The 72089-nt window shown below is 36.6% G+C and overlaps 3 pseudogenes; 1 reads left to right on the top strand and 2 right to left on the bottom strand.

Annotated features, from left to right (window-relative positions):
* Window positions 1-13227: 13227 nt before the first annotated feature.
* LOC138166360 (protein HEXIM2-like) lies at window positions 13228-14321 on the top strand (annotated as a pseudogene).
* A 2475-nt stretch (window positions 14322-16796) lies between these two features.
* LOC138166357 (E3 ubiquitin-protein ligase RNF220 pseudogene) lies at window positions 16797-17834 on the bottom strand (annotated as a pseudogene).
* Window positions 17835-35469: 17635 nt separating this feature from the next.
* Window positions 35470-46834, bottom strand: LOC138166356 (p21-activated protein kinase-interacting protein 1 pseudogene; annotated as a pseudogene).
* Between the last annotated feature and the right edge of the window lie 25255 nt (window positions 46835-72089).

The following is a 72089-nucleotide window of genomic DNA, read 5'->3' as shown; positions in this document are numbered from 1 at the left end:
TCAGAGTTCCCAGGTCAAGGAGAAAATATTGCAAGCCATCAGGAAGAAACAATTTTTGAGTATTGTGGGAAAATATTAATCTAATAGTGCTAGCTTTAAAAGCAAATGAATTAAAAATCCAGTAAGAAAGGGGCAGGTAGGTGTTGCAGTGAATAGAGCACTGACCCTGGAGTCAGAAGGACCTGAGTTCAAATCTGACCTCAGACACTTAACACAAAAACTAGTCATGTGACTTTGGGCAAGTCACTTAGCCCCAATTGCCCTCCAAAAAGCAAAAAATAATCCACTAAGATGTAAGAAGATACCAGGTAACAATGCCAAAAAAACTTTCTGCATTCAAGAAATATATCTAAAAGAAATATAAATACAAAAAGAAAAAAAGGTTTTAATAAAAATTACTATGCATCAGGTGTTTTTAAAAAGCAAGAGTTGTAATCATCCATAACAGGCAAAAATGAAAATTCACCAAGTTTAGACACACAAAAATGTTACAATACATTTAAATGCACAATAGACAATGAAACAATATTGGTCGAATGTGAATAGATCAAATGGTATAACATATAAATTCATAGAAAAGGCTTATTGAATTACGAAAAAAGATATTGTTGGTAACAACAATAATAGGAAACTTTGATGATCCTGTCTCAGGGAATAAGTCTAATAGAAAGGTAAACAAAGAAGAAAATAAAGAATTTAATAAATTATTGAAAACATTAGCTTTGATAGACATGTAATCTTCTGGATGTGAACATTAAATATTGAAAATATTTCTTAGCATCACATGGTGCATATACAAAAATAGGCCATGTGGTAGGGCATAGAAAAAAATGCAAATAAGTGTATATGGGCAAAAAATAATAAAAGTATCCTTTACAAACCAAAAAAATAAAATTATATGACTGTAGGTAATGTGATCACATTTGTAAAAGATTCAGATTAAAGCAAATTAAATGATTATTACATGAATCAATAAATGAGTTGGTTAACAAAACATATGAACCATTAATAGTTATAGTACCAGAATGATAACAGTAAGATAACATAAAAAAATTTGGGGGATATAGCTGAAGATGGACTCAGAGGGAGGGGAGATAAGTTATATATACTTTTAATTATAAATACATCTGAAGACATACATAAACCAAATAGAGATAATTTTAATGAATCAAGCATACAATTTTTTAAAACAAGTAAATAAAGGAATTAGTCCAAAATAAGCATAAAAGGAGAAATCTTCAAAAAGACAAGAAAAATAGTTAAAAGACAAATGAAAAGACTTTTAAAGAAACAATAAAACTAAACTTTTTTCTTTCTTTTTTTAATGCTTTATTAACTTCTGATTTACAACATTCATTTCTGCCAGATTTGAGTTACAAATTTTCTCCCCATTTTCCCCCTACCCACCGCCCCAAAATAACAGTCCTCCAGGATATCCCCTCCTCCAATCGACTCTCTCCCATATTTTATCCCATACCCCTTTTGATTTCTCCAGTGGATCTCTATGCCTCAGTGTCTGTATATTTTATTTCCCAATTACATGTAAGATGGTATTAATAATAGTATACACACACACACACACACATATATATATATATGTATATTTGAATATTTGATTTTAAAACTTTCAATTCCAGATTCATTCCCTTCCTTTTTTGTCACCCACCCTTACTGGGAAGATAAGCAGTTCAGTATAGGTTGCACATGTGTGGCTAATGCAAAACAATAACATAGTAGATATATTGTAAAAGACTGACTATATTTCCCTCCCTCCTATCCCACCTCCCACTTGTTCTCTTCTCCATTTTGATCCCGTCCCTTTTCAAACGGGGGTGCTTCCAACTTCCCTCCCCCCTTGCCTGCCCTCCCTTCCATCATCTCCCCTCTCATCCCCTTCCCCCCTATTCCCCTGGAGGGTGAGATACCCTATTTAGTGTGTATTTCACTCCCTCCTCAAGCCAGATTCAATGGGAATAAGGTTGACCCATTCCCTTTTGCCTTCCTATTCTTGCCCTCCATTGTAACCATTTTCCCTTGCCTCTTCTGTAAGAGATAGTTTACCCCACTCTGTCTCTCCCCATCTCCTCTCATAATATTCCTCTCACCTCTTAATTTCACCTTTTAAGTATCATGCCTTCCTGTTAAATTGGTCCTGTGCCCTCTATATATGTATACCTGTAAACATATATACACACATTCACATATGTATTCATGTGCCCCTATACCCTCATGTATAGACATATATATATATATATATATATATATATATACATATACATATATATATTTCTAATCCCTTCAACTACTGAGAAAAGTTTCATAATTTACAATTATTGTTTTTCCATGTAGCAATGTTAATAGTTCAACTTTGATAAGTTCCTTATGATTTCTTTTCCCTGTTTACCTTCTTGTGCTTCTCTTGCTTCTTGTATCTGAATGTCAAATTTTCTATTCAACTCTGGTTTTTTCAGCAAGAATGCTTGAAAGTCCTCTATTCCACTGAATGGCCATATTTTGCCCTGAAACATGATACTTAGTTTTGCTGGGTAGGTGACTCTTGGTTTTAATCCCAGCTCCTTTGCCCTCCAGAATATCATATTCCAAGCCCTTCGATCCCTCAGTGTAGAAGCTGCCAGATCCTGGGTTATCCTGATTGTGTTTCCACAATATTTAAATTGTTTCTTCCTGGCTGCTTGTCATATTCTCTCTTTAATCTGGGAATTCTAGAACCTGGCTATAATATTCCTAGGAGTTTTCTTTTTGGGATCTTTTTCATGAAGTGATTGATGGATTCTTTCAACCTCTATTTTGCCCTCTGGCACTAAAACTTCAGGGCAGTTTTCTTTGAGAACTTCCTGGAGGATGATTTCTAGGTTCTTACTTTGGGCATGGCTTTCAGGTAGTCCAATAATTTTTCAATTATCTCCCCTTTATCTATTTTCCAGGTCAGTGGTTTTTCCCATGAAATATTTCACATTGCCTTCTATTCTTTCATTTGTTTGGATCTGTTTAACAGCATCTTGATTTCTCATAAAGTCATTAGCTTGCATTTGCTCCAATCTAATTCTGAAGCAATGATTCTCCTCATTGAGCTTTTCAGATTCTTTTTCCATCTGGAAAATTTGGCTTTTTAAGGCATTCTTCTCTTCATTGCCTTTTTGAGCCTCCTTTGCCATTTGAGTCAGTCTGTTTTTTAAGCTATGATTTTCCTCAGTCAGGCTGTTGAGACTCATTTCATAATTTTCTTGCATTGTTCTCATTTCTCTTCCCAAGTTTTCCTCCACTTCTCTTATCTGCTTCTTAAGGTCCTCTTTGGCCTGTAACCAGCTTATATTTTCCTTTGAAGCTTTTGGTGCAGGAGTTCTGACTTCACTGTTTTCCTCCTGTTCCATGCTTTGCTCCTTTTTGTCCCCAAAATAAGAGTGTAATGTTGGAATCTTCTGTCTGCTTTGTTTCTTTGCCTGCTCATTTTGCCACTCAATTACTTGATATTTTGGGCTTTTTGCCACAGTAGGACTCTGCCACCAGACAGGGGAGCTTTCGTCCCAAATGCTGGGATTTTCTCAGCTGCCAGAGGTATTAGATGGGTGCCCTCTCTGAGATCTCCACACACTCTGGCAAGCTGGACACACACCCCAGGCCTCCACCCTAGCCTGCAATCCAGATCCAAGCAAGTTAAAGCAAGAGCGATTACCCCTCAGACTGGTGCTTGGTCCCCCTACACTCTGCAGGCCAGGAGCTGAAGCTGCCATGTGGCACTGCCTGGCTGTGCTGGCATCTCAGTGGCTTCTCGCCCTGGGGGAAAAGCTACGCACTCCCACTTACTGTTCCCAAAGTCCAGACTGCACTTTCTTTTCACTTTGTCCTTTGCATCTATGTGTTGATAAATCTGGAAACTGCCACAGCTACTGCTGATCTGGAGTCCCTCTGGCTGGCTGCTGGTCAGGCCCATCCTGGGGCTAAAGCCTCAGGGCGTGGGCCTGGGGTTGGCTCCCAGAGCTCTGCACAGGATTCCTGCTGGCCTGCAGGGCTGTCCTCAGTGAGAGATGAGCTTCTCTGTGTCGTTTTGTGGGTTCTGCAGCTCCAAAGTTTGTTTAGAGTCCCCTTTTTACATGGATTGGGGAACGTGGAAGCCAGAGCTGCTGAAAGGTCGTGTTTTTACTCCACCATCTTGGCTCCGCCCCCTAAACGGTTTTTTTTAAAACTGAAAACATTTATTAAACTTCAATTAACGAAAAAAGAAAGAGAAACAGACAGAGGCAGAAACAGAGAGGAAAATCTAATGTCTGAAAAAATAATGAACAAAAAAGATTCACACTGAATAGATGAATGGAAATGAAATAATGGATATATTATCATAATCTATTATACAAAATTATAAAACAGCAAATATTTTGTTATTTCATCAAAATCAATGACTCTGTATGAATTACCTAAATTACCAAAAAACAGAATAGGAAAATCTTAAACAACCAATGTCAGAAAGGAAATCAAGACATTCAGAAATTAGCTGTTAAAGAAAAGAATACTGTCTGGCCTGATCTGATACTTGCCAGTGGCAGAGTGACCCGTCAGATTCAGTTTTGTTGTTCAGTCATTTAAGTCCTGTCTGACTCTTTGTGATCCCATTTGGCATCTTCTTGGGAGAGATACTAGAGTAGTTTGCCATTTTCATTTCCAGCTCATTTTAAAAATGAGGAACTGTGGCAAATAGGGTTAAATGACTTGCCCAGTGTCACACAGCCAGTAAGTGTCTGAGGCCAGATTTAAACTCAGGAAGATGAATGTCACTGACTTCAGGCCCAGCACTCTATCCACTGTGCAACCAACCTGCCCTAGTTGAGCCACGTCTAAACCCTTTGAAGAGCCAGATCAGCACCTGAGGGTCTTGCTCTGTTCAGTTACAAAAAATAGACCAAAGCAGCCAAGATTCTGTGCCTTACAAGGAGCCAATTTAGTTAGGCAATGGAATCCTCCAACACTGATGTCTTGCCTTTTGGGGGTGAGGGTGAGAGTTATGTATTAATGTATTTATTTCCCCCTCAAAATAGAATTTTATTTTTTCCAATTACATGTAAAGATAGTTTTCAACATTCAGTTTTATAAGATTTTGAGTTCCAAATTTTCTTCTGCTTCCCTCCCTCCCCTGCCCTAACTCCAAGAGGGCAAGCAATCTGATATAGGTTATACATGTACAATGATATTAAACATATTTCCACATTAGTCATGCTGTGAAAGAAGAAGAGGAATAAAAGGGGGAAACTGCAAGAAGGAAAAAACAACAAAAGATGTAAAAATAGAATGCTTTGATCTGTATTCAGACTATATAAAAAACCTACAATTTTTTTCTCTGTATGTGGATAATATTTTTTACTGTGGGTCTTTTGGTATTGTCTTAGATCATTGCATTACTGAGAAGAGCTAAGTCTATCAAAGCTGATCATTACACAATATTGCTGTTACTGTGTACAATACCATCCTGGTTTTGCTCACTTCGCTCAGCATCAGTTCATATAAGTCTTTCCAGGTTTTTCTGAAATCCTCCTCCTCATCATGTCTAATAGCATAATAGCATTCCATTACTTTTGTATACCACAATTTGTTCAGCCATTCCTTAATAGATGGGCATCCCCTCAATTTCCAATTCTTGGATGCCACAAAAAGGGCTGTTATAAATATTTTTGTAATGTGGGCCCTTGTCCATTTTTAGGATCTTTCTGGGGTACGGACCTAGACGTGGTATTTCTGGGTCAAAGGGTATTCATAGTTTTATACTCTTTGGGCATAGCTCCAAACTACTCTCCAGAGTGGTTAGATCAACTTACCACTCCAATTTCCCCACACCTTCTTCAATATTTATTGTTTTCCTGTTTTGTTTTATTAGTCAATCTGATAAGCATGAGGTGGTACCTCAGAGTTGTTTTAATTTGCATTTCTCTAATCAATAGTGATTTAGAGCATTTTTTCAATATGACTGTAGACAGCTTTAATTTATTCCTCTGAAAACTGCTGGTTCATATTCTTAGAACATTTGTCAATTGGGGAATGACTTGTATTCTTATAAATTCGACTCAGTTCTCTATATATTTTAGAGATGAGGCTTTTATCAGAAATACTGGCAGTAAAAATTGTTTCCCAGTCTTCTCCTTTCCTTCTAATATTAATTGCATTGGCTTTGTACAAAACCATTTTAATTTAATGTAATCAAAATTGTCCATTTTACATTCTATAATGTTATCTCTTATTTGATCATAAATCCTTCCCTTCTCCATAGATATGACAGATAAACTATTAATTGCTCTCCTAATTTGCTTATGGTATCATCCTATATGTCTAAACCATATATGCATTTTGACCTTATCTTAGTAAGGTGATGGTCTATGCTCAGTTTCTACCACACACTATTTTCCAGTTTTCCCACCAGTTTTTGTCAAATAGTGAATTCTTATCCCAGATACTAGAATCTTTGGGTTTATCAAACAATAGATTACTATAATCATTGACTACTGTGTCCTGTATACCTAACCTATTCCACTGATTCTATTTCTTAGCCATGACCAAATATTTTTGATGACTACTATTTAATAGTATAGTTTTAGATCTGGTATGGTTAGGACACCTTCCTTTATATTTTTTCATTAATAATCTTGATATTCTTGAACTTTTGTTCTGACAGATGAATTTTGTTATTGTTTTTACTAGCTCTATAAATTTTTTTTGGTAGTTTGATTGGTACAGCACTGAATAAGTAAATTAACTCAGGTAGAAGTATCATTTTTGTTATGTTAGCTAGGCTTGCCTATAAGAAAGTTATATTTTTCCAAATATTTAGATCTAACTTTATTTGTGTAAAAAGTGTTTTATAGTTGTGTTTATATTTTTCCTGGGTCTGTCTTGGCAGGCAGACTCCCAAATACTTTATATTGTTTAAAATTATTTTAAATGGAATTTCTCCTGCTATCTCTTGCTAATGATCTTTGTTAGTTATATATAGAAATCCTGATGATTTATGCAGGTTTACTTTATATCCTGAAACTTTGCTAAAGTTGTTAATTACTTGAAGTAGTTTTAAAATTTTTTATTAAATTAATTAATTTTTAATTTTCAACATTTACTTCCATAGGATTTTGAGTTCCAATTTTTTTTCTGCTTCCCTCTCTCCCCTCCCTCCTCCCTAAGACAGCTTGCAAACTGATATAGGCTCTACATATGCACTCATATTAAACATATTTTCACATTAGGTACATTTTAAAGAAGAATTAGAAATAGTGGGAGGAACCACAAGAAAGAAGAAACAAAACAACAATAACAACAACAAAACCCAGAGAGCAAATAGTATGCTTCAATCTGTATTCAAACTCCATAGTTCTTTCTCTGGATATGGATAGCATTTTCCATCATGAGACCTTTGGAGTTGTCTTAGATCCTTGCATTGCTGAGAAGAGCTAAGTCTATCAAAATTAGTCATCACATAATGTGACTGTTACTGTGTACAGTGTTCTCCTGGTTCTGCTCATTTCACTCAGTATCTGTTCATATAAACCTTTCCAGTGTTTTCTGGAGTCTGCCTACTCATCATTTCTTATAGCACAATAGTATTCTATTATATTCATATGCCACAACTTGTTCAATCATTCCTCAGTTGATAGATATCCCCTCAATTTCCAATTCTTAGCCACCAGAAAAGAGCAGCTATTTTTGCATGTGGGTCCTTTCCCCATTTTAATGACCTCTTTGGGTTATAGACCTAGAAGTGGCATTGCTGCATTAAGGGGTATGCACAGTTTATTTACCCTTTAGCCATAGTTCCAAATTGCTCTCCATAAGGGTTGCATCAGTTTACAAATCTACCAACAATGCAATAGTGTTCCAATTTTCCCATACCTCCTCCAACATTTATCATTTTTCTATTTTGTTAGCCAACCTGATAGGTGAGAGGTGGTACCTCAGAGTTGTTTTAGCTTGCATTTCTTAAATCAATAGTGATTTAGAGCATTTTTTCAGATAACTATAGATAGCTTAATTTTTTTTCCTCTGAAAAATGCTGGTTAATATCCTTTGACCATTTATCAATTGGCAAATGATTTGTATTCTTACAAATTAGACTCAATTCTTGATATATTTGAGAAATGAGGCTTTTATCAGAGAAACTGGCTGTAGAAATTATTTCCCAGATTTCTGCTTCCCTTCTAAACTTTTTTTTTGCTTTTTTGGGAGGGCTATTGGGGTTAAGTAACTTGCCCAAGGTCACATGGCTAGGGTTGTGTGTGTGTGTGTGTGTGTGTGTGTGTGTGTTAAGTGTCTGAGGCTGGATCTGAACTCAGATCCTCCTGACTCTGGGGTTGGCACTCTACTCACTGTGCCACCTAGCTGCCCCCTTCACTTCTAATCTTGGTTGCATTGGCCTTGTTTCTGCAAAAACTTTTAAATTTAATGTAATCAAAATTATCCATTTTGCATTTCATAATGTTCTCTATCTCTTGTTTGATCATAAATTTTCCTCCTTCTCCATAGATCTAACAGGAAGATTATTCCTTGCTCTCTTAGTTTGCTTATACATACAGCCTCTGTAACTAAATTTTGTACCCATTTTGACTTTATCTTGGTATACAGTATAAGATATTGGTCCATGCCTAGTTTCTACCATATAATTTTCCAGTTTTCCCAGCAGTTCTTGTTAAATAATGATTTCTTATGCTAGATGCTGGAGTCTTTAGGTTTATCAAAAAGGAAATTATTATAGTCATTGACTATTGTCAATATGTAACTAATTGTCTTGTGTAACTAATCTATTCCACTGGTCCACCACTCTTAGCCAGTACCAAGTAGTTTTGATGATTGCTGCTTTATAAAACAATTTAAGATCTGGTATGGCAAAGCCACTTTCCCTTGGATTTCTTTTCTTTAATCCTCTCAATATTCGGGAACTTTTGTTCTTCCAGATGAATTTTGTTGTTGTTTTTTTCTAGCTCTATAAAACATTTTTGGTAGTTTGATTGGTATGACACTGAATGAGTAAATTAGTTTAGGTAGAATTGTCATTTTTATTCTATTAGTTCAGCCTACCCATGAGCATTAGTATTTTTCCAAGTGTTTAGATCTGACTTTATTTGTGTGAAAATGTTTTGTAATTGTGTTAAATCCTAGGCCCTGGGTTTGTTTTGGCAGGCAGACTCCTAAATATTCCTCTTTCTATCTCTTGCTGCTGGAATTTGTTAGTAATATGTAGAAGGGCAATGATTTATATGGGTTCATTTCATATCCTGCCACTTTGTTAAAGTTGTTTATTATTTTATATGGTTTTCCACTCGATTCTTTTGGATTCTCTAAGTATACCATCACATCATCTGCAAAGAGTAATAATTATTTTCCCTCAAAACCTATTCCAATTCCTTCAATTTATTTTTCTTCTATTATTGTTAATGCTAACATTTCCACTATAGTATTAAATAATAAAGGTGACAATGGGCATCTTTGTATCTCCCTTAATCTTACTGAGAAAACTTTCAGCTTATTCTCTTCACATATAATGGTTGCTGATGGTTTTAGAGAGATGCTACTTATAATTTTAAGGGAGTCTCCACTTATTTCTATGCTCTCTAGTTTTTTTTTTTAATGGGAATGGGTGTTGTATTTTGTCAAACGCTTTTTATGCATCTATGAATATAATCATATGATTTCTGTTAGTTTTGTTGCTGGCATTTTCCCCAATACTGAATCATCCTTGAATTGCTTGTATAAATCCAACCTGTTCATAATGTATTATCCTTGTGATAAGTTGCTATAATCGCTTTGCTAATATTTTATTTAAAATGTTTGCATGGATATGCATTAGAGAAATTAGTCTATAATTTTCCTTCTCTGTTTTGGCTCTTCCTGGTTTAAGTCTCAGTACCATATTTGTATCATAACAGAATTTGGTGGGACTCCTTCTTTGCCTATTTTCCCAAATGGTTTAAATATAAGTGTTGGAATTAGTTGTTCTATAAATGTTTGGTATAATTCATTGGTAAATCTATCTTGTCCTGGAGATTATTTTCTTAAGTAGTTCATTGATGGCTTGTTCAATTTCTTTTTCTGAAATGGGGTTAAGTATTTTATTTACAATCCTTTTTTACCCCTTTAATTTTTTACATCATTACATCAAAATCAACTTATATGCACATCCTCTGTCTATGTATACCCTTTCCAACTGCCATAATAAACACAGAGTTCTCAAAAGTTACTAGTATCACCATCCCATGGTGGGATGTAAAAAGCTCAATTTTGTTGAGTAACATGGTTTCCTGCCTTCTTTCCTCTTACCTTTTTATACTTCTCTTGAGTCCTGTATATGAAGGTCATGTGTTCTCTTCATCTCTGATATTTTCATCAGAAATTATTCAAAGTCCTCTATTTCTTTGAATGTTCATCTTTTCCCCAGAAAGATTATGCTCAATTTTTCTGGGTAGTTGATTCTTAGCTATAATGTGAGCTTCATTGCCTTCTGGAATACAATATTCCAAGTCCTCTGGTTCTTTAATATAGAATTTGTTAAGTACTGTGTAACACTGCCTGTGGCTCCACAATATTTGGATTGTTTCTTTCTGCTTGCTTGCAGTATTTTCTTCTTGACCTGATAATTCTGAAATTTGTCTACAGTATTACTTGATGTTTGCAATTTGGGTCTCTTTTAGAAGGTGATTGGTCTTTTTGTTCTAGGGTATCAGGGCAGTTTTCCTTGATAATTTCTTGAAAGATGTTGTCTGGGCTCATTTGTTGATCATGGCTTTCAAGTAGATTAAATTCTTACTCATGGATCTATTTTCCATGTAAGCTGTTTTTCCAATGATATATTTTACATTTTCTTCAATTTTTCATTCTTTTTATTTGGTTGACTGATACTTGGTGTCTCATAGACTCATTAGCCTCCACTTGCCCAATTTCAATTTTTAAGGAATTATTTTCTTCAGTTAGCTATTTTATCTCCTTTTCCATTAGGTAAATTCTACTTTAAAAAATTTTGCTTTTTGGAGGGGGGAGGGCAGGGCAATTGGGGTAAGTGACTTGCTCAAGGTCATAAGGCTAGTACGTGTTAAGTGTCTTAGGGCAAATTTGAACTCAGGTCCTCCTGACTCCAGGGCTGGTGCTCTATTCACTGCACCACCTAGCCACCCTTCTACTTTTTAAGGAGTTATTATCTTCAGTGCTTTTTTCCCCCCATTTGGCCAACTGCATTTTTAGAGTATTTTCTTCAGTCAAATTTTGTTCTTCATTTTCCAAGGCAACTCTCTCTTGCATACCTTTCATTTCTTTTTCCAATTTTTCTTCCACCTCTCATTTGACTTGAAAAATTCTTTTTGAGCTTACCACCCCCCCCCCCCCCCCCCACTTCCAGGAGCCAAGATTACTGAGTAAGAAGTAAATTACTCTCACTCTCCTGGGAGGAGGGACTCCAAATCAGCAGCAGCTGTGGCAGTTTCCAGATTTATCAACACACAGATGTGAAGGACAAAGTGAGAGGTCAGTGCAGTCTGGACTTTGGGACCAGTAAGCAGGAGTGCGTGGCTTTTACCCCCAGGGCGAGAAGCCCCCGAGACACCGGCACAGCCAGCCAGTGCCACGTGAAAGCTTCAGCTCCTGGCCTGCAGAGTGTAGGGGGACCAAGCACCAGTCTTAGGGGTAATCACTCTTGCTTTAACTTGCTTGGATCTGGATTGCAGTCTAGGGTGGAAGTCCTGGGGTGTATGTCCAGCTTGACAGAGTATGTGGCGACCTCAGAGAGGGTACCCATCTAATACCCATGGCAACTGAGAAAACCCCAGCATTTGGGACAAAAGCTCCCCTTTCTGGTGGCAGAGTCCTACTGTGGCAAAAAGCCCAGGGGTCAAGTAACTGAGGGGCAACATGACCAGGCAAAGGAAACAAAGAAGACAGAAGATTCCAACATTAGACTCCTATTTGGGGGACAAAAAGGAGCAAAGTATGGAAAAGGAGGAAGACAAGTAAAGTCAGAACTCCTGCACCAAAAGCTTCAAAGGAAAATATAAGGTGGTTACAGGCCATAGAGGACCTTAAGAAGCGGATAAGAGAAGTGGAGGAAAAATTGGGAAGAGAAATGAGAACGATGCAAGAAAATTATGAAATGAGAGTCAATAGCCTGACTGAGGAAAATAACACTTTAAAAAACAGACTGACTCAAATGGCAAAAGAGGCTCAAAAAGGCAATGAGGAGAAGAATGCCTTAAAAAGTCGAATTTGCCAGATGGAAAAAGAATCTCAAAAGCTCAATGAGAAGAATCATAGCTTCAGAATTAGACTGGAGCAAATGGAAGCTAATGACTTCATGAGAAATCAAGATGGTGTTAAACAGATCCAAACAAATGAAAGAATAGAAGGCAGTGTGAAATATCTCATGGGAAAAACCACTGACCTGGAAAATAGATCCAGGAGAGATAATTTAAAAATTATTGGACTACCTGAAAACCATGATCAAAGTAAGAACCTAGAAATCATCCTCCAAGAAGTTTTCAAAGAAAACTGCCCTGATGTTTTAGAATCAGATGGCAAAATAGAGGTTGAAAGAATCCACCGATCACCTCCTGAAAAAGATCCCAAAAAGAAAACTCCTAGGAATATTATAGCCAGGTTCCAGAATTCCCAGATTAAGGAGAGAATATGACAAGCAGCCAGGAAGAAACAATTTGAATATTGTGGAAACACAATCAGGATAACCCAGGATCTGGCAGCTTCTACACTGAGGGATCGAAAGGCTTGGAATATGATATTCCGGAGGGTAAAGGAGCTTGGGTTAAAACCAAGAGTCACCTACCCAGCAAAACTGAGTATCATGTTTCAGGGCAAAATATGGTAATTCAGTGGAATAGAGGAGTTTCAAACATTCTTGCTGAAAATACCAGAGTTGAACAGAAAATTTGACATTCAGGTACAAGAAGCAAGAGAAGCATGAGAAGGCAATGATTGCACAAGGAAGTGAACAGCAGCTGAGAAGAGTCCTAAGTAATGTCTGGAGAAATAAAAGAAGTTGTATTTGAATAATCTGCAACCAACACTTATTTTCGAGGTTACGGTCTTTCAGTGAATACCCCCACGACAGCGTATCTGGGTATAAATAGATATATACCCTGGGAATAAGAAGAATGGGGTAGGGAGATGGAAGAGAGAGGGTAAAGTAAAAAGTTTCTTGTAAGGAAAAAAAAGACAGAGTTTTAAAAAATTAAAGTTATAATGGCCCAGAGATCACTTCTTGAATTGAATGAGGGAGATACTCTCTCCTCTAATATCCAGTCTGGGGTTGTTGACCTGAGTAAGATTTTTGACTTTATATTTACTGTGCCTGAGGAAGGCAATCAGGTTTAAATGGAATTTGGTAGAGCTTGATGAGATTTCTGAGGACAAAGGAAAAATATTATTGCATATAACAGCAACAATAATAATAAAAATAAGGTGAAGAGTAATTCAAAAACATGTAACAAGCCAAAGGGAATAGAGGTTCTGTTTACACATTCTGCACCATCTGAGCCTTATGACCCCATTAGCTGTAGACACCTGACCCCTGGGACAGCCCATTGGAGTAGAAAGAGCCAGCAAGGACCAACAATGGCAGCAGTGGATAGAATGGGACATACCAACCTGAGAACTGAGTAAGTGACTGTACTAAGGTACTGGATTGGAGTAAGGATATGTGGTGGTCCTCAAAACTCAAAAATTATGGTTGGCAGCCCTGCCTGGATCTGAGATGGGCAGAGAAGCAGCAGTGAGGAGCAATGAACATCCAGGGTTCGAGATGTTTGGGGCAGGCTACAGCATCTTACAATACAGCTCATTTCCCAATGGATGACCATGTCCTGAAGAAGTCATGCCTGAGTAACTCCCAGAGGATTGCCCCATGGAGGTTGTAGCAAGGAGGAGGAAGATGAGGAAGGAGTGGAGGAACTGGGGACATTGATGGTCTAGGGAAGGCCCAGGATGAGTTCCTCTAAAGGGATTTCTTGGAATACTATGAGCACTACCATGCAGACAGCCTCCAGGGCCAAAAGAAGCAAGGACAGTTATGGGACTGTTTAGGACTGGAGAAATGGCTCTCACAGGCTGCAGAGGAGACACAGAGGCTACAACAGCAGTGAAATCGTTTGGGTCCTCACCCCTATTACCAGGTGCAGGGACTGGCAGTTGAAGCAGAACTACTGAAGGTGGAGAACCAGCAGCTTTGGTGGGAGAATGAAATGTGGGGTTGAGAGGGCAACAGTCCTTGGGGAAATCTGGGCATCAAGGGGAATCCTTTCCTAACCTCTCCCCAGTCCCTCAAGGTAGGAGAATAGATGTCTTCTAGCAAATGGCGGAGGCAAAGACAGGTATTCTTTCCGTTTCTCAGAATGTGGGTAACATTTTTCATCATTGATTCTCTAGAATCATTGCTGGTCACAGCACGAATCAGAGTTCTTAAATATTTTGAAATTGTTTGTCTTTACAATCTTGTTTTCATACAAATTGTTCCCCTGGTTTTGTTTACTTTACCATGTGTCAATATGTACAAGTCTTCCCAAATTTCTCTGAAATTGTCCCTTGCATGATTTCATTCAGTACAAATGTATTCCATTTCATTCTTATGCCATTAACTGGGTCAGTCATTCCCCAGTCAATGGACATCCTCACAGTTCTTCGCCTCCATCAAAACAGCCATTATAAATATTTGTGAACATACAGGTCATTTTCCTTTTTCCAAAGGTAGCATATGAGTGGAATAGTTATCAGTTCAGAGAGATATAAATGAAGTGACCAGCATCTTGAATACTCCCCTTCTTGTGTGTCTGGTTAGCCAAATACTAGCTTTATCAGTCAATTCCTTACAAATGGGAATGAGTTTCCTTAAAGCTTAAATATTTCAATGTCTTCTAAGAGGCCCAATATTGTTTATTTGGTGGTTGGAGCCTCATTAAAAGTTTGTCCCTGAATGCACTGACTAAAGACAGTCTAATGAACACCTCATGGCTTTGCCCCTTGGTTATGAGATGCAAACCATTCCATGGCTATAATCTACTTCTGAATTGGGAGCAGATATTATGGTTTCTGACTAGTTCTTCTCTGCAAAGGACAAATGCTAGCTCAGAGCAAAATACTCTCAATGTAACCTAACTTAGTGCTTGTGCCACTAAGAACAATGCCTATAATACATAATAGGTGCTTAATAAATGTTTATTGACAACAACAAAAAAAGTTACTCTCACTCTCCCTTATTAACTTTTAAAAGCACAGAAAATATCACCCCAGGCAAAACCTTGTAACAGGTAAGTCATCAGAAAGATGGAGTGCAGCAGTCATACCCCAGGAAACTTGAGAGATTAATGGGAAAGACCCCTTTTCCTCTGGGAAAGAAGAAACAGTACAGGATGGGAGGAATCCCAGAAAGCTAGTGGCAAATCCTACCTCAGCATACCAGGGGGAGATCCTGAGCCCCAGGGTGATGGAGCAGGAAAGCACCAACACCAGGACACCCAAATAGCTCAACATAGGCAGGGGAACTGATAGGCATCACGTGCTCTGGCCAGGAGGCATAGCTTCAGGCTGACAGACATCCTCCAAAAGCCAAACATTTGAGTGCAAAGCCTGGGCAAGTAAGCATTCCCCAGGGACCAGACTCCTTACCCCCACCTCAAGAGCTCCAGTGTTGCTGACCCCAGCTCAGCAGGCAAGCTGCCAGCATCTGAAACTGCAGCACACAATGCCAGTGACCAGGTCCCAGGGTCCCAGTATGAGAAGCCTGGTTCAGTGCCACCTGTGCTCTATCAGGACAGCTCAATATTAAAATCCAGGAAAGAGGCAAACACCATGAGCAAAAAGTAGAAATGGAAAATGACCACAGATTCTTATTATGGGGCCAGGGAAGATTGATGCACAAATTCAGAAGAAGACAATATTATCAATATAGTCACATCTGAAGCCTCAAAGGGGGATATGAGATGGTCTCAAGTCCAAAAAGCTCAAGAAGAACTTTTTTCATGTCTAATATAGTTTACAAACAGGAAGGACAGGTAACATGGCAGAGGATATACAGACACAACATCACAACATCTGTGGTGTCCATGGTGGCTGGCAGGCAGGCAGGCACTGACAGGCCAGGGCCAGGGCAGTCAATCCCTCCTCTCTGGAGGGTCATTGCCCCAGAAAGGACTCCCTCTCCTTCCCTATAAGCAACTATGGTCCCTAGCACTAACAAGTGATAAAGAGAGCCCCAGAACAGATAGGGATGGAGCCCAATCCTCAAGTCACCACACACAGGCCAAATGAAGAACTATATACTACTCTACATGAAACCACTGCTGGCAGAAATAGGTGACCAGTGTGGGGAGGATTTGGAGCTCCCTGAGGACTGTGGTCTCTAATCCTGACACCTTTAAGAAAGAAGAAAACATATAACCCAGGGAAAGGTGGGTAGGAGTCAGGGCCAGGGGTCGGGAAGGTCCATCTCATCTCTATACAACATTGTAAACATACAGGGTATATGTTACATGTGCTTGTCTGGCCTGTGTGCAGGTCCATCTGTGTTTCTGCCCAGACCCAGCACTCCTCCCTGTCCAGCTGCAAACATACACGGTCAGGAAGGGGGAAAGATGTCCAGGGCTAGGTGGTGCAGGTACAGGAGGAGAGCTGGATTGCTTCACACCCTCCACTGTGGCTCCAGGGTCCTGTGTACATGACTGTGTACACATGTGTGTCTGTCTCTGTGGGTAGTGATTGAGCAGGACTGGTGGTAGGCTCATGCCTGGTCCTGGTGTCAGGGTTCATGAGTAGATGTGCTACAGGGTCCCAGGGGCTATGATGTTGTTACACTGGGGGGTACAGCTTCTTGATTCCCAGAGTCCATAGCCAACACTCTTCACAATGCATGTGCCAAAACAGGATCGATGTCAGAGGCATTGTGTAGGAGTTCGTGCAGATGAGGCATTTGTATTGATCCCCACAGGACAACTACCCTCCAGTTCCTGAACATGGGCCTTCAGGTCCTCAAATGTGGTCCTGAGATGAAGTCCACAGCCAAGTCCTCTGTGATCTTTTCAATGTCACTTTCTTACATGTCTTCTGCATGGCTACCTCCTGTTTTCTGCTCTCACCATTACTCATGGATGGTATTTCATCACTGTTCCACTTTGATAACTCTAGAGTAAAATGAGTACTGGGTGTGCTGCCATTTAGCACAGGTTCCTGGGAGCCTCTCTCTCTCTTTCTTTGGCTTCACCTGGCTCCTCACCAGTACATGGGATAATGTCAGGCTCTGTGTACCGGGGTTTCCCATACTCCAGGATGTCACCGCCATCCATATTCAGGGTGACATCAAAGTCTGGATTCTCTTTGTCACTACACATGATGGAACTGGAGCCTCAGAAGCCACCCTTCAGGACAGCTGTATACTCTTCTGCCCACACCATTCATACTCTTCAAAATGAGTGCTGTTCTAAGTCTCAATGTTCACAGAGTCATCCTTGGCCATGCAGGAGCCTTCCCTTTAGCCTTCATCCTGCATCTGACACTTCATCTTCCCAATCCAAGAATTCATCTGGGTCTGCTGGTTGACACTCTCAGGAAGGTCTACTTCATCCCTCCTGCCACCATCCACACCGGCCACCCCACTGTGCCTGCGACTCCAGGCCCTCAGCATAGTCGACCTTGACCCATGTTGATCCTCTAAAGAAGGATTTTAAAAGTCAAATAAGAGAGCTAGAAGAAAAATTGGGAAAAGAAATGAGAGGTATGTGCAATATAGTCAATAGCTTAGAAAAGAAAGGACAAAAATTGGCTGGAGAAAACAAGTCCTTTAAAAATACAATTGGTCAAGTGGAAAAAAATACATTGAAAGAAAAAAAAAGACGTAAAAAAATACAATTAGCCAAATGGAAAATAAGTACATTGAACAAAACAACTCCTTAAAAAGTAGAGTTGGTCAAATGGAAAAGGAGGCAAAAAACTCACTGAAGAGAATTCCTTAAAAAGTAAAATATGCCAAATGGAAAAGGAGGAACAAAATCCAATAGAAGAAAACAATTTATTAAAAATTAGAATTGGGCAAGTGGAAGATAATGACTCTGAAATATCAAGAATCAGTTAAACAGAAATAAAAGTAGAAAAAAGAAGAAAATATAAAATATCCCTTGGGAAAAAAAAACTGACCTAGAATATAGATCCAGGAGAGACAATTTAAAAATTATTGGTCTAATTAATAACCATGATGAAGAAAAGAACCAGGACAGCATCTTTCAGGAAATCATCAAGGAAAACTGCCCTGAAATTCTAAAACCAGAAGGTAAAATAATCATTGAAAAAATCCCGCAATCACCTCCTGGAAGAGATCCTAAATTGAAAATGCCAAGAAATACTGTAGTCAAATTCCAAAATTACCAGGTCAAAGAGAAAATACTGCAAACAGTCAGAAAGAATTACAATTCAATTATTAACTATTCTTATTTAACAATTAACAATTTAATAACATTAAATATTAACTCTCTAAATATCAAGTAACCACAGTCAGGATGGAATATGCTATTTCATAAGGCAAAGGAACTTAGTTTACAACCAAGAATCAGCAACCCATCAAAATTGAGCATAATATTTAGGGGGAAGGAATGAAGTAGGGGACTTCCAAACCTTCCTGATGAAAAGACCAAAGCTCAACAGAAAGTTTGATCTTCAAATACAAGACTCAAGAGAGGCATAAAAAATTAAACAGGAAAAAAAACCCAACAATATGTTAATAAAAAGGGTAAACTATTTACATCCCTACAAGGGAAGATGATATGTAACTTTTGAGGACAGTATTGTTACTACAACATTTAAAAGGAATACACATAGACAGAGGGAATGGGCATAAGTTGACTTTGATGTGATGATAAAACATCTAATTAAATGGTGAAAAGGGATTGTACTGGGAGAAGAGGAAAGGAGGAGAAAGACAAGGGTAAATTATATCCAATGAAAAGGCATTATTACAGTAGAGGGAAAGAAAGGAGGAAGATGAGCTTTGTATGAAACTTAATCTTATCAGATTTGACTCAAAGAGGGAATAACATACTCATTTAGGTATAGAAATCTAACTTACCCTACAGGAAGTAGGAGGGTAAAGGGGAAGAAAAGAGAGGGTTAATAGAAGGGACGGCAGACTGAGTGAGGCTATGGTTAAAAGCAAAATTCTAGTGAGGAGGAAAAGGGACAAAGGAGAGAGAGAAGCACAGACAGGGGTGGGGGGAATAGGATGGGGAGAAAGACACAAATAGTAATCATATCTGTGAATAGAAATAGGATAAACTCTCCCATAAAACAGAAGTGCATAGAAGAGTGGATTAAGAACCATAATCCTACAATATGCTGTTTATAAGAAACATATTTGAAACAGGAGGATACACACAGGGTAAATGTAAAAGGCTGGAGCAGAATATATAATGCTTCAGCTGAAGTAAAACAAAACAGCAGGGGTAGCAATCCTGATCTAAGAAAAAACAAAAGCAAAACTCAACTCAGATTCTTACTACTTCAGGAGACCTTTCCTTGTCCTCTCACCTTACCAATGACTTCTCTCTGAAGTTGCCTTCCAATTATACCTTATAAATCTTTAATGTACATTTATTTGCATATTTTCTGTCCCATTAGAATGTGAGCTCCTTAAGAAGACCCATGTTTTTACCTTTATTTGTATTTATCACAGTGCTTAGTGTGTAGTAAGTATTTAATAAATATTTGTCTGATGACTAAATACTGTTCTTGCAATTTTATTGCAGTAAATGCCTTTTCTAAAAGCTATTTGAGTCTAGTGGCTGTTGGTAAGGAGAAGCACACTAGTGGGGGTTTGTGAATTACATTATTAAAAATAGTCACTCTTTAAAACTCCTAAAACCTTAAATATTCCTAAAATCCTAGATGTTCTTCCTCTAGGGTCGTAATTTATCAGCATATATTGGTTGTTTGTTGATTGATTGAAAGAATAAGTATTATTAGTAGTATTTTAGAGCCTCTTTTCATGTGATTGTTGATAGTTTGAATTTCTTCTTTTGGGAGTTCCTTGTTTATGTTATTTGGACATAAGTTCAGAAAGTAGAATCTCCAAATTAGTTGGGAAATTGAGCCATAACAATACTCTAGGGCTAGTGTTGTCACAAGCCCAGTATAAATTCCCTGAAGAGCAAGGAGTAATCTTCAAGACTTTGTATTTACTCCACTGTCTTACTGATTCTGGACTTGAGTTAAACAGCACTAGTGCTACGTAAGAACTGATTTATGAGCCTAATTCTTTCTCCTTTACACCCACCTCCCCACATCCACCTTGAGACCGGTGTGGGGTTATAACACTGAAGTTTTTGAGAAAATGTTTTAAATGTGTTTTTGTTATGTGTGTGAAATTTGTTTTTTTTTAAGAGGCAATGTTAAATGGTTAAAGTAACTGGGGTGTTAGTCAACAACCCCTTGAAACAAGGGTAACATAGGCAGTATGGGCTCAAAGTAATGCTAGAAAGAAGAAACAGCCCAGTCTCTCAGAGGGAATGGGATGATGTAGCAGGCTTAGTTCTGAAGAGAACTAATAGAGAAGGCCCGAAGACACATATTATAGCAGTATTTTTTACACTTGAAGATTTGCTGCTGGTAAGGAGAGGGGAAGAGAGATGAACAGAGCCAAAGAAGATCTCACTTCATGTGCTACCATTTGGGAAAGAAGTCTATGTCATCTAATGGGTTGTTATTCTAATTATTCATACTGATGCAGTGCTAAACTCTATTGTTTCTAGTTACCATGAGACAAGTGTACTGTAAATTCATTATCCCTAGGAAAAGCCCTAGTACTTTGCATTTGGCTGAAGTACTGAGCTGAAAGGATCAACATTTGGTCCAGTCAAGGATTCTGAGTTCTAATCTCCCTCCTGCTGAAGTTTCTAAGCATCTAGACATTTGACAATGAAAAACAAAATATTGGAGTAATTGATTTTCTTTACCCCACTTTACCTCTAATGTTTGACATTAGGTTAACATAAAATAAGAATTTCTAGGGGTGGCTAGGTGGCACAGTAAATAGAGCACCAGCCCTGAAGTCAGGAGGACAAGACTTAAAATCTGGTCTCAGAAACTTAACACTTGCTAGCCATGTGACCTTGGGCAAGTCACTTAACCCCAATTGCCCTGCCTTCCAACATGCAAAAAAAAAGCAAAAAAAAAAATTTCTAAATATATTGTTGCCATAGTAATGTGTGTGCTATAAATATAATACCTCAAAGGTGTTGGTATTTCCTTTGTTTTATGTATTTCAGTAAGACCCAACATTAATTTAATATAGTTTCTTTGTGGTTTAATTTCTTTTATTATTATTTCTTTTGTTTAATGGGAGTATAAACGTGTCTAAAAGACTAAAAACAAATTTCTCTCAGTCAGCTACTTTTCAACATATGCAAAGGCAAAATTGAGCCACTCTAACACAAATTATTAGTCTTTGGAGGTGCTGAGATCTTCTGGGCTTTGAAGAGAAAGTTTTCAGGACAAGCTGATCATCTGGTTTTTTAGTTCTTCTTAAGGCAATATTAGGAACCAAAGTTCTGTCTTCCTTTATAGACTGCCATGGACCAGAATTGAATAAAAGGATCATGAATATGATAAGTTGCTTCTTCTATGCCTCTGTCTGGGATAAGTGTTCCTACAGCTCCCCGGAGCTACTGAACTTGTACCGTCAACCAGTACTAGACATTCAAGACTGTTTTCTGGAAGTGAAAAAAGCCACCAAAGTCATCTGCAGAGTATTCCATGAGCATCAGAAACTTAACAGAACTGGAAAAATGCAACTTGCCATTGATTGCATGTCTTTGTTTCTAATGCTTCATTTGGTTCAAACATTAAAAGTGCCCATATCCATATCCATAATTTTCCATTCTTAAATCTCTGACAAATGTGTTATATAGGAAATTCTAAAATGAATTATGAATTTACTTTGATTTTTAATACCTAAAATATATTTCTAAGTGTAAGCTTGGGTAGCTCTCTTAAGTAAAGAATTCTGTGGCTGGAATGGCTTACTATTATCTATAGAAGACAGAGGGATTGTATTTAGTCTAAGATTTGAGTGAGTAGAAGTGTGTTATCAGTACTAAACTTTTCCCTTTAAATGAATTCATGCATAAGGCAAAGTAGTTTCCTCCCTCCTCTGTTGAAGAGGAAAGATTGATTCTTGTTTATTATTATTTCACTTCTTTACATTTACATGTTCTTTATATTTATAACTTCTGTTTATTTTTTAATTTGGTGGCTATATCAAGTGGTCAATCATAAATTCTCTGATTTGAATGCTTCATTATTTGTGAACTGGGAGTTACAAAACAGTAACAAACACAGTTGGTCACATTACATAGTTGGAAGTTAAGTGAGCAAAGGCCTTCTCTGTATAAATTGTAGGGTCAGAAGAATTTTCTCCCTCTTTGGTTCAGGAGCTTACTGAAAGAAAATTTCAGTGATTCTGACATTTAATAATTTTCCGGAAAGGCTGTGTAGCAGCAAGCACCCCAGCGTCCCCAGGGTGTCTGCCAACACAGGTTCTTGGATCTGCTTTGTTAAAGGAAAGCAACTCAAAATGGGTTAACAAGCTTACTTTAATCAGTCAAATGTGTATCATTTACCTAGTTCAGGGAAAAAAGGTCAGCACCCCAAACTTCAGAACATACAGACAGAATTATCAAGACAGAGAAACAGATCAAGTAGACAGATTTCCAAACTGTCCAACCATTACATCCATACCAAATCAACATCTGGGTTTTTCAAAGCCAGGGGGGCTCTCTACAGCATTCTGACATTTAATAATTTTCCAGAAAGGCTGGCAAAGCAACATGAACCTAGTCATGAGCCCCTCCTGGGCACAAACAAGTTAAAAGTGTTGTTAAGGGTAATGGGGGCTTGGGGAGCAGAAACACACTTCCCTTAGAAGCAGGTGGTTTGCAGCTATTTAGCTCCTGTTGTTCTGTCCTGGCAGAATCACTGCCACCTTCAGACTCTGATTAGGGGGCAAAGTGAAATCACACCTATTAGAAGGCTGAAGGAAGAGAGTGAGAAAGAGTGGCTCTGCTCATACAAAGGTGGGGGCCAGCTAAGAAGGGGGTGTTGTTGCTGTTGTTGTTGTTGAGTTGTTCTCAGGCATGTCTGACTTTTGTGATTCCCTTTGGCAGCAAAGATACTGTAGTGGTTTGCCATTTCCTTCTCCAGCTCATTTTACTGATGAGGAAACTGAGGTAAAAAGGCTTAGGATTACACAGCTAGTAAATGTCTAAGACAGCATTTGAACTCAGCTCTTCCTGACTCCAAGACTGGCACTCTATCCACTGTGCCACCTAGTTGTCCTAAGAAGTAGTAACTACCTAGTTTTTTTCCTTTTAAACTAAACACCTTTTACACAAGCATTTCAGATATTATGAGTCTTATTATTCAAATACTAAAATGAAAACCCCAAATCATTTAGCAGTGTCTGTCAAAGAGCTTTGATTTAATTGAAAATTTTGTCAACTTCAAATATTTTCAATGTGAAATTCAGAGTAATGTTCATCAATATGTATTTGCTATAATATTTCCTTGATATCTATTAATATGTTTCACCAACTTCTCCCTCTGGATCCTAGGGTTGGAGAGATACAATTATTCAAATTTCAGTACAAGCATTTACAACTCAAAAATCAGCAAACACTATAAATTAGGGTTTGATTTATTGTTTGGTGTTTGTCGATTTAAGAGAGTAACGGAGAAAATGTTAACAAAGCAGATTAAATTTAAGAGTGTGTCAGGGGGTGGCTAGGTGGCACAATGAATAGAGCACTGGCCCTGGAGTCAGGAGGACCTGAGTTCAAATCCGACCTCAGACACTTAATACAAAACCAGCCATGTGACCTTGGGCAAGTCACTTAACCCAATTGCCCAACCTTCCTCTCTCCCCCCCAAAAAAAAGAGTGTGTCAGACTTACCAGAGAATAAGTTATTTATTAACATATCCCTTCTGTTCTCTTAAGATAGGATAATGAAATATGATGGTGGTGATAATAATAGTTTGCTTCTTTGAAATGGTAAGATAAGCATTATTTTAATAGGACTAGTAATATATTCAAATACAGTTTTGAAAGGAAATATGAAATCACTTTTCTGAGACTTAAAATATATCCCCCAGAAAGGGGAAATTAAATAGATGAGTTCTTTCTTACATATTCCTCTTTTTAAAGTGGGAGATAAGATTTTTGAATATTGTATATAGAAACTATGTTTTACTAATACCACAATTTTTATTTATTATTTGATAAGCATCATAATTATTACTTTAACCACAGTGGTATTTAAAATAAATTAGAACAATTATGTCAGGAAAATATAGGACACTTGAGAGGCAGAAAATAATTTTATAAAGTGTTATACATAAACTATTATACAAAATTTCTCAAATAATTATTTTGATTATTAATAATAATGTACCTTTCAAGAAATTTCTACACTCAAAATATTATAGTGCCACTCATCTGAATGTGTTTGAGATTTTAAAGTTTAAGCAGATTTGCGAACTTACAATATGAAATATATTGATATAGATTCAATTCACAATTGTCAAGAATGACCACACCAATTTTAATGTTTTCCTCTAAAATATATTCAAAAATTTAATTTTTTTTACATTAAACATGTTTTCACTACCTTTGAAGGTCTGGTAATCATTCATACAAATGAAAAAAAAGTACATTTTCCATACATGCACAAGTTGTTCCACAAATGATTGGTAACAAAACTCTAAAAGTTGTTAGATTTCAAGCCAATGCAGGTGTTTGCTGCAACAGCTCTTGAACTCAGCAATTGCCTACAGTAATTTGTTGCAACTTGTATTGACATTTTTATGGTTTTGATGATGCAAAAGTTCATGACATCATATACTAATGTTATTAAAATTCTGTACATTCAGTGTGTATATTTCATCAATGAAAGATTGTTACTGAAATTGACTGCATAGGTGGCCATTACATTTTGCCAAATGAAACATCTGGGCACAAAGTTAATAGTGGTTCAACTTGTAAATACATTAGGTAAAAATTAACTGCCCAAAGTCTGAACCAGCCTAAGTAGTAAATAAATATCAAGGTTTTTCTTGTGATATATTTTAGGTCCTTAGGAGTCATATTTTCAAACTTTTCTGTACCAATAGTGAAAAGAATCCAGGGGTCAGAAACCTGTAGCCTCGAGGCCACATGTATACCCCACCCCTGGTATAGACTGAGACATCAGAGAAAACAATTTGGAGATTAATATGAACACAATGATCACTGATTCCATTGCAACTATAAATAAGATTTTCCTCATGGTGTTGAACACTGACAAGATGAATTGCATGAGGCTAAACCATAGGTTTCTATTTTTTTGAAGGATATTAACTGTTTGTGCATAATGTAAATGGTTAAGATTATAAATGTTGCCGTAATGAAAAAGAACTTAAATGAGTACCATTAGAAAATTAACTATTAAAAAGGCAGCAGAGTTGAACAGTTAATTTAAGTATGGTAGACTGGCAATTGAGAAGTTTAATTCTGGCTCTCCTTATAGTCCTTGTTTAAGCTTCAGATGGAAAAATCATTTCACTTGTGTGATAGGAGTTTTACTTGTTTTTTACTAGCCATAAGTAGAGTTATAGGGGCAATCACTGAAGAGGAACAGTTAGGCTGCCAGGCACCAGGACTGCTGAGAGCAAGATCCTGTTCATACTCCCAATGCAGTCACAACTGAAGTTTCCTCTTTCTTCTTTCCTTTTCTGCCTACTCCCCAATTCTACTTTCCCCTTCTTGCACCCATTGCTCTACATCCTGGAGCAGTGGGGGAGGTGAGTATAGCAGCATGTAAAGTGGGCTGGACCTTTCAGAGGGTAAGGATGGTATTTGGCTTTTTTTTTTTTTTTGCACATATAGATATGGTTCTATACAGTGTCTATCCTATAGTGGTAGTAATGTTAGGAATGTTGCCAAAGCTCTGAATAACAATAATATGGAATTTACGATCCTTTTCAAGAGGCAATCGGTGAATTCTTTATTATTATTATTATTATATTTTTTATGGTTTATTTTTGTTTATTTTTTAGTTTACATCATTCGTTTCCACAAGATTTTGAGTTACAAATTTTCTCCCCATTTTTCCCCTACCCACCACCCCAAAACATCAATCCCACTGAATATCCCCTCCCCCAATCTACTCTCTCCTATATCTTCCCCCACCCCCCTGCGACTTTCCAGTAGGGCATGGTGGATCTCTATGCCCCAGTGCTTGTATATCTTATATCCCAGTTACATGTAACTCTACTTTGATCCTGTCCCTTTTCAAAAGTGGATGTTTCCAACTTCCCTCCACCCCCAGCCTACCCTCCCTTCCATCATCACCCTCTCATCCTCTTCCCCCCTACTCGCCTGTAGGGTGAGATATCCTATTTAGTGTGCATGTCTTTCCCTCCCTAATCCAAATTCATTGATAATAAGGTGAACTCATTCCCTTTTGCCTTCCTGTTCTTTCCCTCCATTGTAACAGTTTTCCCTTGCCTCTTCTATGAGATAATTACCCCATTCTATCTATCCCCATCTCCTCTCATTATATTCCTCTCTCACCTCTTAATTTCACCTTTTAAGTACCATCCATTCCTATTTAACTGGTACTGTACCCTCTGTCTAAGTATCCCTGTACACATATATACACATACTCACATATGTATTCATATTCCCATGTACCCTCCTATAAGGACATATGTGGATGTATGTGTGTGTATGTATATTCATGTAACTAAATGTCAAATTTTCTATTCAACTCTGTTTTTTTCATTAAGAATGTTTGAAAGTCCTCTATTCCATTGAATGACCATATTTTCCCCTGAAACATGATATTCAGTTTTGCTGGGTAGGTGAGTTTTGGTTTTAATCCCAGCTCCTTTGACCTCCAAAATATCATATTCCAAGCCCTTTGATCCTTCATTGTAGAAGCTGCCAGATACTGCATTATGCTGATTGTATTTTGACAGTATTCAAATTGTTTATTCCTGACTGCTTGTAATATTTTCTCCTTGATCTGGAAATGCTGGAACTTGGCTATAATATTCCTAGGAGTTTTCTTTTTGGGATCTTTATCAGGAGGTGATTGGTAGATTCTTTCAACCTTTATTTTGCCCTCTGGTACTAAAAGATCAGGGCAATTTTCCTTGAGAATTTCTTGAAGAATGATTTCTAGGTTCTTTTTTCTGACCATGGCTTTCAGGTAGTCCAATAATTTTAAAATTATCTCTCCTGGATCTATTTTCCAAGTCGGTGGTTTTTCTAATGAGATATTTCATATTTCCTTCAGTTTTTTCATTTGTTTGGATCTGTTTAATAGTATCTTGATTTCTCATAGCTTTCATTTTCTCCAGTCTAATTTTGAAGGAATTACTCTCTTCAGTGAGTTTTTGTAATTCCTTTTCCATCTGGCCAATTCAGTTTTTTAAGGCATTCTTCTCCTCATTGGCTTTTTGGGCCTCTTTTGCCATTTGAGTTAGTCTATTTTTTAAAGTGTTATTTTCTTCAATATTTTTTTGGGTCTCCTGCTAAAGCAGGCTGATTTTTCATGATTTTCTTGCATCATTTTCATTTCTCTTCCCAATTTTTCTTCCAGTTCTTATACTTGAATTTCAAAATCCATGGCATGTGACCTATTCATATTTTTCTTGGAGGCATTTGAAGCAAAAGTTTGACTTTATTGTCTTCTTCTCATTCTATGTTTTGATCCTCTTTGATCACAATAAAAGATTCTATGGTCTGATTGTGCTTCCACTGTTTGCTCATCTTGCCAGTCAATTACTTGATTTTTGAGTTCTTTTCCATGGTAGAGCTCCATTTCCAGAGTGGAGAGAGCTGTGTCCCAAATTTCTTGGGTATTGCACAGTTGTTGTCAGAGCTATAAGGAGATGATCTCTATTACAGCTTCCACAAGCTCTGCCGTGCATTCCTCACCCTAGGAACATCACCGAAGACTGCAACCTAGATTCAAGCAGGTCAAAGTAAGAACAATTACCCTCTGAGTGGTTGCTTGGTCTCCCTATGATCTGCAGGCCAGGAATTTCAGAGGCAGCCTCCATGCCAGGTCACAACTTCTGCCACCCTGGCGGAGGGTCCCTGGCCTGGGCTCACACAGCACATGCAGAACTGCACTTGGCTCCTAGCATGGTGTTATAGACCCTTCTTGTCACCCTGCCAAGCTGCTTTCTGTGGGAGATTTTTATCTCTTTGTCACTTTGTGGGCTCTGTTGCTTTAAAATTTGTTTAGAGTCATATTTTTACAGGTATTGGAGGTGATTGGAGAAGGAGCTCAAGCAAGTTCCTGCTTTTACTCCTCCATCTTGGCTCTGCCTCTATGGAATACTTTCTTGACCAGGCATGGAGAGTTGCCATGGCAACTGTGAAAACAGAGGGAAGCAATATTTTGTATCCATTTAAAGTACACATTATATTCTTTTAATTTCTTCTGATTAATATAGTTGCTTTATTATATTTTATGTTCAATGAATGTTTTATTACATTTTAATCCTTGAATCTGAAATGTTCCACTATCTTAGCTTAAGCCTGGTCCAAAATATTTAGAAGAATTAGAGAATGGTTATTGTTCCAGTGGTTACATTTATTTTTTAAGTTGGCAAGAGTATTGTGGAAGAAAGGGAGTTTTAGGTTATGAGATAACTTGATACAAATTTTGGTTCCTAGTGCCTAAATTGTTTTTCAAGATTTATGAAGAGACTTCTTGGTCAAATAAAGAAAAAGTACCTATTCACCTTTCAGGATAAGCACAACAGATGTTTAAGGATCTTGACATGGAAAACAAAAAAAGTAATTATTGCTTCTTACTGACAGCTTTGAAAAGGTTGCATTACCAGTAAGGAGAGGGAAGAAAAATTGTCCTTGCATATTAGGTAATTTGAAGAAGAGGCAAATGAACTTTTGCTCTGGGTTTGTGGGTTTACTTTACATTCTGCAACTTTGCTAAAGGTGTTAATTTATTTTAAACAATTCTCTAAGATTCTCCAAGTATGCTATCATATCATCTGCAAAGAGTAATAGTTTTGTTTCCTAATTCTAATGTATTCAGTTTTTTTCTTCTCTTATTAATAGAGCTAACCTTCTAATTTATTCGATTCCTTTTTTTCTCTTATTGATAGAGTTAACATTTCTAGTACAATAATGAATAATGGTGGTGATAATGAGAATCTTTGCTTCATTCCTGATCTTATTGGGAAGGCTACTAGATTATGCCCATTACAGAAAATGCTTACTGATAATTTTTAATAGATACTACATATCATTTTAAGGAAAGTCCATTTATTCCTATGCTTTCTAATGTTTTTTAATAGCAATGGGTATAATATTTTGTCAAAAGCTTTCTCTATATCTACTGAGATAGTAATGCTTTCTGTTGGTTTTATTATTGATATGGTCAATCATGATGGTAGTTTTCCTAATATTGAACCAACCCTGCATTCCTGGTATAAATCCCACCTGGTCATAGTGTATAATCCTTGTGATACATAATAATCTCATTGCTAGGATTAAAAAAAGATTTGGGTTAATAATCATTAGGGAAATTGGTCTGTCATTTTCTTTATCTCTTTTGACTCTTTCTGATTTAGATATCAGCACCATATCTGTGTTGTAAAATAAATTTCTTTCTTGTCTATTTTTTCAAATAATTTACATGGTATTTAAATGAATTCTTCTTTAAATGTTTGGTAGAATTCACTTGTAAATCCATCTGGCTCTGTAGATTTTTACTTAGGGACTTCATTGATGGCTTGTTCAATTTCTTTTTCTAAAATGGAGTTATTTAAGCATTTTGTTTCCTCTTCTGTTAATCTGGGAAATTTATATTTTTGTAAATATCCATCCATTTCATTTGGATTGTCAGATTTATTGGCATACAATTAGGCAAAAGAGCTCCTAATTATTGCTTTCATTTCGTCTTCGTTGGTGGTAAATTTACCTTTTACATTTTTTTAAAGCAATTGGGGTTAAGTAACTTGCTCAAGGTTACACAGCCAGTTCTTTCTGGTTGTGGTGCGAAGTATCAGAGCCTGGATTCGATCCCAGGTCATCCCAACTCTGGGGCCAGTGCTCTTACTCACTGCACCACCTGGCCACCCCTAAGCAATTGGGGTTATTAACTTGCTCAAGGTTACACATCCAGGTGTTTCTGGGTGGGTGCTAAGTGTCTGAGCCTGGATTCGATCTCAGGTCATCCCAACTCAGGCTGGTGCTCTTACTCGCTGTGCTACCTGGCCATCCCAACCTTTTACATTTTTGATACTGATACTTTGGTCTTCTTTTTTAAAATCAAATTACCCAATTCTTCCAATGTGTGGCAGAGAGCAGCTTGGAATGGCATACACTGTGGAGAGTGGCCTGGTGTGGCACACACAGTGAACAGCAGCCCACAGCACAGCAAATTGATCCACCAGCTGCAAGGGACATTCCCAGGCCTATCACCCCAGGGCTAAGATCTGTCAGAGCTGGGTAAGAGACAAATGCAGGGCCCGTGGCAGTGGCAGCATCTATTCTTGGGACTACCATCTCACAGCCTGGAAATATTAAAAGCACCTCTCTGAACTTCCAGGCACCAAGATGGCAGAGTGAACCCTGGCTCCTCCAATTCCCTCCCCCTCCCAACCCTGAAAACACAGAAATTATTGCCCCAGAGCAAAATTTTAAAATAGTGAAAGCTTGGGTGTCCTAGAGGAGGTGTGTGGCTAAAGCCCTGCCTCAAAATTAGTTAAAAACAAATTGCAAAGACAAATGCACTAGAATCCTATTATTGTGAGCAGTAGGAACCAAATTCAGAAGGAGACAGCATTGACTCCACAACAACAGCTGATGCCTCAACATTGGAATATGAACTGGTCTCAAACACTGAAAGCATTCTTAGAAGGGCTCAAGAAGGACTTTGAAAACCAAATTAGAGAGGTAGAAGATAAAATGAATAATTCTTTTAAAATCAAAATTGCAAAGCAAAACAATGAAGAAAACATCTTCTTAAAAATAAAAATGTGTGAAATGGAAAACATATGGAAAAGGAGCTTCAAAAACTGAGGAAAATAATTTGCTAAAAATTAGAATCAACCAAATTGAAGCTAATGACTCTATGATGAACCAAGAATCAGTCAAACAAAACATCAAGAATGAAAAATTAGAAAAAGAGGTAAAATATCTCAAGGGAAAAATAACTGACCTGGAAAAAAGATCCAGGAGAGATAATCTACAAATGATTGGTTTACCAGAAAATCATATTAAAAAAAGAGAATGGACAACATCTTCCAAGAGATCATCAAGGAAAACTGCCCTGAGATCCTAGACCCAGAGGGTAAAATCTAAATCAAGAAATCCACAGGACATGTCCTGAAAGGGATCCCAAAATTGAAAACTCCAAGAAATGTTGTAGCCAAATTCCAGAGCTATCAGGTAAAGGAGAAATTATGGCAAGCAGCCAGAAAGAAACAATTCAAATATTGCTGAACTACAATAAGGATCACACAGGATCTGGCAGCTTCTACACTGAAAGATCATAGCAACTGGAATATGATATTTTGCAAGGCAAAAGAGCTCAGGTTACAACCAAGGATAGGCTATCCAGCAACAGTGAGCATAATCTTTCAGGCAATGAGATAGTCATTCAATGATATAAGGGACTTCCAGAACTTCCTAATGAAAAAGCCAGAGCTCAAGGGAAAATTCAATCTTCAATTACAAGAATCAAGAGAGACATAGAAAGGTAAATAGGGGAACACACACACACACACACACACACACCTCATTTTTTAATAAGAGAAAACTCTTTACATCCCTATAAGGGAAGCTGATACCTGGTGATATGCAGAATTGTATATTATATAAAAATATATATTGTATAATAACATATATAATGTAAATTATATATATATATATAATCACAACATTTAAAAGGGATATAGATAAATAGAGGGGGTGAGTACAAACTAAACAAAATGATGACAAAAACCTTATTAAGGGGTGCAAAGGGACCTCAATGGAAGAAGAGGAAAGAATGAAGCAGAAAAGGGTAAATTATGTCACACAAAGAGGCATAAAAACATATTATAGGAGAGGAGAAGGGAGGGAGATGAACATTATAGGAACTTTTCCCTCATTGGTCCTGGTGTAAGGAGGGAATAATATAATCAGTTAAATATATGACTCTATCAAAAAGAGACATAAAACCTATCATAATAGAGAGAAAGAGGGGAGGGAGAGGAGCACTGCATAGATCTATCCTTGTCAATATTGGTTCAAGGAAGAAATAACATACTACATTAAGCATAAAAATCTATTGCACACTGAAGGAAGTAGGAGGGGGAAGGGCTAAGAAGAGGGGGCGGGATAAAAGGAAGGGAAAAAGTAGTAAAAGGGAAGGGTAGGAAAAGGTAGGGGGCTGATAAGGAGGGAATATTGAGAGAGGTGGTGGTCAAAAGGAAAAATCTAAAGAGGGGGAAGGGAGAAGGTAGAAAAATAAAAGCATAAACAGGGAAGAAATAGCATGGAGGGAAAGACACAGACAGTAATCATAACTCTGAATGTGAATGGGATGAACTCTCCCATAAAACAGAGGCAGATAGCAGAATGAATTAAAAATCACAATCCTACAACATGTTATTTACAAGAAACACATCTGAAAAAGGGGATACACACAGGGTAAAGGTAAAAGACTGGAGTAAAATATATTATGCTGCAGCCAATGTAAAAAAAATAAAAGCAGGGGTAGCAATCCTTATCTCAGACAAAGCAAAAGCAAAAATAGATCTAATTAAAAGATATAAAGAAGGAAACTACATCATGATAAAAGGCACCATCAAAAATGAAGCAATATCATTACTAAACATTTTTGCACTGAGCAGTACAGCATCCAAATTCCTAGAGGAGAAGTTAAGGGAGTTAGAGGAAAATATACATAGCAAAACCATACTAGTGGGGGAATCTCAATCTCCCCCTATCTGAACTTGACAAATCTAATCTCACAATAAAAAAAAACAAGAAAGAAGTTAAGAAGGTAAATAGAATCTTAGAGAAGATAGATATGGTAGACCTCTGGAGAAAACTGAATGGTGATGAAAAGGAATATATCTTCTTTTCAGACATACATGGCACATACACAAAAATTGAGCATGTACTAGGGCATAAAAAAGATAGACTAAAAACTAACAGGAAACTAAATGACTTAATCCTAAAGAATGCGTGAGTTAAACAAGAAATTATAGAAACAATCAGTAACTTCATTCAAGAGAATGACAATAATGAGACAACATACCAAAACTTGTGGTATACAGCAAAAGTATTTCTTAGGGGAAGTTTTATATCCCTGAATGCAAACATAAATGAAATAGAGAAAATGGATGTAAATAAACAGGGCATACAACTGATAAAGCTAGAAAAAGAACAAATTGAAAATCCCCACTTAAATACTAAATTAGAAATAATGAAAACCATAGGAGAGAGTAATGAAATTGAATTTAAAAAACTATTGAACTAATAAATAAAACTAAGAGCTGGTTTTATGAAAGAACCAATAAAATTGATAGACTTTCATCCAATATGATAAAAAAAAGAAAGAAGAAAACCAAATTATGAACATCAAAATTGAAAAGGGTGAATCTACCTCCAATGAAGAGGAAATTTAAACAATAATTAGGAATTATTTTGCCCAATTGTATGCAAATAAATTTGACAATCTTAGTGAGATGGATGAATATTTACAAAAATATAAATTGTCAGATTAATTGAAGAGGAAGTAAATTACTTAAATAACACCATCTCAGAAAAAGAAATCAAACAAGCCATCAATAAACTCTCTAGGAAAAAATCTCCAGGGCCAGATGGATTTACTAGTGAATTCTATCAAACATTTAAAGAACAATTGATTCCATTACTCTACAAACTATTTGGAAAAATTGGTGAAGGAGTACCACTAAATTCTTTTTATGACACAAATATGGTACTGATATCTAAATCAGGAAGAGACAAAACGGAGAAAGAAAATTATAGACCAATTTCCCTCATGAATATATATATGCAAAAATTTTAAATAAAATATTAGCAAAAGACTACAGCAACTGATCACAAGAATAATACACTTTGATCAGGTAGGCTTTATTCCAGGAATGCAAGGATGGTTCAGTATTAGGAAAACCATAAGTATAATTGATCATATCAACAATAAAACTAGCAGAAGCCACATGATTATCTCAATAGATGCAGAAAAGGCATTTGAAAAAATGCAACATCAATTCTTATTAAAAACACTAGGAAATATAGGAATAAATGGAACCTTTCATAAAATAATAAGTAGCATCTATTTAAAGCCATCAACAAATATTATATATAATGGGAATAAAAGCTAGAAGCAATTCCAACATGATCAGGGGTGAAACAAGGATGTTCATTATCACCCCTCTTTTTCAATCTGGTACTAGAAATGTTAGCAGTAGCAATTAGAAAAGAAAAAGCAATCAAAGGAATCAAATTAGGCAAAGAAGAGACTAAGCTATCACTCTTTGCAGATGATATGATGATATACTTAGTGAATCCTAGAGCATCAAGCAAAAAAATTACTTGAGACAATAAATAAATCTGGCAAATTTTCAGGATATAAAATAAACCTACATAAATTCTTGGCATTCCCATATATTTCTAACAAAATCCAACAGCAAGAAATAGAAAGAGAAATCCCATTTAAAGTTACTGTAGACATTATAAAGTATTTGGGAATTTACCTGCCAAAACAAACCCAGGACCTATATGAACACAACTTCAAAACACTTCTCACACAAATAAAAGTCAGATCTAACTAATTGGAAAAACATCAACTGCTTGTGGCTGGTTCAAGCTAATATAATAAAATGATAATTTTATCTAAATTAAATTACATATTTAGTGCCATACCAATCAATCTACCAAAAAATTACTTTATGGAGCTAGAAAAAATAGTAACAAAACTGATTTGGAAAAACAAAAGGTTCAGAAAATCAAGGGAATTAATGAAAAGACATGCTAGGGAAGGTGGCCTAGCCATACCAGATTTTTTTTTTGAGGGACCCACAATCTACTCATGTGAGTCCTGGTATCAAACGAGTCCCTGTGGAAGATGTAGTAAAGAAGCCAATGAACTCCTAGATTTATACAGATTAACAAGATATATGATAGGGACTGGTGAAACAATGGCAACATCATTATCCATTTTGTGGACTGGATGCTTCTGCTGCTGCTCTTATCCATTTTTATTTTATATTAAAAGCCTCACTATTAACTGCCCCTGACATTACTCTATACTTTTAAAAGAGGAATTTTATATTTTTATGTTTTTATTAGTTGTTTTAAATTTCTCCACTAATGGAGTATATGATATAGGTTTTTGAGGGTTTTTTTAATTTTCAAAGATTTATTCAGCTATTTTTACTTTCGTTTTCTTCTTTTCTAGTATACTTTCAAATTTTTTCTTGACTAACACTACATTTTCTGCTTTTGATGGTTTTTTATTATCCTTAGTTCAAACAAATTTCTTGGATTGTTGCTGTTTTCCTGTTGAATCATCACATTTTTGAGGACTAGTTTTGAACTCTTTTTCTTTGTTCACAGGAGAAGGGGCTACAGTTGTAGAAAGTTCATCTGTGGTGTCCATAACTGTATCTAGTCACACTCCAAGGCAGGTGACTGGATTTAGTGTTTACTTCACATAGTAAAGATGGGGGAGTTTTCCTATTTGAATTGTGCCTCCACATTTTGATGAAGCCATCACTTGATGCTGTAACAATAACATGATGCTCTGGGTCTCCAAAGCTGAAAATGTCTTTTACTCTGTTTTCATGAGCCTTAAATTCACAGAGACATTTTAGTGAATCACAGTAAAACAACCTTATAATTTCTTCATTTCTAGCCACAGCAAGTATGGAATTTCAAATAAATGTAGCAGAAGAGATTCCCTTTCCAGTGGTGATGGTCCCAGTAATGGATGTAGTTTCAAGTTGGTAGATGTCTATCTTGCTTATTATTAACAATAATATACTTCTCTCCACTATGGGACCATTGAACTATGTGAGCATTTTGTTTTAGGAATGCTAATCTTCCTTCAGTAAAATTCTATGTTGATAATGTCTTGTCTGTTCCCACTGATAGTGCTAATTTGCCAGATGGGTGAACAGAAAGAGAAGTCACTTGTCCCTTATGTGCTTTAATAGATTTTAAGAAGTCATTTCTCTTTGCATCCCAAATATAAATTAGTCTATCTTCTCCTCCACTAATTAAGTGTCCATTACCAAAGAATTTCAGGCAATTTATTGTGCCATTATGATGCATCAATGCTCCATGTTTTACTTTTATTTTCATATCATAGATGTGAATTGTTTCATTTTTGCTTCCAGTGAAAACAGTTATTTATAGCCACTGCTGACAAGGAGGCAGCATGGCCATGGTGGGTGAAGTAAGCCACAGGGGTCCATTTCTCACTCTGGCCACTCGGACCAGTATCCCTGTGCACTGTGAACCCAAAAAGCGGTTTCTGAGAGTATTTTGAGGATGGAAGATTTTAATAGCCAGTTATTTGGTTGACACACTAAAGACCTAGGGGCCATCAATTAAAAGAATGGTGAGGCTTCCAGACAAATACTAATGAAGGCAGAATTATAGGCATGGCTTCCTTTTCATACCTGATTTCTTGTTGTCTCTTCCCTTTGTTCTTTGACAGAATGGACTAATGCCCTACATATTAAGTTTTCCCTTTAAGGGGATGGGTAAGACTTTTGGCTTCCTCTTTGCCTGAAGTATAAAAACTTAATTCTTGCCAGGGTAATTGACGTCAAAAGTTTTATCAGAGCTCCTACAATATGTGGATGATGATTTTATAACCTGGAATGCCCAGGTGGTATGACTTTAGAGGAAGAGAGCAGCAATGTTTTTTTAAAAAAAATATTTTTAACTAACAATTGTTTTCTTTTAATGTACTGTAATTAGAAAACATGTTTTGTTGCATTTTATGGTAAAAAAAAATGTCTCGTTGAATTTTAGGCCCCAAACCGGAATCATTAGGCAGAATTAGCTTATGCTTAACCCAGAATAATCTGTCTTTCCTACCTTATGGGGTATGAATCCATCAAGATTAACATAAGCATGTATATGCCCATAGGTACAATCTTCAACTATATTTGTACATTTAAAAAATGTTAGGCACAGATTTGACATGATGATAAGTGTATTGTTCACTTTAGTCTTAATTATTTCTGAGCATCGTAGGATCACTCTTAGGTGACAGCATTTTTAACCTACTTGAAACAATGGAAATATGCTTAAGGAATGTTATCCTTAAGTGTTTGTTTCTAAGAAAGAGTGTCAACTTATTTTGAAAACATTGTGTATTTATACAGGCACTGGGGATAGGGATAAAGACTGTACCCATGATTTCATTAGTACTGGTAACTCACTAGTCAGGAAACTTCCTCTATTAATGTAGGTCAGTACCTTTTCTACAATTTATGGTGTTAGAGAGTTAATTAGAGCACTTAAAAGTTAAATGACTTGCCCAGAGTCACACAATCAATATGTATCAGACATAGAACTTGATTCCAGAGACCTTCCAGAACTCTATCAACTATATTGCTTTTCATGGCATTTGCTTTCAAAAAAATTAGAATGTTCAGAACAGGTCCAAGTCACCTGAATACTCTGGTTATAAACAAAGCAATAGGAGCCCAGTTCTATTTTGTTGGTTTTTGGATATGGAACCATGATTAAGAGGGATCACCAGGACATTTATATTGTGCTGACAGAATTGAAATTCTTGGACCTGTACAAGATTGACCATAATGAAAGCATTTGCCAAGAATACGGTAAATAATCAAGAATGCAGTATCTGAAGACAATTAGATACTGTCATCATTCTGACCATTGATCCTTATTAGCAATACAGTGGAGTCATTCCCATGATCCACTAGCTAGTTTCCAGGAAACCAAAGTTTTGGGTTCCTGGGGGAGTGTGGTCAAAAAGCTGAAACTTAAAGGAATTGACACAAGGACTTATGGTTTAGTTTGACTAAATATAGAAAATTTCATCTGGTCTATACACAGAAAGGATCAACAGATTGATAACCCTTTCTCAATTTTGTTGTTTCTTAGCCAGTGGAGATTTATATGGTTAATTCTGATAATGAACAAGACTCTAATATGTTAACCAGTTATACAACTCCCAAGTGGTCAGAATCTCAACTTTTTAGAGGGCTAAGCCACCCAAGATTGAGCAAATAATAAGTCTGTGATTCACAGTTTCCAAGAGCTATACAAACACTATGCTGACCATTTCTACTCATGTCTATTTTGTGCTACCTGGAATGCACAATTTGTTGAACCCTATTCATAATGGGAACTGGGGACTGATAATTACCCATGAACAAGTAACTCCTAATAAATATAGATCATATTTGTTGTTCATTCATTCAGTTGTGTTGGATTCTTTGTGACCCCAGGGACCCAAGCACTCCAAATCTTCCACTATCTCCTGAAGTCTCTCCAATCTCATATTCATTACTTTCATGACACTATCCATCCATCTCATCCTCTGCCATTCCATCCTCCTTTTGTCTTCAATCTTTCCCAATACCAGCATATTTTCCAATGAGTCCTATCTTATTTAGTGGCCAAAGATTTTAAGCACCAGTTTCAGTATTGGTCCTTCCAATGAGTAGTCTGAATTAATTGAAGTATTGACTAATTTTATCCCCTTGTTGTCCAGAGGACTTTCAAAAATCTTCTCCAACACCTCTATTCAAAAGTGTTGATTCTGAAGTGTTCAGTTTTCTTAATAGTCCAGTTCTCACAGATATATGTTACCGCTGGAAAAAAAAACACAGTTTTGACTATATGGACCTTTGTCAATAAATTTATACCTCTGTTTTTAGTATGCTGTCCAGACTTGCCATAGCTTTCCTTCCAATGAACAAGTGTCTTTTAATTTAATTGCTGCAATCACTATCAGCAATGATCTTTGAGCCCAAAAATATAAAATCTGATATTGCTTTCATTTCTTCTCCCTCTATTTGCCAGGAAGTGATGGGACAGTTGCCACAAAAAAAAAAAAAAACAACTTAGTTTCTTTTAATGTTAAGCTTCAAGCCAGCTTTTACACTCTCCTCTTTCACCCTCATGTAAATGCATCAATTCCTGCATTTAGTATATACTATCTAACACTACTACTAAAATACATGTATATAGTTTATTTTCATATTCAATAACACATGTAGCACAGTATATTGAATACATATAGCATAATTGATTAAAAATTAGAATCCAAAATAGGTTGTTTATGAGAAACAAATTTAAGGAGGAGAGACACATACAGAATTAAAATGGAGGGTCAGTATAGAATTTATGATACTTCCACTGATACAAAAAAGGCAGGAGCAGCAATTATGATCTCAGACAAAGTTATGGCTAAAATAGATTTAATTAAAGGAGATAAAATGGTAACTACATTTCGATAAAAAGTACCATAGACAATGAAGCAATATCAATACTGAACTTATATATATGCACCAAATTCTATAGCATCTAAATTTTTAAAAGAAAAGTTAAATGAATTACATGTGGAGACAAATAGTAGTACTATAATAGTGTGAGACTTTAACATTTCCCTCTGAGAACTAGATAAATCTAATGAAAAATAAATAAGAAAGAAGTTTAGGAAGTGGATAGAATTTTAGATAAACTGGATGTGATAGATATCTGGAGAGAATTGAATGGAAATAGAAAAGAATAGTTCCTTTTCTCAGTGGTTAATGGCATATTTACAAAGACTGACCATATATTAATACATAAAAATTTTATTGTTAAAAGCAAAACAGAAGTAATATTGAAAGTAAGCCTTTCAGATCATAATAAAATAAAAATTATACTTAATAAGGGGCCAAGGAAACAGAGTAAAAACAAATTGGTGACTAAACAACCTATCTTAAAGAAAGAGTGGTTTAAGAACCAAATCATAGAAACAATGATTTCATTTAAGAGAATGACAACAATGAAACAACATATCAAAATCTATAGGATAAAGCAAAAGCAGTGATTAGAGGAAAATTTATACCTCTTAATGTTTCCAATAATAAAACAAACACCAGACTAATGAATTAGGTATGCAATTAAAAAAAAACTAGAAAGAAAAACAAATTAAAAATTCCCAATTAAACACTGAATTGGAAATACCAAAAATTAAAAGTGAGAGGGGGCAGCTAGATGGCATAGTGAATAATGGTCCTCAAGTCAGAAGGACCTGAGTTCAAATACTGCCTTAGACACTTAACACTTACTAGCCATGTGATCTTGGGCAAGTCACTTAACCCCAATTGCCCTGCCTTCCCCCTCCAAAAAGACAAAAACAACAACCAAAAAAAATTAAAAGTTAGATGAATAAAATTAAGAGTTAAAAAACACTGAATTAATAAATAAAATTAGCAGTTGATTTTATGGAGGAAAAACAAAATAAACAGATCAGCCATTGGTTAATTTGAATAAAAAAAAGAAGAAAATCAAATGACTAGTATTAAAAATGAAATGGGTGCATACAGCACTAATAAACATGAAATTAAAGCACTTGCAAAGAGTGATTTTGCCCATTTTTTGGACAACAAATACAACAATTTAAATGAAATGGAAGAATATTTACAAAAATATAAATTACCTGGATTAGCAGAAGAGGAAATAGAAGAACAAAATAGACCTGTCTTAGAAAAAGAAATTGAATGTTCCATAAATGAGATTTGTAAGAGAAAAGCACGAGGATGAGATGGATTTACAAGGGAAATCTATCAAATATTTAAATATCAACTAATTCCAGTACTAAATAAATTATTTGAAATAATAGGTAAAGAAGAAATTTTTCCACACTCCTTTTATGAAACAAATATAATACTGGCAACTAAACCAGGAAGAATAAAGACAAAGAAAGAAAAGTATAGACCAATTTCATTAATGAATATGGATGCAAAAATCTTAAATAAAATATTATACATTATGATCAGGTGGGATTTATACTAGGAATGAAAGAATGGTTTAGCATAAGGAAAACTATTAACATAATTGACTACATCAATAATATTTATTCTTTATTTTTGCTTTTCAGAGGGCAATTGGGTTTAAGTGACTTGCCCAAGGTCACATGGCTAGTTTTGTATTAAATGTCTGAGGGCAGAATTGAACTCAAGTCGTCCTGACTCCATGGCCAGTGCTCTATTCACTGTGCCACCTAGCTGCCTCAATTACATCAATAATAAACGTTTTAAAAATCATGTGAATTTTATCAATAGATGCAGAAAAGGCTTTTGATAAAGTTCAACACTCATTTCTATGAAAATACTGGAAAGTATTGATATAAATGAATTTTTCCTTAAATTGATTAAAAATCATTTAATATTAAATATTGTATTGAAAACCCTAGAAATAGCAATAAGAGAAGAAAAAGAAATTGAAGGATCAGAATGCAGAATGAAGTGATAAAACTATCTCATTTTGCAGACAACATGATGATATCCTTGGGAAAATCCAAAAGTCCAAAACTTTGGATTTAAATTAACTAGAATGTTAGATGAAATAGTTTATAATTTATTAAAGTACAATAGTATAAAGCAAATTCATATTAATCATCAGCATTCCTATATATTACACAAAAAATCTACAAGAATAGAAAGTAAAAAATGTCCCATTTAAAATAACTCTAGGCAGTACAAAATACTTGGGAGTACACCTGCTGAAACAAGCCCAGGAACTATATAAACAAAATTATATTAAAAAAACTTCTTATACAAATATAATCAGATTTAAGCAATTGGAGAGATATTCAAGGGTAGGCAGAGCTAATATAATAAAAGTGACAAATTTATCCAGAATAATTCATTTATTAAACACCATCTCAATTAAATTATCAAATTATTATACTGAATTAGAAATAATAATAATATAATTCATTTGGAAAACCAAAGAGTCAAGAATATCAAAGGAATTAATGAAAAAATGTAAAAGTAGGAGATTTAGCAGTACCAGATCTTAAACTACATTATAAGGCAGTAATTTTCAAAATTATCTGGTGCTAAGAAACAGAAAGGTAGATCAATGGAATAGAGTAGATATAACATTTACAGCAGCAAATAAGCATAATAACTTTGTATTTGACAAGTGTAATGACTTAAGATTTTGGGATAAGAATTTATTATTTGGTAAAAAATTGTTGGGAAAACTGGAAAGCAATATGGAAGAAACTGAGCATGAACCAATATCTCACACTACTTACTAAGATAAGATCAAAATAGATACATGACCTAGATATTAAGAGAGATTATGAGAAAATTAGAAGAACATGGAATATATTACTTTTCAGACTTATGGATAGGTGAACAATTTAGGAATTAACAAGAGATAGAGAGCAAAGTTAAATGTAAAATAGATAATTTTATTACATTAAATTGAAAAGGTTTTGTACAAATAAAACAAATGTAACCAAGATTAGAAGGAAAGCAGAAAATGGGGGGGAAATGTTATAGATGGTTTATCAGATAAAAGTCTCATGTCTCAAATATATAAAGAACTTTGTCAAATCTATAAGAATACAAGTCATTCCTCAATTGATAAATGACCAAAGGATATGAACAGGCTATTTTCTAATGAAGAAGTCAAAACAATTTGTAGTCATATGAAAAATTCTCTAAACCATAATTGATTAGGGAAATGTCAGTTAAAACAGCCTTGAGATATCATTTTATACCTTCCAGGTTGGATAAAATGATAAAAAATGAATGTTGGAGAAGATGTTGAAAAATTGGTACACTAAATCATTGTTGATTAAATTGTGAACTGATCCAACCATCCTGGAGAACAAACTGGAATTATGCCTGAAGAGTTTTTAAACTACCTACACCCTTAGATGCAAACAAGGAAAGATTTACATGAAATAATGAAGAGTCAAATGAGCAGAACCAAAAGAATACTGTATACAGTAATAACAATATTGCTTTTTCTTTGAAAATTTTTTAAAATATCATTTACCTTTAGTTTACAACATTCAGTTCCACAAGTTTTTGAGTTCCAAATTTTCTCCCCTCCTCCCCCTCCATGGCAGCATGCAATCTAATATAAGTGTTACATATACCTTCACATTAAACATTAGTCAAGTTGAAAAGAAGAATTATAACCAATGTAATGAACAACAAGGAAGAAGAAACAAAACAAAATGAAAAAGAGAGAAAGCAAGTAGCTGGCTTCAATCTGCATTGACTGCATAATTCTTTCTCTGGATGTGAACAGCCTTTTCCATCATGAGTCCTTTGAAGTTGTATTGTTGAGAAGAGCCCAGTCTATCAAAGTCATCACAGATACGTTGTATCTATAATTGTGTGCAATGTTCTCCTGGTTTTGCTCCCCTCACTCAGCATCACTTTATATAAGACTCTCCAGGTCATTATGAAGTCTGTTTGCTTCTCATTTCTTATAGCACAATAGTATTCCATTACATTCATATACCACAACTTGTTTAGCCATTCCCCAATTGAAGGGCATCTCCTAGATTTCCAGTTCTTTACCACCACAAAAAGAGCTGCTATAAATATTTTTGTAACATGTGGGTCCTTTTCTCATTTGTATTATCTCTTTGGGATACAGCCCTAGAAGTGGAGCAATATTGTTGTAAGAATGACTTTGAATGAATAGGTTATTTTGTATACTATACATACCCAAATTTACTATAAAGGACATGTAAAGAAAGACACTATCTGCATCCAAAGAAGAAGAGGACAAATAGAAGCATGTATAGAATAATCATATATATGTATATATATATATATATGTGTGTGTGTGTGTGTGTGTGTATACACACACCTATTTGTGTCTAATGTAGCCATCTGTTACATGATAACTTATATATTTAAAAGGAATAGCAATTTGTGCATAGTAGATTTGCAGTTTCATGTGAAATTACCTTTTTATTAAACCTTGTTATAGAAATGTTTTATTCCCTAAATTTAAGATAAGCTTTTTAAAAATAAAAAGGCATATTGGAAAGAATATTGAACTTGGAGTCAGGAGACTGTTTTTGAATCCTATTGCAGACATTTACTAGCTAAGTTAAACACAGATAATATCATTAGCATCTCAGAGCTTAACTCACAGATTCAGAACCATAAACAATGGAGAGAAAAAAGGACTCTGTTCAAGGATGCTAACATAAATAATGTCCCTTAGTTAAATGCTCTGTCCTTATTACAGGGAAGAGCAACCTTGGGATATTAACTGGTCTTATCAAAAACCAAAACAACAAAAATATCAACTTTCCCAAAGTATTAAGTAATTTTCCAAAGTTCCTACCAGAGATATTAGTGATAACATTTATATCTCAGAAACCCTTCTAAGTTTCTATATTCAAGACCTAGGATCCATAGTTTTACATTGTTCATAATTTCTTCATAGAGGTGAGTCAGATATTCCTTTGTACATTTCCAATACAGCAACCTCTTCTTCCTGGACAGAAGAAAATGACCATAGCTGAACTCTAAGAAGTTAGAAAGCTGATCCATAAAGGAGACATGGCCTAGGTCGAAAAACAAGGAGTTTTGAAATCCTACATGGATTTAGAAATTATTTTGATGAAAATATAGGGCCTAGACTGTGTAAGAAAATAAACTTTTTTTGTTAAGAAGAAAGAACTTTGTAGAAATCTGTGTCTTTACTAAGTGCCCCAAGTGGATAAGTATGGTAAAAAGAAATTATTTTTAATTTGCTGTCTTAAACACTATTATTTTAAAATTTAGATTATCTGCTAATTTTCATCAAGTTAATATTATATTCCAAAGTTATCAAACTCTAAATTGCTTCAACTGTGTTATTTATGAATCAGAATATGAAGTATATGGAAAGTGCTAATTCTTATATGGAAAGCAACCACTGTGGCTACCTGAACTATTTCAGTATTTAAAAATCACAATAACCTACATTTCTATACTGTTTCAACATTTGCAAAGAATTTTACATATGTTCTTTTATTTTATTCTTACAATATCCTTATGGGGAAAGTACCACAAGTATTTTATATCCATTTCATAAATGAGGAAACAGTTTCAGAGATAATTAGTGCCTTGCCCAACATGATCCCACTAGAAAATGGCAGAGACAGGATTTTAGACCAGTTTCCTCACAGTTCAAGTCCAACTTTCTTCCCACTATATCACACCAATTTTGTCTATGTACAAAACTCCTTGTTTGTTGACTATAAAAAATTCAGTATAGCAAAACATCATAAAGTGGCTAACAAAGTTTCTTTCATACATGTCAAAATTCTACATGATTCTTTGAAATAAATAAAAGTAGAGATTACCTTGTTTGGTGGCCCCCTGAAATTAATATCCAATTAACATGTTTGCTACTTTTAGAGAAGATCCATATATGGTCCAAATCAAAGAGGTATTGCTAATAGATAGTAAAATTCTCTAAATGCTCCTATTAGAAAATGATATTGTGTTTATAGCATTGAGCCCTAGAACACTACAGAGTCCTCTATATGTGTTCTATGGTCACTAGTTGGTTTGGCCTAATCATGCACATAAGGAAAACTAAATGGATGAAAAATGTTTAATGTCCATATTGTGATAGGCAATCTATCAGCATCTGTGTTACAAATTATGAATTTGACTAAGAATTGAATAGGAGGAGAAGGGGTTGAAATGACTTTGATAGATTATAAAATTCTTTTAATGGTTCTATGGTTTCCCCTGAAACAAAGGTCAATCTTTTTTAGCATGGGTATTATTCCAGTGATTTTTAATAGCTACAAGTATCTAAAGGATTGAAGTTGAGGGTCATCCAAAGAGCAATGGAGATATACAAGTTGGACATGAAGAGACTGTACCATATTACAGAAAAGGAATTAAGAAGAAATGGCATAAAAATGCAAACTAATATATGATTGAAAAATCGAAAGAATTAGTCACATAGCAAGAGTGAGGGATAACTAGTAGATCATTTGCCTGATATATTATTAACCTCACAACATCAAAAGAGTGGAAGGAAGTTCCCCTTGATGTTCCTGTGATGTGGTAATAGATGGAAAAAGGGAATCACAGAGAATTCACATGGATGGAATGAGATTTACATTATGGGAGCAAAACCCCACATAGTTGAGATCATGGATCCATTGAAATTATTAGCATAATTATACTCTTTCCAACGAAGCATATCACAACCCTTTTATTCTTTTATAGGATTTATGATTTGCTCTGGTTAAAAAATAATCACTGACTGGTCAAGAGGTTCATGTCTAGTCTTCCTACACTTAGCTAGACTGGTTTTCATATTACAATCCTTCACAGGTCTGTATCAGCAATGCCATATTCAAAATGCCTATGGAAATTACAGATATGCTGATATAATTATCCATCACAAAATACATCATGCTTGCCATATGGGGGAATAAGCTAGAAAATTTATTAAGATACCAAAAGACTGAGTCCCAAAACCAGAACGTGAAAGCCATCAGAGTAGTTATGAAATTGGCACAGGTAGATAAAGTAGAAAGCACCCACATTCTCAAGCCTTTAAAACAGAACAGGCAACCTCAGGCAAAGGTCCTCCTTTCCCCACACACAGCAAAGACCCAGCATCCCAGAAGCGCGCTCCCAGCAGCTCCGGCCCCTGGCAGTCCTCAGCAGGAGTCCTTAGCAGAAATTCTGGCTGACTCAAAAAGGGCTTCGCGCTGCCGCTGCCTCTGCTACCGCTGCCGCTGTCGCCATCGCCGCCACTGCTAGCCACCGCAGGACCTCTAGCTTGGCTTCCGCTTCCTCTTGCTCTGCCCCTTCCTGCTACATCAGCAAGTCCAATGGGGCATGAAAGATCTTTAAATCCCATAACCCTTACATTCGGCCCCAAGATCTTTCATGTCCCTTACTTGGCAAAAATACAGTAGGAATAAATGGTGTCAACAAAATTTCACAACAATATAACAAGAATAGTACACAATAAACACAGAAAACCATATTTTAGGGTGGGGCTTGAGCACAAGCTCCCCATCATTCCCCCCACCCAGAACAAATGGGGCCCCAAAATCTTGTGGTAAGGGGTGAAGGTCTCTTCTTCCATGGCTACTTGCTGCTGAAATCGGATGTAGAGCTGTCCCTGTCCTAAGGGGTCCCATTTGAGAGGTCACTTCTTAATATGCTTGATGCCAGGTCCAAGGGTGACACATCACAGTTGCAGACAGGGGGTGACATCCAGCTTAAGCTATCAGGGATCTACAGGTGGAGGGTACCAAGCCTACGGAAACAAATCTAGCAAACAAGGTGAACAGACAAAAAATCAAGAAGAAGCAAAGAGACAACAACCAGATTATTGTAGCCTCACTCACGGTAGAATAAATGAGTTAAGGGTACAATTTTGTAATCATCTTCTCCAGAATAAACAATAGTTACAGTGTTATCCCTCCCATGTGCTATAATCTCTGCAGCCTTTGGAACATCATCTGGCTTCCATTTTACCCATACTTTAGCTCCTGATTTTATTCTATCAGTAGAACCAAATCCTTCAGTTCCTCTGACAGTTATTTTGGAAGGAGGGTCAGTTTTTACAAGTGGTATTGTTTTACAAGGAACGATAATCACTTGAACTATCCTATCATTTTTGTGAATCTGTATGGGCCCTTCACCTAAATTATGGAATGTTACAACAATTTCTCCTTGATAATTAGAAGCTATTACTCCAGCCAATACATGTATTCCTTGAGCTGCTAATCCTGATTTGGGTAAAATCTGTCCAAAGTGATTTTTAGGGATTCTTATGCACATCCCAGTGGAGATTTTTCTTATTTCTTTTCTGTCCAACCAAAAGTCCTCTAAACAATGTAAATCATACCCCACCGAACCAGGTGGTCCTGGGTATGGTGCTGGGACATCTGGCCTCAAGGTCCAATATTCAATATTTGGGATCTTATGTGTTTGTTGTTTTCTAATTTTCAGATTTGGGGGTCATCATTCTGGCTAGAGGTGTACTTCCTCCCAGTGGTCTATTATTCAAATTACGTAAAGCCATGAACAAATTATCCTTCCAAGGTTGATATGAATTATTGGAACTTAACTTCCTCAACTGTCCTTTCAGTAATCCATTCATTCTTTCAATTAACCCAGATGCTTGTGGATAATATGGAATATGATATATCCTTTCTGTATTGTTTAGTATACAATACTTCTTCATTTCATTGCCTTTGAAATGTGACCCATTGTCACTTTGAATCTGCATTGGGGTTCCATAATATAGACTTATGAGATTTAGAGTTTTACAAGTGTTTTTCTGGGTTGCACTCTTATAAGAACAAGCCACTAGTACACTTGAATAGGTGTCAACACAAGTACATATAAATCTGCATCCTTTAACCAGTGGTAGTGGACCAATATAATCTATTTGCCAGATTTGGGCTGGGACTTTTCCTCTTACTATCTCTCCAGTTACTACCCGAGGAACAGTTCTCTCCTTTTCCAATTGACATATATGATATTCTTCTGCTATCTGTTTTAACAGTGAATGAAAGATACTAATACCTCGATCTTGTGCCCACTAAAACTGTATTAATTCCTATCTTCCTCACAGAAAATTGGTATCTCCCTTCAGGTAAATTCAGAGTCATGCCTCTCAATACATCTATTCCAATGGTGTATTCAGGAATGGGTACAACAACCACAGTATATTCTTTCTTAGGTAACTGCCCAATTTTCATTGTTATTTTAACTTGTCTGGCTGATATTTCAGCGCCTCCTAGACCTGTGATGGTAATGGGAGTTCCATGTTTAAACTTATCAGGGTTTCCATAGATAAGTGTGGCCTCAGCCCCAGTATCAAGCAGTGCCCTAATCACAGTAGTTGATCCATTCTTCCAATATATTGTTAAACCAATATGGGGTCTGCAGTCTCTTCGGCATATTTCTTTTATCTGGGCGGGGGCTTGGCCTATCTCCTATTCCCCCTGAGGTGGGGCAAGCTTGGATACAAAGATTCAGATTCAGAAATACCTGCAGGGGTGGTTCCTGCTTCCCTGTTCGTTCTAATGCTAAGTACCTTTTCTTGATACAGCTTATGCAGCTCTTCAGTTGGAATACCATCTATTCTTCTGAAGTCCACCCCTGCTCTCAATAGAGCAGTAAACAGTTCCCTTCTTGTTCGTCGATCTTGTCTCTGAATCCTCTGGCTGTTTACTCTTCTCTCTCGAGGCAATTTGTCTTTTTCCCATTCCCCTAAATCGCTTAATTGTGAAATCTTATCCAGCACCTCTGAAAGAGTGAAAAAAAGTGGAAAAAAAGGTGCCCTATTTCTCCAATTAATAGAGTCAGAATTAGGTGCTTATATGCAGGAGGAGCCGTCTTCACTATGATATTTCTATGAGGAACTCCTAGGGGGGTATCATAATATGCATTTGCATCTCCAATCAGGATAGCAGTTTTCATTACCTCCTCCTTTAGCTTTCTCATACAGTCTCTAAGTGAGTACCAGGGTCTGTCTCCCCTAGGCCACATAGATTCAGTAGGATATTGCTTTTTCCATCCTTCTGCAGCTAAAGGTAGCAGATTAGTTTTGTTGTTACCTCCTTGCATATGGTGATCCCTAAAAGCCTGGTGTACAAAAGGATTCTGACTGATACTTATGAATTTTAAACAGTCCTCATTGTCCAGTGTTATTCCTCCAGTGCCTTCATCAGTGATTCTTACTATCCAAGACACTAAAGAGTCCCCCATTCTTTGGGTGAATCTACTCAATATATCAGTGATCTCCTGTTGAGTGAAATCCTCAATTATCTCCCTGGACTCTGTTTTGCCCTGGTGGTTTTCCTGTCTTCTTCTTCATATGGGGAGAGCTTCTACATTAGAAGACTCCTCATCTAACCTTGCTCCATTCTCCTCACACACATTCTCCTGGAAGCTGTCAGGGCAACTCTGCCCAGCCTGTACAAAAGCTGCATGCACATTCGTTCTGCTAGTTTTTTGCTTCCTTTTAGCTACATGAACAGTAGCTTGCTCCTGGACCACATGAGTCCCTCCAGTTTGGTCTTCTGAGTGCTGTGACACAGAAGAATCCTCAGGCAAATCAGGTGACTCCCTAGCCATCCGAGCTCTTTCCTCCAGCAGCTTATCCCTACTTTTACACATAAGGCGATAACTTGTTAGCAGCACCCAGCCTCTCCTGCACACTCCTGCCAGTTCTTTGCCTGGTTCTATGGGTATTCCTTTCAAACATCTTTCCAAATCTCCAGGTTCTCCCTCTTTTAGCCTTGGTTCCCAGTTTTCACAGGGCCCTGTGCTTTTAGCCCATTCTCTGGCTAGAGAGGAATAAGGCAAATCCTCCCATCCTGGAATAGCCATTTCTCCCTCTAAAGCCCCACTGCTTCCAAATAGAGGCCTGACATTTTGTGATCCCATCCTGGTCGCCAAATGTATCAGCAATGCCATATTCAAAATGCCTATGGAAATTACAGATATGCTGATATAATTATCCATCACAAAATACATCATGCTTGCCATATGGGGGAATAAGCTAGAAAATTTATTAAGATACCGAAAGACTGAGTCCCAAAACCAGAAAGTGAAAGCCATCAGAGTAGTTATGAAATTGGCACAGGTAGATAAAGTAGAAAGCACCCACATTCTCAAGAATGTGGCTTGAACAGGCTACCTCAGGCAAAGGTCCTCCTCTCCCCACTCACATCAACCACCCAGCATCCCAGAAGCGCGCTCCTAGCAGCTCCGGCCCCTAGCAGTCCTCAGCAGGAGTCCTTAGCAGAAGTTCTGGCTGACTCAAAAAGGGGTTCGTGTTCTGCTGCCGCTGCCGCCGTCGCCGCCACTGCTAGCCACCGCAGGATCTCTAGCTTGGCTTCCGCTTCCTCTTGCTCCGCCCCTTCCTGCTACATCAGCAAGTCCAATGGGGCATGGAAGATCTTTAAATCCCATAACCCTTACAAGGTCCTATATTCAAAACCTTTCAGGATTAGTAGAGCCTACAACAGCTTGAGCTCCACTGCAATACATTTGAGAATCCAGGCTTATCTCTCTGCCAGTGAACCACTACATGAAATTTCCTTATCAAGTTTACACCAACTGTTCTACATGGTAAGAATAAATATTGAATGAATATTTTATAGTAAAAATTGGCAAGCATTTTTTCATAATTTTGTAATTTTTCTTATGAGTAAATTGAGCTGTATACTTAGGATGCATATTAAAGGATAGAATCAGTTTCTATTCCCAATGAATTTATAACACAGACAAAGCAAACAAAAATATATCATTAGACATATATAATAGCTTTTTTTCTGGAATAAACCTTTAATTCCGTTGATGTAAAGAACTACCAGGGCAGAAACTCCTTCCACCAATGCAAATTAGCAGCTACTTGACAACTAGAGTGATATCCATGGCACTGAGATGTTAAGTTACTTTCTTGGGGTCATATAACCAGAATGTGTGGAGGAGTCATTTGAACACATCTTCTGACTTCAGAGCCATTATAACTTTCCTCTATGATACACTAAATATCCTGTAATCATAACCCTTAAAATACACCTTATGAGAAAAAAACCATAGATTATATTAATGATTTGAGAAGGCAAAGTGGTATAGTAGGAAGATTACTGAATTTTAAGTAAAAGAATGTGGTTTGAACCCTGACTCTGCTACTTACTTTCAGAGTAACCTTGGGCAAGTCCCTTCTCTGGGACTTGGGTCATCTATGAAATGAAGGTGTCAGACTCTATGACCTTGGAGCCCTCTTTGAGATTTTTTTTCATTTCTCAAATGCTTTATTAACTTCTGATTTACATCATTAATTTCCACCAGATTTTGTTACAAAATTTTTCCCTGTTTTTCCCCTACCCACCACCCCAGAATATCAGTCCCACAGGATATCCCCTCCTCCTTTCTGCTCTCTCCCATATCTTCTCCCATACCCCCTTAGACTTTTCCAGTAGGGCATGGTGGATCTCTATGTCCCAGTGCCTGTATATCTTCTTTCCCAATTACACGTAAGATAGTATTAATAATAGAATATATGTATATATAATTTTAAGCATTTGATTTTAAAACTTTGAATTCCAGATTCATTACCTTCCTTCCTTGCTACCAACCCTTACTGGGAAGATAAGCAGTTCAGTATAGATTGTACATGTGTAGCTAATGCAAAACATTAACATAGTAGGTATATTGTAAAAGACTGACTATATTTCCCTCCCTCCTATCCCTCCACCCATTTGTTCTATTCTCTACTTTGATCCCATCCCTTTCCAAAAGTGGGTGCTTCCAACTTCCCTCCCCCCCAGCCTGTCCTCTCTTCCATCATCCCCCCTCTCATCCCCTTCCCCCTACTCTCCTGTAGGGTGAGATACCCTATTTAGTGTGTATTTCATTGCCTCCCAGAGCCAAATTCAGTGAGAATAAGGTTGACCCATTCCCTTTTGCCTTCCTATTCTTCCCCTCCACTGAAACCCTTTACCCTTGCCTCTTTTTTATGAGACAGTTTACACCATTCTATCTCTCTCCATCACCTCTCATTATATTCCTCTCTCACCTCTTAATTTCACTTTTTAAGTATCATCCCTTCCTATTAAATTGGTCCTGTGCCCTCTATCTATGTATACCTGTAAGCACATATATACACATTCACACATGTATTCATACACCGGTATCCCCTCCGATATAGACATATATTCCTTCAACTATTTTAATACTGAGAAGTTTCATCAGTTACCATTATCATTTTTCCATGTAGAAATGTTAATAGTTCAACTTTAATCAGTGGCTTATGATTTCTTTTCCCTGTTTATCTTCTCAAGCTTCTCTTGCTTCTTGTATCTGGATGTCAAATTTTCTATTCAACTCTGGTTTTTTCAGCAAGAATGCTTGAAAGTCCTCTATTCCACTGAATGACCATATTTCCCCCTGAAAGATGATACTCAGTTTTGCTGGGTAGGTGATTCTTGGTTTTCATCCCAGCTCCAAATATCTGCCCTCCAAAATATCCTATTCCAGGCCCTTCGATCCCTCAGTGTAGAAGCTGCCAGATCCTGTGTTATCCTGATTGTGTTTCCACAATATTCAAATTGTTTCTTCCTGGCTGCTCATAATACTCTCCTTGATCTGGGAATTCTGGAACCTGGTTATATTATTCCTAAGAGTTTTCTTTTTGGGATCTTTTTCAGGAGGTGATTGGTGGATTCTTTCAACCTATATTTTGCCTTCTGGTTCTAAAACATCAGGGCAATTTTCCTTGAGAAATTTTTGGGGATGATTTTTGGTTCTTTCCCTGATCATGGCTTTCAGGTAGTAGACAATTTTTAAATTATCTCTCCTGGATCTATTTTCCAGGACAGTGGTTTTTCCCATGGGATATTTCACATTGCCTTCTATTCTTTCATTTATTTGGATCTGTTTAACAGCATCTTGATTTCTCTTAAAGTCACTAACTTACCTTCGCTCCAATTTAAATCAGAGGGAACTATTCTCCTCATTTAGCTTTTGTGATTCTTTTTCCATCTGGCAAATTCAGCTTTTCAAGGTATTCCTCTCCTCGTTGTCATTTTGAGCCTTTTTTGCCAATTGAGTCAGTCTGTTTTTTAAGGTGTGATTTTCCTCAGTCAGGCTGTTAACTCACATTTCATAATTTTCTTGCATCATTCTCACTTCTCTTCCCAATTTTTCCTCCACTTCTTTTATCTGCTTCTTAAGGTCCTCTATGGCCTTTAACCAGCTCATATTTTCCTTTGAAGCTTTTGGTGCAGGACTTCTGACTTCACTGTCTTCCTCCTTTTCCATGCTTTTCTCCTTTTTGTTCCCAAAATAGGAGTCTAATGTTGGAATCTTCTGTTTGTTTTGCTTCCTTTGTCTGGTCATGTCGCCCCTCAGTCACTTGACCCCTGCGCTTTTTGCCACAGTAGGGCTCTGCCACCAGACAGGGGAGCTTTCGTACCAAACACTGAGGTTTTCTCAGCTGCCAGAGTTATTAGTTGGGCCCCCTTTCTGAGGCCTCCACATGGTCTGACAAGCTGGTCACACACCCCAGGACTTCCACCCTAGACCACAATCCAGATCCAAGCAGGGTAAAGCAAGAGTGACTACCCATCAGATTGGTCACTTGGCCCCCCTACACTCTACAGGCCGGGAGTTGAAGCTACAATGTGGGGCCAGCATGGAGTCTCAGTATCTTCTCACCCTGGGGGCAAAAGCTGAGGCACTCCCACCTACTGGGTCCCAAAGTTCAGACTACACTGACCTCTCACTTTGTCCTTTGCATCTATATGTTAATGAATCTGGAAACGGCCATAGCTGCTGGTCATCTGGAGCCCCTCCAGCCTGTGGCTGGGCAGGCCTGCTCTCCGGCACTGCACTAGCTGCTTGCTGCTGGCCTGCCTGGCTGTCCTCAATGGGAGGTTAGCTTCTCTGTGTCATTTTGTGGGTTCTGAAGCTTCAAAGTTTGTTTAGAGTCCCCTTTTACATGGACTGGGCAAGGTGGAAGCCAGAGCCCGGTCGAGGTCCTGCTTCTACTCCCTCTTTCAGCTTTAAACCTATGGTCTTATGAAAAATAGGCAGGGTTAATCTTGTAGTAGGTAGTGAACGAACTGATTTAATTTTTATTGAAACAAGGAAGGGAAACACTGAAGAAAAGGACTGATTGTTGTCTGCTATTCAAATGGATGATAAACCAACAATACTAACTCTCTTTAATTAATCTTTTTTTTGTTATATTCCTCTAATATACTAGACAGAAAGAATTAGGTAGTGGGCATAATAGATAGAAAGTTTCCTAGTAACCCTTTCTGCTCCCACTGATATAAATTTTCTATCCCTTTGGTAGGAGACAGAAAATTTGTCAGTGATACTGAGTGACTCACATCCAGATCAGCAAGGCTAATTCCTTTTCTCCTACATTTCTGGCAAAAAAGTGGATTTGTTCATATATCACCTGTATTCACATATAGATTTGATAGATTTATACCATAGGGCCCAAATTGATAGTGATTATTCACTTAGAAAGATACTATAAAATGGTTCATCCTGATGCCTTCAGTTAGAGAGGAAAACTCTGATCGGCTGAGGTGGAATTCTGAGCCCTACATTAGGAAAACACTTTCTTTGTGGCTCCTTGTGTGAGCTCCAAAGGACACCTGGCAATATAAGAACAGGATTGAGCACAGGTGTTTATGAAAAACAACATAAAACCCACAAAATGTGTTCTGTAACCAAATACATAAGAAAAATAGAAGCAGAAGTTTGGGGCAAGACAGAGCAGGGCCCATCAATTCATTGTTCCTTTCTCCTATTCCTATAACATATTGTAACATGGAGGTGACCTTGAATGTTTAAGCTGTGTCTTGAGCATAAACTCTAGCAGAGTTTACTAAGTTTCAAAGGCTTTGATTACAGGATCAGAGATAATTTGCAGTATGTGCTGCCCAAGGACCAGTCCTGGGACTAGGAGAGGTTGTGAATTCTCCAATATATACATTGATGGAGGGAATACTTACATTGACAAAATCACCAGTCTCTTAAAATATTAGAGTATACATTATCCCCAGAAGTTAAAACATTCAAGATGAAGCATAAAACAATCCAGAAATATGAAACAGTAAAAGAATCAATTTAATAATTAGATAAAATTTATAGGATCATGCCATGTAGATTGTAGTAACTCATAGTCCTTAGATTCCTCAAATGGGCATATTTACTTCAAATCTGACAAAATAAATTCCATTCATGTACTATCATTCATCACACACTTGGCTATTATGTGGTATTTGCTATATGAGAACCCTGAATTTTATCACATGAGAGACACAATATGGGAGAGGTATGGCATTTGAAACAGTAGAGACATACAGGTATTATATTATACCATGATAAAATGCAGCAAATTTACACTATTCTATGATGAGTCACAAATATAATCATTGGGAAGAAAAGCATACCCCAGTGTACCCCAGTGCCTGCATTTATTTCACTATTGAAACCACAAATGTGACAATTAGAGTCAAAGAATGATGCAACATTTGTTATATGATCACCTTCTCTCAACTGTGTTCTATGTTGAGACTACCAAGTATTTCTATATAGGTCAACTGCAGTAAATGTCGATCTTTCCTTCTTGTTGTACTAAGATGGATTCAGAATGATTATACCAAGCCCTTCTTGTATATCACATTACCCACACAAATTACTATTTCCAAGTTCTCTAAAGCATTTTCCTTTTATCCTTTCAGCACACTCAATCAACTAAAAGGGAATTAAGATGCTCTTATTCTTCCAGTTTAAAACACTGAATTCTACGTCCACATAAACAAGTCATATTTAACATGTATTCCATGGAGCTTGCTCACTACTCTCAAAGAGAAGGTTGAAAAAAAATACCCAATCCAATAACATTAGAAGTACTGTTTGATTTGGAAAGACCACAAGTACATCTGGCTTTGGACAACATTAAAACTGCCATATTGCTGGGTGATGTTACCCGCTTCTTCATAACCATCTGACCAAATGCCATCCATGGCTGAATCAATAAAAAAGTACCATAATAGTTATGAACTCTCAGAACATACACTTCAGGAAGCCCATAAGTAACCCAGAGAATGAATTGAGAAGGTGCATTAGCTTAAATAACCAAGTTGATTTGCTGTTTGTCTATAGGTATCCTTTTAAAAATGTATTTTTTTGTAACATCCTTTTCTTTTTAAATTTTGAGTTCCAGATTATCTCCCTCCCTTCCACATACTCCTCAATCCATTGAGAAGGTAAGAAACATATTGATTATACATGTGAAATCATACAAGCCATATTTCCATATTTGGAAGAAAGCAAGAAAATAAAGTGAGAACATTATGCTTCAATTTGCATTCAGAGTTCATAAGTCCTTTCTCTGGAAGTGGATTACATTTTTTTGATCATGAGTCCTTTGGAATTGTCTTGGATCATTGTATTGATCAGTCTTTCACAGTTGATCATCATTACAATATTGCTGTTACTGTAAACAATAATCTCCTGATTCTTCTCACTTTACTTTGCATTGGTTCATATTGGTCTTGTCATGTTTTTCTGAAACTACCCTCCTCTGTCATTTTCCACAGCGCAATAGGACTCCATCACAATCATTTGCTATAGCTTATTCAGCCATTCCCCAATTGATGAAAATTCCTTCAATTTCCAACTCTTTACCACCAAAAAAAGTTGCTACAAATATTCATGTACATATAAATCCCTTTATTCTCTTTTTAAAAAATCTCTGAGATATAGACCTAGAGAAGTGCCATGAATGGGTCAAAGGGTATTCACAATTTTATAGACTTTTGGACCCAGTTCTAAACTGCTCTCCAGAATGGATGGATAAATTTATTACTTCAGCAACAGTTCATTAGTTTACCTATTTTTCCTCATCCCCTCCAGCATTTGACATTTCTGATAGGTGTGAGGTGGTACCACAGAGGTGTTTTAATTTGCTCTTTTCTAATCACTCATACTTTAGAGCAGTTTTATATAACTACAGATAGTTTTTATTTCTTCTTATGAAAACTACCTATTTGTATCCTTTGATTATCAGTTGGGGAATGTATTTTTATAAATTTTACTCTGTTATGCTTAGTATATATTTGAGAAGTTTGCTGTAACTTTTTTTTTTTTGGAAGGGGGAGAGCTGGGCAATTGGGGTTAAGTGACTTGCCCGAGGTCACATGGCTAGTAAGTATTAAGTGTCTGAAGTCACATTTGAACTCAGGCCCTCCTGACTCCAGGGTCGATGCTCTATTTACTGTACCACCTAACCACCCCTTGCTGTAACATTTTTGATATTATTTCATTGTATGTTGTATCTTTTAGAAAAATGTAGTGTCCCTGATTATTCCTTTTAATTAGGTCTATTTTTGCTTTTGTTTTGCTTGAGACCATTGATTGCCACCTCTGCCTTATTTTTTTTTTAGTTCAGCTGAAATATGTCAGATTCTGCTCCAGTCCTTTATTTGAGCTTTCTGAATGTTATTCTGCTTCAAATGTTTCTTTTGTAAGCAAAATATACTGTTGGATTCTGGTGTCTAAGCCATTCTGCTATCCACTTCCATTTTATGTGTGAGCCCAACCGATTCATACTTTCAGTTATGATTACTCACTATGTATTTCTTTCAATCCCATTTTTCTGTTTCTTGTTTTCTCTTTTTATCTTGTCCCTCCTCAAACATCTATTTTATTTCTAAACATTGTCTCCCTTAATCTTCCCTCCCTTTTAAAATCCCCCCATTCTCTTATCCCTTTCCCTTCATATTTTCCTAATGGGTAAGTTACATTTCTATACACAGCCATATGTGTGTTCTTCCTTTTTTGAACCAATTCTGATGAGGGTGAGGTTCTAGAATTTCCCACCATCACCCCATTTCCACCTCCACTATGAAAGTTTGTCTTTGAGCATCACTTTTATATAAGAAAACTTTCCCAATTCTTTTTCTCTCTTGCCCTTTCTCCTAACATATCCCTCCTTCTTTCTCCTTTATTTTTTTGGAGATCATTCAAACAAAATTGACAGACATTCATGTCCTTTGTCTATGTAAATTGTTTTTACCTTCACTGATGATAAAAGTATTTAGGAGTTAAATGTATCATCTTTACATACAAGAATGTAAACCTTTCATTTGCCTAGGGGCAGAGTCAAAATGGCAGAGTAGAAACAGGACCTCCACCCAGCTCTAGCTCCCACCTCCTCCAATTCCTGTAAAAAATGATTCTAGACAAACTTTGGAGCTACAGAACCCACAAAATGACACAGAGAAGCTAACCTCCCACTAAGGAGAGCCCAGCATGCTGGCAGGAAGTGGCCAGCGCAATGCTCTGGGAGTCGAGCCCAGCCCCACCAGAGCAGGAGGTTTTAGCCACAGGGTGGCCTCACTAGCTGCTGGCTAGAGGGACATCAGATCACCAGCAGCTGTGGCAGTTTCCAGAATTATCAACCCATAGATGCTAAGGATAAAGTGAAAGGTCAGTGTAGTGTGGACTTTGGGACCTGGGAATTCAGGAGTGCAATCTGGCCTTTGCCCCTGGGGCAAGAAGTAGCTTGGGCTCCATGGCTGTACATCCACCCAACTCGTGGCTACTTCAGAGGTCCTGGTCTGTAGATTGTAGGGGTACCAAGTGATTCGTCTGAGGGGTAATTGCTCTTGCTTCAACCTACTTGGATCTGGATTGCTGTCTAGGTAGAGGTCCTGGGGTGCATGAGCAGTCTACCAGAGGTTGTGGAGGCTTCAGAGAGGGCACCCAACTAATATCTCCAGCAGCTGTGAAAACCCTAGTGTTTGGGATAAAGCTCCCAAATGTAGCAGAGTTCTACTGTAGCAAAAGGCTCAAAAGTCAAGTAATTGAGTGGCAACATGAGCAAGCAAAGGAAGCAAAGCAAACAGAGAAATCCAGTTTCACAGTCCTATTTTGGGGACAAAAAGGATCAAAGCATGGAACAGGAAGAAGACAGTGAAGTCAAAACTCTTGCACTAAAATCTTCCAAGAAAAGAATAAGCTGCTTACAAGCCATAGAAGAGCTTAAAAAGAATTTTGAAAATCAAATAAGAGAAGTGGAGGAAAAATTGGGAAGAGAAATGAGAATGATGCAAGAAAATTATAAAATGAGAATCAACAACCTGACTGAAGAAAATAATACCTTAAAAAAATAGACTAACTCAGATGACAAAAGATGCTCAAAAAGGCAATGAGGAGAAGAATTACTAAAAATCTGAATTTGCCAGATGGAAAAAAGAATCTGAAAAGCTCACTGAAGAGAATTATTCCTTCAGAATTAGATTGGAGCAAATAGAAGACAGTGACTTTTTGAGAAATCAAGATATTGTTAAACAGATCTAAACAAATGAAAAAATAGAAGGCATGAAATATCTCATTGGAAAAACCACTGACCTGGAAAATAGATCCAGGAGAGATCATTTAAAAATTATTGGACTACCTGAAAGCCATGATAAAAAATACCCTAGAAATCATCCTTCAAGAAATTCTCAAGGAAAATTGCCCTGATATTTTAGAATAAGAGGGCAAAATAGAGGTTGAAAGAATCTTCCAATCACCTCCTTAAATTGATCCCCCCCCAAAACTCCTAGGAATATTAGAGCCAGGTTCTGGCATTCCCGCATCAAGGAGAAAATATTACAAGCAGCCAGGCAGAAGCAATTTGAATATTGTGGAAACACAATCAGGATAACCCAGGATCTGACAGCTTCTACACGGAGGGAACAAAGGGCTTGGAATGTGATATTCTAGAGGTCAAAAGAGCTGGGATTAAAACCAAGAATCACCTACCCAGCAAAAATAAGTATCATGTTTTAGGGGAAAACTAGGTCATTCAATGGAATAGAGGAGTTTCAAACATTTTTGATGAAAAAAAAACAGAGTTGAATAGAAAATTGAATAGATATTTGACATTCAGTTACAAGAAGCAAGAGAAGTGTGAGAAGGTAAACAGGGAAAAGAAATCATAAGGAACTTATCAAAGTTGAACTACTTATATTCCCACAAGGAAAAATGATAATTGAAATTCAAGAAACTTTTCTCAGTATGAGAATAGTTGAAGGGAATAGAAATGTATATATATATATATATATATATATATATATATACACATAGATACATATATGTCTATATATGAGGGTATATGACATATGAATACATATGTGAGTGTGTGTATATATGTCTACAGGTATACATAGACAGAGGACACTGGACCATTGAATGGGAAGAGATGATACTTAAAAGGTGAAATTAAGAGGTGAGAGGAATATAATGAAAGTAGATGGGGAGAAACAGAATGGGTTTAATTATCTCATATAGAAGAGGCAAGGGAATATTGTTATAATGGAGGGCAAGAGCAGGAAGGCAAAAAGGAATGAGTCAACCTTATTCTCATTGAATTTGGCTTAGGGAGGGAATGACATATACACTAAATAGGGTATCTCACCCTATAGGATAGTAGAGGGGAAGGGGAAGAGAGGGGGTGATAATGGAAGTGAGGGCAACTTCAGGAGTGGGGAAGTTGGAAGCACCCCCTTTTGAAAAGGGACAGGATCAAAGTAGAAAAAAGAACAAGTGGGAGTGGCATAAGAGGGAGGGAAATATAGTTAGTCTTTCACAATATATCCACTATGGAAATGTTTTGCATAGCTACACATGTACAACCTATATTGAATTACTTACTTTCCCAGTGAGGGTGAGTGACAAGGGAGGAATGGAAAGAACCTGGAATCCAAAGTTTTAAAATCAAATGTTTAAAAATATAAACATATTATTATTATTTTACATGTAACTGGGAAATGAGATATACAAGCATTGGGGAATAGAGATCCACCGTGCCCTACTGGAAAGTCAAAGGGGACACAGGGGAAGATTTGGGAGAGAGCAGATTAGGGAGGAACTATTCAGTGGGATCGCTGTTTTGTGTTGGTGGGTAGGGAAAAATGGGGAGAAAATTTGTAACTTAAAATCTTGTGGAAATGAATGATGTAAACTAAAAAATAAAAAAAGAGAGGAAAATAAAAAGAAAAAAAAGATTTGCCTAAAGTAATACAGGTATCTATGGCAGAGGTACAATTTGAATCCAGATTTCTTTCTACTTCAAATTTAGTACATTTTTAAAAACTTTATCATATATCTTGTTCCCTTCTAAATTATCTATCTGAATGTTACTAATGCATTAAAGCTAATGTAACTACTTCCCCCCCCCAAAAAGAACATAAACCTTTTAACTTTGTCAAGTCCCTTATGATTTCTCTTTCCTATTTACTCTTTTATACCTCTCTTGAGTCTTTTGTTCATGTGAAATTTTCTATTCAGTTCTGGTCTTTTTATCAGGAATGCTTGAAAGCACTTTATTTCATTAAATATTAATTTTTTATTTGTAAGGATTATGCTTTGGTTATGCTTGGTTGCAATACTAGCTCCTTTGCCTTCCAGAATATCATACTCTAATCACTTTACTCCTTTAATGTGGCAGTGACTGCACTTTATGTGATCCTGATTGGGGCTCCAAAATATTTCAATTATTGTTTCAGCCTGATTGAAATATTTTCTCTTTGACCTTGAAGTTGACTCTAGAAGTTGGTTATAATCTGGGAGTTTCATTTGAGTATCTTTTCCAGGAGATTAGCAGGGGATTCTTTCAATTTCTGTTTTGCCCTCTAGGTCTGAGGTATCAGGGTAGTTTTCCTTGATAATTTTTAAAAAATATGATATCTAGGCTCTTTCTTTGATCATGGCTTTCAGATAATTCTTGAATGATCTTTTATGGATCCATTTTACAGTTTAGTTGTTTTCCCAATGAGATATTTCACATTGTCTTTTATTTTTTCATTCTCTTGGTTTTGTTTTATTGTTTCTTGATTTCTTCTAAAGTCATTATCTCCCACTTGCCAAATTCTAAATTTTAAGGAATTATTTTTTCCATGATATTTTGTGCCTCCCTTTCCATTTAGCCAACTCTGTTTTTAAGGACTTCTTTTTTTTCAGTGAATTTTTGTGCCAGTTTTATCATTAGGCTAATTTTGTTTTTAAAGGTATTTTCTTCAGCATTTTTTTTGTGTATTTCTTTTACCAAGCTGTTAATTCATTTTTAATAATTTTCTTGCATTACACTCATCCCTTTTCCCAATTTCTCCCCTACTTTTCATCTCTCTCTTTAACTCTTCCAGAAAACTTTTTTGGAATTTGGTCCAATTAGCATTTTCCTCTGAGGCTTTGCCTGTAGCTATTTTATCATTGTTTTCTTTTGAGTTTATGTCTTGGTCTTCCCTTCTTACAATTCAATTCTTTTTTTGTTGTTGTTGTTTGCTCATTTTTCCAGCCTATTTCTTTGAGTTTGAACTTTATGTTAAAGTTAGGTTTTGCTCACCTGGGGATAGGAAAGCACTGTCTCAAGTTTAAGATTTTATTTGTGCTCCTCTTTTCAGAGCTAGTTCTGGGAGTCTGCAAGTTTTTGGTGCTTTCAAGGTGGTTCAATCCTGGAAGGGGCATAGTCACTGTTCTCTTTGTCTGCTCTCTTGTCTTTCACTAGGAAGTGTCCCTGTTTCTATGCAACCATGACCACTAGCACTCTTTTTCACTGACCATCACAAGCACTCCTCTCCCCCCTGGAACTACAAATAAGAACTGTGTATAGGCAATAGAGTTGCCAATCAGTATCAGTTATATCCAGTGATAGAAAAGGGTCCTTTGTAGTCTCTTTCTGATCAGATGTCCAACCCCCTTCCTGTTTCTGGGCTAAGATATCCAAAAGTTGCTGCTGCTGCCACCACTGCTCCTGCCGCCACTGTCATTATCACTGTTTATGTGGACTCCAGACAGACTTCCACCCCAGTGTCACAAAATTCTCCTCCTGGCTTCCTAAATTGTTTTAGGACAGAAAAATATCTCATCCTGACCTTTTTTTGTATCCACCACTCCAAAAATTGATTTGAGGTGTCATTTTAAAGTTGTGTGGAGAGGAATGTTGAGGAAGTTCAGCTCAGTTGCCTCTAATCTGCCATTTTGACTATATCCCCCTGCTAAACATTTTAAAAATTATCTTGTTATTGTAATCTTGCTTTCTTCTCATATAGCCCAGCACCTAAGCACAACAGATCTCCTGAATCTATGCACCCAGTCCTTGAAGAAGCTATTTTACTTAGTTTCTGAACTCCTGCCATAGGCTGAGCCATATTGATTGAGTATAAATTTGCTCAGGCTACTATATGTAGCACTGTATGACTGTGCTGCCTGTCCCATCCTATTGTTAGACCTAGTCATGCTGTCATCTCCTTTGCACCTTCAGGCATACCCTATCATTACCATGCTTTCAACTTCAAGCCCTAGCCAGAATAATTAAATCAATAATTTGAGATTTCCCAAAATCGAGAGTACATGTCAGACTATACCTTTATTTCTCTATCTCACACTACAGAAGAGAATAATCCCCTGTGGTTCTCACTATTTCCACCCAAGAAACTCATTCCTCCTTGCTCATGAAAATCAATACAGAATATAATCTCCCCTCCCCCATTTTTAAAATTCTGACAACTTTAAAGGATGAAATAATCACTGAAGAAATAAAGAAGTTATTAACTTTCCTGTTTTTGACATATATGTTGGCAGCAAGGAAGAAAATCTACAAATAGAAAGAGATTGCAAATTAGAGAGAGAGAAAAAGTATGACTATTGGGCAATCTGTTGGTGACAACAGGAGATGAAATAAAGGAAACATGTAGAGGAGTTGGCCTGTTTGTGTTTTCCAACTACATTTTAAAAAATTTTAAACATTCATTTTTTCTTAAATTTTGGGTTTCAAATACTTTTCCTCATGCCAATCCCTTCCCATTCATTGAGAAGGCAAGTAATATAATGTCAGTTATACACATGAATTCATGCAAAACAAATTCCATATTAGCCATGTTACAAAAAATAAAACAAAAAACACAACAAAGAAATTGAAAAAGTATGCTTTGATCTTCATTCAAAGTTCATTAGTTCTCTCTCGAGATGTAGATAGAATTTTTCATCATGAGTCTTATGGAATTGTCTTGGTTAATTGTCTTGATTAGAGTAGCTAACTCTTTCACAGTTGATCATCATTACAATATTGCTTTATGATGTTTTCCTGAAGCCATCCTACTTGTCATTTTTTATAGTACAATAGTCTTCCATAACAATCATATGACACAAGTTCTTCAGCCTTTCCCCTGAAGATGGTCATTCTCTTTTTCCAATTCTTTATCCCACAAAAAAAGGGTTGTTACAGGGTACTGGAAGCAAAGATGGTCAAATAAGCAGGAAATTGTTGTAATTCTCTCATATTCACCTCAAAACACACAAAATAGCATCCTGAAACAAAACCTGGAAGGGCAGAAGCATCAAAAAGATGAGGTGAAACAATCTTTTAGACCAAGAAACTTGGAATGGAGGCAGGAAAGGTCTGTCTCATCTGGGCTAAAGTGGAGTGGAGTTCAGGACAGGAAGCATCTGAGCAAGCCAGCAATAAGCCCAAACTCAGCAAACTAGAGGGAGATTTTGAGCCCTGTTGTAGTGGAACAGGCAAATGTCAAGACCAGAACCTCACATGGCTTCAGCATAGTGAGAGGAATGGGCAGACTATAGCTCCTAGAACTGCCATGTGCTTTAGGGTAGCCCCAGGCAAACAGGCAGCTGTTAGAACTGGAACTCCCTAATTATTTCAGCATTGATAAGAAAAAACAGGCAGAAATAAACACAAGAATCCCTTCTTGGTCTCAGCATATGCCAGACACCAGCACTAGGAAGGACCCTACCACAAAAAGTCTAAGACAGTGCCCCTTTCAATCCAGGAGGAGAGCTCAAATTTAAAAGAAAGGAAAAATGCCAAAAAAAAGATGATAAAAACAACACAGAAGAATCTGAACATAAGAAGTCATGATAATGACAAAGAAGATCAAGACACAAATTCAGAAGAGAATGACAATGTCAAAATACCAATGGGTAAAACCCCCGGGAAAAATGGGAAATGGTCTCAGATCCAGAAATAAATCCATGAAGAGCTCAAAAAGGAGCTTAAAAACAAATAAGAGAGATAGAAGAAAAATTGGCAAAAAGATAAGAATGATGCAAGAGAATTATGAAAAAAATTCAGAAGTTTGGGAAAAGAAAACAACTGCTAAAAAAAGTAGAATTGGTCAAATGGAAAAAAGATATACAAAAATTCACTGAAGAGAAGAACTTAAAAATTAGCAACAAATGGAAAAGAATATACTAAAGCTAATTGAGGAAAACAGGTCCTTAAAAAGTGAGAATTGGATAAGTGGAACCTAATAACTCAATGAAATATTAAGAATCAATCAAACAAATTCAAAAGAATGAAAAATAGAAGAAAATGCAAAATGACTCATGGGAAAACAACTGACCTATAAAACAGATCCAAAAGAGCCAATATCAGACTCAAGTCACACTCAAAAGGAACATCTTTCAAGAAATTATCAAGGAAAACTGCCCTGATATCTTGGAACCACAGGGCAAAATAGGCAATGAAAAAATTTACTGATCTTCTCAGGAAAGGAATACCCAAATAAAAACTCCAAGGACCATTTCAATCAAATTTAACAATTATCAGATCAAACAAAAAAATACTGCAAGTAGTCAGAAAGAAATAACTCAAATATTGGAGAGACACAATCAGGATTACATAGGATTTAGCACTTGCAATATTAAAGGATCACATTTCATACAACATGATATTCTAGAAGGAACAGGAGTTAGGACTACAATCAAGAGCCACCTACCTGGCACAATTAAGCATAATACTTCAAGAGGAAAAATGGGCATTCAATGAAATAGAAGGCTTTCAAACTTTCATAAGGAGAAGACCAGAGTAAAAGAGAAGCATAAAAAGGGAAACAGACAAAAGAAAACATAAGGGATTTAATAGAGCTTAACTGTTTACACATCTATGTGGGAAGATGATACTTGTAATTCTTAAAAATTACATTACTAATAGTACAGCTAGAAGGAACATACATAGACAGAGGGTATGGGCATAAGGTGGATTTGAGGGTATGGGAAAAAAACAATTAAGAAGGAGTATGCTGGGTGCAGAACAAAGGGAGAGGTAGAATGGGGTAAATTATTTCCCATGAAGAGGTGTGAAAGCTCTATTACAGTGGAGGGAAAGATGGAAAGGTAGTTGATGGGCATCACTTGCACCATACTCTCATCAGCATTGATTCAAAGAAGGAACAATATACATAATCAGTTGAATGTAGAAATCTCTTATCTGACAGAGAAGTAGGAGGGGAGGAGAGTAAGTAAGGACTGGGGCCAGGGCAAATCAGGGGAAGTGGTAGGCAGAAGCAAAACACTGGTGAACAGGGAAAGCACAAAAGGAAAGAGAGGAGAAACAGGAGGGAAAAAAGGATGGAGGAAAATACAGAGGTAGCAATCATAACTGTGAATGTGAACAGGATGAACTCTCCCATAAAACATAAAAGATAGCAGACTGGATCAAAAACCAGAATCCTCCAATAGGTTGTTTACAAGAAATATACTTGAAGCAGAGAGATATACACTGCATAAAGGTAAAAGACTGGAGCAGAATCTCTTAAGCTTCAGCTGAAGTAAAAATAAAAAACCAGGGGTAATAATCCTGATTTCAAACAAAGTAAAAGAAAAAATAGATCTAATTAAAAGAGATAAGGAAGAAAACTACATCTTGCTAATAAGGTATTATGAACAATGAAAAATATCAATACTACACATATATGCACCAGGTGGTACAGCTTCCAAATTCTTAAAGAGAAAGTTAAGTGAATTACAGGAAGAAATAGACAGCAATAGGCATACTAGTGGTAGACCTCAACTGTCCCCTCTCAGAACTTGATAAATCCAACCAAAAAATAAAAAAGAAAGAAATTAAGGCAGTAAATATAATATTAGAAAATTTAGATATGACAGATCATTGGAAAAAACTGAATGGGAATAGAAAAAATATACATTTTCTCAGCAACACATAACAACTACACAAAAGTGACTATAACAGGTCACAAAAACCTTAGAATCAAATGTAGAAAGGCAGAAATATTAAATGTATTATTTTCATATCATAATACAATAAAAATTACATTCAACAAAGGACAGTGGAAAGAGATTAAAATTAATTGGAAAAAAATAATCTAAATAACAAGTGGATCAAAGAACAAATTGTAGAAACAATAACTTCATTAAAGGGAATGACAACAATGAACAGAATACCAAAGTTGTAGGATGTAGACAAAGGAAGTAAACAAAGCAGTACTTAGGGGAAATTTTATTTATCTAAATTCTTTCTTTTTTTTTGGAGGGGGAAAACAAGGCACTTGGGGTTAAGTTACTTGCCAAAGGTCACATAGTAAGTAAGTGTGTCAAGTGCCTGAGGTTGGATTTGAACTTAGGTCCTCCTGACTCCAAGGCCAACGCTCTATTCACTGCACCACATAACTGCCCCTCTAAATTCTTACATCAACAAAATAGAGAAAGAGGAGATAAATGAATTGGGCATACAGCTAAAAAAACTAAAAACAAGAACAAAAAAAAAACTAGAAAAAGAACAAATTGAAAATCTCCATTTGAGCACAAAATTGGAAATCATAAAAATCAAAAGTAAGCTATTAAGAATGAACATAAAAAAATAAACAACAAACAAACAAAAAACATCTATTGAGTTAATAAATAAACCTAGGAGCTGGTTTCATGGAAAGGTCATTAAGATAGATAAACATTGGTTAATTTGCTTTTTTTGGAGGGGGAAGGCAGGGCAATTACGGTTAAGTGACTTGCCCAAGGTCACACGGCTAGTAAGTGTTAAGTGTCTCAGGCCAGATTTGAGCTCAGGTCCTTCTGACTCCAAGGCCAGTGCTCTATTCACTATGTCACCTAGACACCCCAGTTAATTTGATTTAAAAAAAAAGAAAGAAGAAAAACAAATATCTGGTATCAAAAATGAAAATATGAAATCACCACCAGTGAAGAAGAAATTAAAGCAATCATTATGAAATGTTTTGCCCAATTATGTGCAAATAAATCCAACAATATGAGTAAAATAGACTAATAGTTATGAAAATATAAATTATCCAGATCAGGAAATTGAATGCCTAAATGACCCCATATTAAAAAATAATCAACTGAACAAGCCATTAATGAACTCCCTAAGAAAAAATCCCCTGGGCCATATGGGTTTACAAATGAATTCTACCATTTAACAAACAATTAATTCCAATACTATAAAAAAAATCTCATTTGGTCAAAAATTTAAGATCATTAGTCTTATCTGTAGATTTGACAGGTAAGTTTTTTCATGCTCCCCTAAAATTACTCATTATATATGATCCTTTCATGTTATAGTATGAGATGGTCAATATTTGTGTTTGCTACTAAACTTCTTCCCAGTTTTCCCAGGAATTTTTGTCAAATGATGAATTCTTGCCCCAAAGGCTTGAATCTTTGCATTTATCAAACCCAAGATTACCATAGTCACTTACTACTGTGTATTGTAAAACTAATCTGCTATATTAATCTACTACTCTTTGTCCAGAAGCAAATTGTTTTCATTATCGCCACTTCATAACAGAGTTTGAAATCTAGTACTGCTAAGCCACCTTCTTTCATTTTTTTCATTAATTCCCTTGATATTCTTGACCTTTTGTTCTTCCAGATAAATTTTGTTATTATATTTTCAAGCTCTATAAAATAATTTTGGCTATTTTGGTATGGCACTGAATAAGTAAACTAATTTAGGTAGAGGTGTCATTTTTATTATATTGGCTCAGCCTTGATATATTTCCAATTTTTTAGATTAGACTTTAATTTGTGTGTAAAGTGCTTTGTGATTGTGTTCATATAGTTCCTGGATTTATCTCAGTAGGTAGAGTCCCAATTGTTTTATATTACCTATACTTATTTTAAATGGAATTTCTCTTCCTATCTCTTTCTGCTGGGTTGTATTGATAAATGCATAAAAATGCTGATAATTTATGTGCATTTATTTTACATGCTTCAACTTGCTAAAGTCTTTAATTATTCCAATTAGTTTTTAATTGTTATTTCTCTGGAATTCTCTAAGTATATAATCATACTGTTGGTAGAGTGATGGTTTTGTTTCATCATTTCCTATTTGTATTTCTTACATTTCTTTTTTCTTGTTTTATTGCTATAACTAGAATTTCCAATACTATGTTAAATAATGGTGATAACAGACATCCTTGCTTCCCCTCTGATCTAATTGGAAAGGTTTCTAGATTATCTAGCCATCATGGGATCCCAATCTACAAAAACAGGATTCCTCCTGGAATGCTTTTCAATGAAATACTCTTTGGTTTAAGGAACCCTTTTTCATACCTTCAGATTCAACAGCATTATTCTCCTGTTTCTTCCATACTCTCTCAACCACTGTTCTTCATGTGAGCCTGTAGGAGATATCATCCCTTTGCTGTTCACCCATGAAGGTATATTGCTAATCCTCCCTTCTCCCCATTTGTGTACCTAAGTACTCTTCAATCCTGTCCCACAAAAAAACATTGATTCACTTACAGGAGTGTTGCAGAGTTTAGTCCATGATTTTTAGTTATGTACCACTATCTTCACTTCTATTCTTTTTTTTCCCAAATGCTTTATTAACTTCTGATTTACATAATTCATTTCCACCAGATTTTGAGTTACAAATTTTCTCCCCATTTTTCCCCTACCCACTGCCCCAAAATAGCAATCCCACAGGATATCCCTTCCTCCAATCTGCTCTCTCCTATATTTTCTCCCATACCCCTTTTGACTTTTCCAGTGGATCTCTATGCCCCAGTGCCTGTATATCTTATTTCCCAATTACATGTAAAATAGTATTAATAATAGTACATATTACATATTTAAAAATTTGATTTGAAAACTTTGAATTCCAGATTCATTCCCTTCTTCCCTTGTCACCCACCCTTACTGGGAAGATAAGCAGTTCAGTATAGGTTGTACATGTGAGGCTAATGCACAGCAATAACATAGTAGGTATATTATAAAAGACTGACTATATTTTCCTCCCTCCTATCCCACCTCCATCTTGTTCTATTCTCTACATTGATCCCGTCCCTTTTCAAAAATGGGTGCTTCCAACTTCCCTCCTCCCAGCCTGCTATCCCTTCCATCATCCCCGCTCTCATCCCCTTACCCCCTACTCTCCTGGAGAGTGAGATACCCTATTTAGTGTGTATTTCATCCCCTCCTCAAGCCAAATTCAATGGGAATAAGGTTGACCCATTCCCTTTTGCCTTCTTATACTTCCCCTCCATTGTAACCATTTTCACTTGCCTCTTTTATATGAGATAGTTTACCCCATTCTTTCTCTCCCCATTTCCTCTTATTATATTCCTCTCTCACCTCTTAATTTCAGCTTTTAAGTATCATCCCTTCCTGTTAAATTGCTCCGCTGCCCTCTATCTATGTAAACCTGTAAACATATATACACACATTCACATATGTATTAATATGCCCATATACCCTCATATATAGACATATATATACATATATATGGGTATATATATGTGTGTGTGTATACCCTTCAACTACTGAGAAAAGTTTCCTAAGTTACAATTATTGTTTTTTCCATGTAGGAATGTTAATAGTTCAACTTCAATAAGTTCCTTATGATTTCTTTTCCCTGTTTACCTTCTCGTGCTTCTCTAGCTTCTTGTATCTGAATGTCAAATTTTCTATTCAACTCTGGTTTTTTCGGCAAGAATGCTTGAAAGTCCTCTATTCCACTGAATGACCATATTTTCCCCTGAAACATGATACTCAGTTTTTCTGGGTAGGTGATTCTTGGTTTTAATCCCAGCTCCTTTGACTTCTAGAACATCATATTCCAAGCCCTTTGATCCCTCAGTGTAGAAGCTACCAGATCCTGGGTTATCCTGATTGTGTTTCCACAATATTCAAATTGTTTCTTCCTGGCTGCTTATAATATTCTCTCCTTAATCTGGGAATCCCAGAACCTGGCTATAATATTGCTAGGAGTTTTCTTTTTGGGATCTTTTTCAGGAGGTGATTGGGGGATTCTTTCAACCTCTATTTTGCCCTCTGGTTCTAAAATATCAGGACAATTTTCCTTGAGAACTTCCTGGAGGATGATTTCTAGGTTCCTACTTTGATCATGGCTTTCAGGTAGCCCAATAATTTTCAAATTCTCTCTCCTGGATCTATTTTCCAGGTCAGTGGTTTTTCCCATGAGATATTTTACATTGCCTTCTATTCTTTCATTTGTTTGGATCTGTTTAACAGCATCTTGATTTCTCATAAAGTCATTAGCTTCCATTTGCTCCAATCTAATTCTGAAGCAATTTTTCTCTTCATTGAGCTTTTGAGATTCTTTTTCCATCTGGCAAATTTGACTTTTTAAGGCATTCTTCTCCTCATTGCCTTTTTGAGCCTCTTTTGCCATTTGATTTAGTCAGTTTTTTAAGCTATGATTTTCCTGAGTCAGGCTGTTGAC

This window comes from Petaurus breviceps, unplaced genomic scaffold (assembly GCF_028583685.1).
Source record: "Petaurus breviceps papuanus isolate PSGF00001 unplaced genomic scaffold, PetGlider_PUasm1.0 221, whole genome shotgun sequence".
In the NCBI taxonomy this organism is placed as follows: Eukaryota; Metazoa; Chordata; class Mammalia; order Diprotodontia; family Petauridae; genus Petaurus; species Petaurus breviceps.
This window is presented reverse-complemented; position numbering and strand designations above follow the sequence as displayed.